At 36.8% G+C, this 72089-nt stretch overlaps 3 protein-coding genes across 3 annotated transcripts; all 3 read right to left on the bottom strand.

The window, feature by feature from the left end:
* Positions 1-3573: 3573 nt before the first annotated feature.
* LOC145952085 (uncharacterized) lies at positions 3574-4264 on the bottom strand. Its single transcript, XM_083064309.1, has 2 exons — positions 4111-4264; positions 3574-3731 (listed from the first exon to the last, which is right to left on the bottom strand). Exons 1-2 carry the CDS (start codon positions 4262-4264, stop codon positions 3574-3576), a joined length of 312 nt encoding a protein of 103 aa, XP_082920435.1.
* A 26134-nt stretch (positions 4265-30398) lies between these two features.
* Positions 30399-32031, bottom strand: LOC145951750 (uncharacterized; the record flags this gene model as incomplete). Its single annotated transcript, XM_083063712.1, has 3 exons — positions 30399-30827; positions 31495-31658; positions 31770-32031. Coding segments are annotated over 3 exons (678 nt in total), but the record flags the coding sequence as incomplete, so codon positions are not given.
* Positions 32032-47046: 15015 nt separating this feature from the next.
* GATA12 (GATA transcription factor 12) lies at positions 47047-49083 on the bottom strand. The gene is made up of 2 exons (XM_020352805.3): positions 48606-49083; positions 47047-48056 (listed from the first exon to the last, which is right to left on the bottom strand). The coding sequence occupies exons 1-2, from the start codon at positions 48894-48896 to the stop codon at positions 47304-47306; spliced, it is 1044 nt and encodes a 347-aa protein (XP_020208394.1). The 5' UTR covers positions 48897-49083; the 3' UTR covers positions 47047-47303.
* Positions 49084-72089: the final 23006 nt, after the last annotated feature.

Here is a 72089-nt window from a genome sequence, read left to right as displayed (position 1 = left end):
AGGCATTCCTACAAAAAGGAAAATCCAAAAAAGAAAATCAATAAACCATTCCCCAAGTGGAAATCGGCTTTCAGCCAAAAATCAAGCGTCAAGATGATCCGCCTAACAGAAGAGGCTAATCAAAAATCAACATCCAGAATCCCCAGCGGATAACAGCCTACACAGAGGCAGTAAAAATCAGAAAATCCAAAAGAGTCACCCGAATAAGGATAACCGGGATACTCCACAACGTCAAAGGACGTCAGCCAATCATAAGGCATCGCTCACATCAGAAAGAGCATCTTCGTGTCTACACCCCAAGGAAACAGAAATTCCCCATGGGTACCAACTATGCAAATGCAAGTTGGGGCACAAGAACCTATGAGTAACTGCACATCCCCTAGACGGATCACTGCGTTATCCAGCCCTCAGCGGCACCAAAATCAAAAACAAATTGTCAAAGCAGCATCGTGGACTGTGGAGACAAAACTATCACAAATCCCTGGAGAGGGCAAACTCACGCTACCCAGATGTCCAGAGCACCGAGGTATGCACAAAGCCTGGAGAGGCAATACTTAGCTACCCAGATGTCCAGAGCACCGAGGTATGCACAAACCTGGAGAGGCAATACTCAGCTACCCAGATGTCCAGAGCACCGAGGTATACACAAGCCTGGAGAGGCAATACTCAGCTACCCAGATGTCCAGAGCACCGAGGTATGCACAAGCCTGGAGAGGCAATACTCAGCTACCCAGATGTCCAGAGCACCGAGGTATGCACAAGCCTGGAGAGGCAATACTCAGCTACCCAGATGTCCAGAGCACCGAGGTATGCACAAGCCTGGAGAGGCAATACTCAGCTACCCAGATGTCCAGAGCACCGAGGTATGCACAAGCCTGGAGAGGCAATACTCAGCTACCCAGATGTCCAGAGCACCGAGGTATGCACAAGCCTGGAGAGGCAATACTCAGCTACCCAGATGTCCAGAGCACCGAGGTATGCACAAGCCTGGAGAGGCAATACTCAGCTACCCAGATGTCCAGAGCACCGAGGTATGCACAAGCCTGGAGAGGCAATACTCAGCTACCCAGATGTCCAGAGCACCGAGGTATGCACAAGCCTGGAGAGGCAATACTCAGCTACCCAGATGTCCAGAGCACCGAGGTATGCAATGAGCTTGGAGAGGTGACGACTAATACTCACCCTGGAGAGGGCAAACTCAACCTGGAGAGGCTACTCAACAATTTTCCCACCTGAAGACACTACAAGTCGGAAGGATGGCCTTATTCCCCGGACAATTGGGTCAACTCCTTTACTTATCAAACGGTACACCAAAAGGCCGTTTGACTAAGTAAAGGGGGGGCAGCTGTAGACCCCTAAAATTGTCCGGGTCGAAAATAAGACTCGAAGACTCTCGAAGATCAAAGGAAAGTCAGCCGGAAGGACTCCTGGAAGACCCTGGAAGACCCTAGGACGACAATCTGTAGGTTTAGAGGTCTTAGAGTAGCCAAAAATAAGAAAGTGGGAGGTTTGGAGCTCAATACGGCCTCCTTGGAGTTCAGTACGGCCGTACTGCACATTTTGAACTACAATACGGCCGCACTGAACTCAATACGGCCGTATTGAAGTTTCTGAACTTCAATACGGCTGCATTGAATTTAATACGGTTGCACTGAACTTCAATACGGCTGCATTGAATTCAATACGGCTGCACTGAACTTCAATACGGCTGCACTGAACTTCAATACGGCCGTATTGAGGTTTTTGAACTTCAATACGGCCGTATTGAATTCAATACGGCCGTATTGTAGTTCAAAACTTCAATACGGACCGTATTGACCCCCAGAGACCGTATTGAGCCTCATCCCTATAAATATGACGTCAATGGGACGTCATTCTACACTTTTGGACTGAGTTTTAACCCTCTTCTTGAGTATTCTGGGTTTTTTTGAGCAGTGCTCTGCCTAGAAATCACTCGGAGAGTTGATCTGACGAAGTTCTTGAGTCACGAGCCATTTGCTTGAGTCTCGAACCTAGTCGAAGGGAAATCCTCCATATTTCCATAGTTAAAATTTTATAGGAGGGAGCGAGCGGTCTTGTAGAGGGAGGGAACGCCAAAACGCTTCCTAATTTCTGTCAAGATATATAAGAAAGCACGCTTCAAAGGTTTATCTCTTTAAAGTCCCTTCTTTTACCGCTTTCTGTGTGTACATATTTAAACTGTCATCATGTAGATAGTTAATTTATAATTGTTTAGAATAAATAGGGGTAATTTAGTAATTTCGCACTATTATTTTTAGAAATAATCTGTCATAGGGAACCCGAAAGGGGCGCTGTGGGGTGCTAACACCTTCCCCACGCGTAACCGACTCCCTTACCCGACTCTGGTTGTCATGGCCGAAGTCGATTTTTGAATCGATTGCCTTAAACTTCTTTTTCCAATGTTTTGAGTAAAACATTGGTGGCGACTCCATGAACCCTTCCTTTTTATGAAAACCGCTAATCCATGGAGGGTCCCGCTTGGGATTAACATGGATTGGTGAGCCTTTTAATAAAATTGCTCGTTTGACAAGGTCTCAGTTTGAGAATAAGTCATTCTAGCAATCCATATTTTTAAACAAATAAAAGAGTCCAACCATCCTTCGCGAATGCCGAAAGCCCGTTTCGGGCCGGTGGCGACAAGGGGCTACACCAAAAGCTGGCTGGAAAAATACAAGAGAAAAAAAAATTCAAAAATGTTATAAAAGGAAGAAAAATAGAGAGAACAAATAAGACAATATGAGATGGAGAAAAGAATCTGACTGGTCTATCATCTTTGGGAGAGGACTAACCTATTTATAAGTACTAACCTATTTATAAGTACATGTGGTAACTGAACAATTACACTATAAAGGGAATAATACATAACGGAAATATAAATGGTAATGATTGATAATGAATATTGACATCCACTAATTAAGCCACTAATTATTATTCATAACACTCCCCCTTGGATGTCCAATATTTAGAATGTGCCTCGTTAAAACCTTACTAGGAAAAACCTTGTGGGATAAAAATCTAGTGAAGGAAAAAGAGTACATCATTCATAAATATTTATTTCTCCCCCTCATGCATACAATCTTTAAGACGATGGAGTCCAATCTTGTGTATCAACTGTTCAAAAAAATTTATTATTGGAAGTGACTTTGTAAAGAGATCTGCTAGGTTGTCACTTGAGCGGACTTGTTGAACATTTATATCACTATTCCTTTGAAGATCATGAGTAAAACAAAAATTTCTAGAAGATAAACCACAAGTTTCCCATATGTGTTGAATCACAGATCTTAACCAAACACATTCACGACTTGCCTCATGTAATGCTAAAATTTCAGCATGATTAGATGAAGTGACTGATATGGTTTGTTTTACATATCGCCATGAAATGGATGTACCACCATTTGTAAACAAATATCCTGTTTGTGATTTACCATTATGAGGATCTGACAAATAACCTGCATTTGCATAACCATTTAGTTCTGGTTTGGGAACATTTGAATATAATAACCCCATATCCATTGTACCTCTAAGATAACGAAGGGTTTGTTTAACTCCATTTTAATGTCTTCGTGTAGGTGAAGAACTATATCTTGCTAACAAATTAACAGCAAATGCTATATCAAGTCGTGTATAATTAGCAAGGTACATTAGTGCTCCTATAACACTAAGATATGGTACTTCGGGACCAAGTATTTCTTCATTCTTTTTCTTGGGGTCTAAATGGATCTTTGTTAACATCTAAAGATCTTACAACCATGGGATTGCACAATGGATGTGATTTGTCCATATAAAACCTTTTAAGCACCTTTGTTATATAAACTTCTTGATGCATAAGAATTCCATTTTCTAAGTATTCAACTTGCAATCCTAGACAAAACTTTGTCCTTCCTAGATCCTTCATTTCAAATTCTTTCTTTAAGCAATCTATTACTTTTGAAAGCTCTTCAGGAGTTCCAATAATGTTTATGTCATCTACATAAACTACAATTATGGAAAATCCATTTTCAGATCTTTTTATAAATATACACGGACAAATTGGATCATTTTTATATCCTTCTTGTAACAAGTATTCACTTAGTCGATTATACCACATACGATCTAATTGCTTTAGCCCATATAGGGACTTATTCAATTTGATCGAATAATCTTCTCTAGAAATTGCATCTTCAGGCAAATTAAATCCTTCTGGGAGTTTCATATAAATGTCAGCATCAAGAGAGCCATATAAATATGTTGTAACTACATCCATTAGATATAAATTAAGTTTTTCATGTACAACCAAACTAATTAAATATCGAAAAGTGTTTTCATCCACTACAGGTGAATCTCTCTTCAAAATCAATATTGGGTCTTTGTAAAAAACCTTGAGCAACTAGTCTTGCTTTGTATCTCACAATTTCACCATTGTCATTTCGTTTTTGCACAGAAACTCATTTGTATCCAATTGGTTTTACACCTTTTGTTGTACGTAGTATTGGTCCAAAAACTTTTCGTTTAGCAAGCCAGTCTAATTCTGCCTTAATTGCATCTTTCCATTTTGGCCAATCATTTCTTTGTCGACTGTAGACCCCTAAAATTGTCCGGGTCGGAAATAAAGCTCAAAGACTCTCAAAGACCGAAGGAAAGTCAGCCGGAAGGACTCCTGGAAGACCCTAGGATGATTCTTTGTAGGTCTAGAAGTCTTAGAATAGCTTAAAATAAGGGTATGCAAGGATTGGAGCTCAATACACCCTCCTAGAGGTTCAGTACGACCGTACTGAGCCATTTGAACTGCAATACGGCCGTACTGAACTCAATACGGCCGTACTGAAGATTTTGAACTTCAGTACGGCCGTACCAAATTCAATACGGCCGTACTGTAGTTCAAAAACCCAGTACGGGCCGTATTGACCCCCCGGGCCGTATTGCGCCTCAATCCTATAAATAGGACGTCATTGGCACGTCCTTCCACACTTTTTACACATTCCTCAACCCTCCTGCTGAGTATTCTTGGGTTTTTGAGCTATTCTCTGCCCTAGATATCTCTCCGGGAGCCGATCCGACGAAGTTCTTGAGTCATGAGCCATTAGCTTGAGATTCGAACAAGTCGAAGGGAAATCTCTTTGATTTCCATAGTAAAAATTATCTTTAGGGGAAAGGAGCGAGCGGACGTGTAACTTCGTTTTGAATATATAAAAGCCCGCTTCGAAGGTTTCTTTCTAAATCCTTTCTTTTACTGCTCTTATTTATTGCTTTTTGATTGTTGCATTACACGTTTAAAGCTTTCATCATGTAAATATTATACTTATAATCGTTTCTAATAAATAGGGGTAATTTAGTAACTTTACACTGTTATTTATGAAATAATCCGTCATAGGGAACCCGAAAGGGGCGTTGTGGGGTGCTAACACCTTCCTCGCACGTAACCGACTCCCTTACCCGACTCTGGTTGTAATGGCCAAAGTTGATTTGTGAAAATCAATTGCCTTATATCTTTTTCCAATGTTTTGAGTAAAACATTGGTGGCGACTCCAAGAACCCCTTCTTTTTACGAAAACCACTAATCCATGGAGGGTCCCGCTTGGGATTAACATGGATTGGTGAGAGTCATTTAAACAAAATTGTTAGCTCGATGAGGTCTCAGTTTGAGAATAAGTCGTTCTAACAATCCATCATTTTTCCAAAATCTAATAAGAGTCCAACCATCGTCGCGAATGCCAACGTCCGTTTCGGCGGGTGGCGACAGATGGCGACTCTGCTGGGGAAGCCTCGAGAGTCAGTCCCATTTAGTGATGGATTATTTCTAAAATAATAGTTTAAAATTACTTCATTACCCCTCGCTTGTATGATAAAATGTTTTATCTAATTGGCTTTAATAATTGTTGAATGTTTAAATTTTCGCAATTATTTGAAATATAAACTGCACACAAACCTTTGCACACAACAGTTCCCTCTATACCCGGGGGCATGAGTGGAAAGCCATAGGGAGTGGATGTTAGTACGGCCGGTTGTCGAATGGGTCTATAGGTGCCCGTAGACCGTTGTCGGAAAACATCACTCAAGGTGAAAACCATGAACTCGAGTCCGACAGTGCGTTGGAGCTTTCCATCGACTTACAACGAGAGGGATTGGGTCCCTATAATGGGGGCACCTTGGGGGCCTTGGACCGGTGAGAACAGTTAGAACCTCCTTGAATATGCACTTTTCTGCAGGATACCCCTACCTCGTGATTCGCTCGTGACTGTTCGTGGATGAGTGAATTGTTTGTGCATTGTTTATGTGACATTGTTTGAGCATACATTGCATTCTTTAAACATACAACATTCCCTTTTAAAATAAGAATAAATAGGAATAAGAATCTTCCATTACATGATGTTAACATCTACCTTCATCACATTCATATAGGTAGTTTCCCTTTTCACCCAAAAAATACAAAAAACAAAATACCCAAAAAAAAAAAAAAAAAAAAAAGGTTATTTATCCAAACCAAGCAATATCATGCATCATCTTAGGAGCATCCCGAAAACATGATAATGCTTAGTTGAATAAACACAATGCATGCATATTCAACGCCATCATCTCATATCATGCATTCTTATCGTAGATCATGGAGGGATCTAGGGGAGTGCATTGCATACATCTCTCCTAGTAATTCATTAATAAACATTAATAAAAGGAAAGGATTAATCAATGCGTATGTTCAGAATGGATCGCACGCCGTTTTTTATTAAATGCAAACCAACAACCGCGCCAAGCGAACGCACATCAACTCCGTTGTTGGTAATCAAGACAAATAAAGGGGAAGGTCCGACACCGTTAAGGATCACTGCTCCAAGACCTTTTCCCTACGAATCGAATAAGGCTGTGCCATGGATATACGACATCCATTCTTCTGCCAACGGCGATATCTCTAACATCGCTGGACTTGGGGGCATGACTAGGAGTGGCAGGATCTACACTCCCGAAGATCTTCATGATAAAGCTCCCAAGAAAAAAAGAAAAGAAAAAGAAAAAGAAAAAAACGAGGAAATTAAAAAATCCGAGGAGGAGACTGACGAGCTGTTAAAATATATCCGACAGAGCGAGTACTCCATCGTGGATCAACTTCATAAGACGCCAGCAAAGATTACTCTGTTGTCGTTGATCCTATGCTCCGAACCGCATCGGCAAGCTCTGTTGAAAGTCTTGAACGAGGCATACGTGTCGCACACTATCTCCCAAGACAAGGTTGAGGTGATTGTTAGTCACATCACGGCTAATGATCACCTCACTTTCACCGATGAAGAACTCCCCGCTGAGGGACCGAACCACAACAAGCCCTTGCACATCTCTGTAAAGTGCAAGGAATATCATATCGCTAAAGTCTTGGTGGATAATGGATCTTCCTTGAATGTGATGCCAAAAAGAACGTTCGATCAAATGGCAATCAAGGGAATCCAAATGCGCCCGAGCAACATGATCGTCCGAGCTTTCGACGGTTCTAAAAGAGAAGTGGTGGGAGAAATCAATCTTCCAATCCAAATTGGACCCACCATCTTTAATGTCGAATTTCAAGTGATGGACATTACTCCCGCGTACAGTTGTCTCCTCGGCCGACCTTGGATTCATGATGCGAAAGCTGTTCCCTCTACACTCCACCAGAAAGTCAAATTCATAGTGGGTGACAAGCTGGTGACCGTACAAGCCGAAGATGACATACTCATCAGCAAGCCATCTGCCATACCTTACGTGGATGCAGCAGAGGAAGCTCTAGAGACCGCCTTCCAAGCATTGGAGATTGCCAATGTCGAAATGTTTCCCCGAGAAATGAAGAAGGTAGCCTACATGCTCACCAAGAACGGATACTTGCCTGGACAAGGACTTGGCAAGGATTCCCAAGGAATTCCCGAGCTACCCATTATTAAGGATAATCCGGGGAAACAAGGGTTAGGATACAACCCTAATAAAGATCAAAGGACGAAGAGGAACCAAGATCCTTCTCGACGTTCTTTAAGCCAGATCTTTAGGAAGGCCGGTTCACAAGCGTCAAGGCCGGCCGTTGTCATCAAGTGCTCTTCTCCTTCCGATAGGGATGTATAGACTTGATGACTGTTAGAGATTACTCCTCGGGGACAGCCCGACCCCCGAGCCTCGATAGGGCACATGTTTCCGCTAGAATTATAATAAAATCGTTCTTTATTATTTCTTATTGCTTCTTTTCTTGCTTGCAATAAATTTCTAGACCACATTATTTTAACCCTGTTTGAATAAGCATGAATGAGGTTAAAATCGTCTTAATAACAATAAACCCGCATCATTTTTATGTGGAAGTGTGTATGACAACTTGGAGCACCATTCCTTGGCCTCGACAAGTGCCATCATGGATAAAAAAGAAATCCTTTAAAAACAAAAAAGCTCGGCAGGAAACCCAAAAAGGGGGCTGCGCAAAAATAAGAGCAAAGAACCCGCTAGGAATCCCACGAAAGGGTGACCTAGGCAAAAATTAGGGTTGCAAAAATGAACAAAAACAAAGGTCCGCTGAGACGCCACAAAGGGGTGTTTTAGACAAAAATAAGGACTATCAAAAAACAAAAGAAATCCATGATGGTACCATGAGCTGAATTCAAAAAGAAAGGTTCAAGGGAAACTATCTAAGTTGTCGAATCACAACGTCAATAACAAGACTTTCTTAACTTCATAAGTGTTTAATCAAACAAGCCTAAACACATGAGCCTACCTTGGCCAGCCATTCTTACAAAAACCGTTTTCAGAACAATAATAATCCCCTCTAAAACACAAACTTTTGAACAAAAATATCTTTCCCCTCTTTTCTCTTGTCCCAAACGATTTTAGAATAATCTAGTGGAAATATGGAGATATAGTGGTCAATAGGAGGGTTGATACATCTTCTAAAGGAAGGGAACGATCACTGGGTTGATGACACCAATCTCGATATAACACGCATCATTCCTCGGTTACAGAAATCGGCAGCGCACAGCCCGTCTAAGAGGAATGGCAAAATCCAAACGAAGACACGCATCGATTAATTCTTTTGAAAAATAAATCAAATAGAAATAGGTGCATCATACCGCATACATGCATACAGATGATAGGTGTACTGGAAGATCACTTATTCTCTGTTTATTCCAAAAAAAAAATAATAAATAAAAATCAAAAATAAAAAAAAATAATAATAATAATAATAAAAATAAAAAATAAAAATAAACTTCAGAAAAAACAATGCGCCCGTACCATGTTCAGTACGCCCGTACTAAAATTAGGGTTATGAACAAATTTTCAACTCAATACTACTGAAATGAATACGGCAGCATTGGCCATAACGTCCACACCAATACGGGCGTATTGAATTCAATACGGACCGTATTGACCCATTCTTTTGTACATCAACAACATCTTCATTCCTCTGCATACTTTGTCTGTGAGTGTGTTTGAGATCCCTCCGTACAGAAAAAGCCAAAACTCGACAAAAAAGGAAAAAAATTCAGAAAATCCAACAAGTTGTACAGAATAACTGAGCCTGGAGAGGCTTGCCGAAATAATACTCCCCAGAGACATCTCAGCTTGCACTCTTGGGCCGAATTCCCAGTGAAAGCTATCAGAGCAAGATCAGCAAGATTCCTCAACGGAAGCATGATCATCCAAACAGAGCATCCGAGTCAAAAGACCCAGACTTCCTCAGTGGAAGATGGCTTTCCAACTCAAGCGACGAATGAAGCTAAGCCTGCAGAGGCTTTCTAAATAATACTCTGGGATACACAAGATCCTCAATCCCCATTCGCCTACTCAGAGGCACCCCTTCAAAAAAAAAAAAAAAAAAAAAAAAGGAAAACCAGAAAAGATCAAAATAACAGAATCCCCCAGCGGACAACAGCCTACGCAGAGGCAGCAAAACCAGCAAAATCAAAAAAGAGTCACCCGAATAAGGATAACCGGGATACTCCACAAACGTCGAAAGGACGTCAGCCAATCATAAGGCATCGCTCACATTAGAAAGAGCATCTTTGTGTCTGCATCCCCAAGGAATCAGAATTTCCCCAGTGGGCACCAACTACGCAATGGAAAGTTGGGACACAAGAACCTATGAGTAACTGCACATCCCCTAGACGGATCCCTGCGTTATCCAGCCCTCAGCGGCACCCAAATCGAAAACAACCGTCGAAACAGCATCATGGACTGTGGAGACAAAATCATCTCAAATCCCTGGAGAGGGCAAACTCACGCTACCAAAGTGACCAGAAGCACGGAGGTATGCAACCCTGGGGAGGGCAAACCGCAGACCCTGGAGAGGGCAAACTCAAGCTGCCAAAGTGATCAGAAACACTGAGGTATGCAACGAGCCTGGAGAGGCGACGACTAATACTCAGCTACCCCGTCGTCAGAAACACGAAGGTATGCAGCTGCCGAGGTTGTCAGTGTAGACCCCTAAAATTGTCCGGGTCGGAAATAAAGCTTGAAGACTCTCGAAGACTGAAGGATAATCAGCCAGAAGGACTCCTCGAAGGCCCTAGGAGGGTTCTCTGTAGGTCTAGAGGTCTTAGAATAGCTCAAAATAAGGAAGTGGAGGGAAAAAGCCCAATACGGCCGTACTGAACTTAATACGGCCGTATTGAAGCTTCAATACGGCCGCATCGAAACTCAATACGGCGTATTGAAGTTTCTGAAACTTCAATACGGTCGTACTGAAGTCAATACGACCGTATTGACACTTCAATACAACCGCAGCGAACTCAATACGGGCGTATTGAAATTTCTGAATTTCAATACGACCGTATTGAACTTCAATACGACCGTATTGAAGTTCAAAAATTTCAATACGGCCGTATTGCCCCTGTAGGCCGTATTGCGCCTATTCCCTATAAATATGACGTCAATTGGACGTCATTCCACACTTTTTCACTCAGTTTTGACTCCCTCCTTGAGTATTCTGGGGTTTTTGAGCAGTGTTCTGCCCTAGAAATCTCTCTGGGAGTCGATCCGACGAAGTTCTGGAATTCCGAGCACTTAGCTTGGAGATTCGAACCTAGTCGAAGGGAAATCCTCCGGATTTCCGTAGTCAAAATTTTATAGGAGGGAGCGAGCGGGCTTGTAGAGCGAGGGAACGCAAAAAAGCTTCCTAGTTTTACGAAATATATAAAAGCACGCTTCAAAGGTTTTCTTCTTAAAATCCTTCCTTTTACTGCTTTCTGTGTGCATATTTAAACTGTCATCATGTAGATAGTTAATTTATAAGCGTTTATAATAAATAGGGGTAATTTAGTAATTTTACGCTATTATTTTAGAAATAATCTGTCATAGGGAACCCGAAAGGGGCGCTGTGGGGTGCTAACACCTTCCCCACGCGTAACCGACTCCCTTACCCAACTCTGGTTGTAATGGCCAAAGTTGATTTATAAAATCAATTGCCTTATCCCTTTTTCCAATGTTTTGAGTAAAACATTGGTGGCGACTCCACGAACCCTCCTTTTGCGAAAACCACTAATCCATGGAGGGTCCCGCTTGGGATTAATATGGATTGGTGAATCATTTAATAAAATTGCTCGTTTGACAAGGTCTCAGTTTGAGAATACGTCATTCTAGCAATCCATATTTTTAAACAATTAAACGAGTCCAACCATCCTTCGCGAGTGCCGAAAGCCCGTTTCGGGCCGGTGGCGACAGATGGCGACTCCACTGGGGAAGCTTCGAGAGTCAGTCCCATTTAGTGACAGACTATTTTTAACAAATAATAGTTAAAATTACTTTATTACCCCTTGCTTGTATGATAACATGATTTATTATATGGCTTTAATAACTGTTGTTTGTTTAAATTTCCGCAATTGTTTGAAATACAAACTGTACACAAACCTTTGCACACAACAGTTCCCTCTATACCCGGGGGCATGAGTGGTAATCCATAGGGAGTGGATGTTAGTACGGCCGGTTGATGGGTTTATAGGAGCCTATGAGACCGTTGTCGGAAAGCATCACTCAAGGTGATAACCATGAACTCGAGTCCGACAGTGCGTTGGAGCTTTCCATCGGCTTACGACAAGAGGAATTGGGTCCCTATAATGGGGGCACCTTGGGGGCCTCAGACCGGTGAGAACAGTTAGAACCACCTTGAATATGCACTTTTCTGCAGGATACCCCTACCTCGTGATTCGCTCGTGACTGTTCGTGGATGAGTGAATTGTTTGTGCATTCGTTATGTGACATTGTATGAGCATACATTTGCATTCTTTAAACAAACAACATTCCTATTCTATTAAAATAAGAATAAATAGAAATAAGGATCTTCTAGTACATGGTGTAAACATCTACCTTCATTGCATTCATATAGGTAGTTTCCCTTTTCACCCAAAAAATACAAAAAAAGATACAAAATATTCAAAAGAAAAATATGTATTTACCCAAACCAAGCAATATCATGCATCATCTTAGGAAAATCCTAAAAACATGATAATGCTTAGTTCAATAAACACAATGCATGCATGTTCAACATCATCATCTCATGCATATAGATCATGGAGGGATCTAAGAATCATTCATTTCATACATCCCTCCTAGTAATTCAGTAATAAACATAAATAAAAAGAAAGGATTAAATCGATGCGTATGTTCAAAAATGGATCGCACGCCGTTCGTCATCAAGTGTAAGCCAACAACCGCGCCAAGCGAGCGCACATCAACTCCGTTGTTGGTAATCAAGACGAATAAAGGGGAAGGTCCGACACCATTAAGGATCACAGTTCCAAGGCCTTTCCCTTACAAATCAAATAAGGCTGTGCCGTGGATATACGACATCCACTCTTCTGCCGACAGCGATATCTCCAACATCGCTGGACTTGGGGGCATGACTAGGGGTGGCAGGATCTACACTCCCAAAAGATCTTCATGATAAAGCCCCCAAGAATAAAGAAAAAGAAGAAAAGAAAACCGAGGAAAAAGAATCCGAGGAGGAGACAGACAAGCTGTTAAAATATATCCGACAGAGCGAGTATTCCATCATGGATCAACTTCATAAGACGCCAGCAAAGATTACTCTGTTGTCGTTGATCCTATGCTCCGAACCGCATCGGCAAGCTCTGTTGAAAGTCTTGAACGAGGCATATATGTCGCACACTATCTCCCAAGACGAGTTTGAGGGGATTGTTAGTCACATCAAGGCTAATGATCACCTCACCTTCATCGATGAAGAAATCCCCGCCGAGGGATCAAACCACAACAAGCCCTTGCACATCTCTATAAAGTGCAAGGAGTATCACATCACTAAAGTCTTGGTAGATAATGGATCTTCCTTGAACGTAATGCCAAAAAGAGCGCTCGAGCAAGTGGCAATCAAGGGAATCCAAATGTGCCCGAGCAACATGATCGTTCGAGCCTTCGATGGATCTAAAAGAGAAGTGGTGGGAGAGATCAATCTTCCAATCCAAATTGGACCCACTATCTTCAACGTCAAATTTCAAGTGATGGATATCACTCCCGCATACAGCTGTCTCCTCGGCCGACCTTGGATTCATGATGCGAAAGCTATTCCTTCTACGCTCCACCAGAAAGTCAAGTTCATAGTGGGTGACAAACTGGTGACCGTACAAGCTAAAGATGACATACTCATCAGCAAGCCATCCAACATACTTTATGTGGATGCAGCAGAGGAAGCTTTAGAAACCGCCTTCCAAGCATTGGAAATCGCCAATGTCGAAACGTTTCCCCGAGAAATGAAGAAGGTAGCCTCCATGCTCACCAAGAACGGATACTTGCCAGGACAAGGATTAGGCAAGGACTCCCAAAGAATCCCGGAGCTACCCATTATCAAGGATAAATCCGGGGAAACAAGGGTTAGGATACAACCCTAACAAAGATCAAAGAACGAAGAGGAATCAAGATCCTTCTCGACGTTCTTTAAGCCAGATCTTTAGGAAGGCCGGTTCACAAGCGTCAAGGCCGGTCGTCGTCGTCAAAATGTTTTTCTCCTTCCGATAGGGATGTATAGACTCAGTGACTATTAGAGATCACTCCTCGGGGACAGCCCGACCCCCGAGCCTCGATAGGGCACATGTTTCCATTATGATTATAATAAAATCATTCTTCATTAATTCTTTATTGCTTCTTTTCTCGCTTGCAATAAAATTCTAGACCACATTATTTTAACCCTGTTTGAATAAACATGAATGAGGTTAAAATCATCTTAATAATAATAAACCCACATCATTTTTATGTGGAAGTGTGTGTGTCAACTTGGAGCACCTTTTCTTGGCCTCAATAAGTGCCATCATGGATAAAGAAATCCTAAAGAGCAAAAGACCCGCTAGGAATCCCACAAAAGGGTGACCTAGGCAAAAGTTAGGGTTACAAAATAAGACCAAAAGACCCGCTAGGAATCCCACAAAAGGGTGACCTAGGCAAAAATTAGGGTTACAAAATGAACAAAGACAAAAGCCCGCTAAGACATCACGAATGGGTGTTTTAGGCAAAAGTTAGGGCCGTCAAAAAAACAGAAAAACAAAATAAATCCATGATGGTACCATCAATTGAATTCAACAAGGAGCTCAAGAAAAGCTATCCAAGTTGTCAAAGCACAATCATTAATAACAAAGATGTGCTTAACCTCATAAGTGTTTAATCGAACAAGCCTAAACACATAAGCCTACCATGGCCAGCCATTCTTACAAAAACCATTTTTCAAAAATAAAACAATCCCCTCTAAAACACAAACTTTTGAAAAATATACCTTTTCCTTCTTTTCTCTCTTGTCCCCAACGATTTTTGAATAATCTAGTGGAAACATGGAGATATAGTGGTCAATAGGAGGGTTGACACATCTTCTAAAGGAAGGGAGAATCATTTGGTTGATAACACCAAAAATCAAATACGCATCGTTCCTTGGTTACAGAAATCGGCAAAGCACAGTCTGTCTGGAGGAATGGCAAGATCCAAACAAAGAACGCACCGATTAATTCTTTTGAAAAACTGAATCAAATAGAATTAGGTGCATCTCATTTGCATACATGCATACAGATGATAGGTGTACTAGAAGATCACTTATTCTCTGTTTATCTAAAAAAAAAAAAACAAAAAAAAAAAAAAAAACAAAAAATATAAACTTCAGAAAAAAACAATACGCCCGTATCATGTTCAGTACGCCCGTACCAAAATTGGGGTTATGAACAAATTTTCAACTCAACATGGGCGAACTGAAATGGATACGGCCGTATTGGCCATAAAGAAATTTTCAAAGACCTCGTCATGAGGCAATTGCATAAAATAGAAAATAGGAAAAATTGATTGTGTATGACAGCAGTCAACAAAAAGCCGAAAACGGAAAAGAGGCATGGGTACAAAAAATCCAACAAGAAAATTGTACAGAATAACTGAGCCTGGAGAGGCTCGCCGAAAGAATACTCTTTCAGAATAATTGAGCCTGGAGAGGCTTGTCGAAACAATATTCATACAGAATAACTGAGCCTGGAGAGGCTTGCCGAAAGAATACTCTCAGAATAACTGAGCCTGGAGAGGCTTGCCGAAATAATACTCTCAGAATAACTGAGCCTGGAGAGGCTTGCCGAAATAATACTCTCAGAATAACTGAGCCTGGAGAGGCTTGCCGAAAGAATACTCTCAGAATAACTGAGCCTGGAGAGGCTCGCCGAAATAATACTCTCTCAGAATAACTGAGACATTTCTGTACAACAAAAAGCCGAAAAACAACAGAAAAGGCAAAAATACAGAAAAAGCCAAAAAATGACAAAAAAGGCAAAAATACAGAAAAAGCCAAAAAATGACAAAAAAGGCAAACATACAGAAAAAGTCAAAAGTCGACAAAAAAGACAAAGATTTCACATCTTTCAGAATAACTGAGCCTGGAGAGGCTCGCCGAAATAATACTCTTTCAGAATAATTGAGCCTGGAGAGGCTTGGAGAAATAATACTTCATCAGAATAAATGAGCCTGGAGAGGCTCGCAGAAATAATACTCCCCAGAGAAAACCTCAACTCAAGCTCATGGAACGAATCCCCAGCAAGAGCTATCAAAGCAAAATCGACGCAATCCCCAATGGAAGTGCGATCATCCAAACAGTATATACAAGTCAAAGGACTTAACACTTCCTCAGTGGAAGATAGCTCTCCGACTCAAAGCGCTGAGTGAGGCTAAGCCTGCAGAGGCTTCCTAAATAATACTCTGGGATACATAAGATCCCTCATTCCCCAATCGCCTACTCAGAGGCATCCCTGCAAAAGGAGAAAAAATCAAAAAATATCAATAAATATTTCCTAAGCGGAATTCGGCATTCAGCCAATCATCAAACATCAAGATAATTCGCCTACTCAGAGGCATCCCTGCAAAAGGAGAAAAATCAAAAAAAAAAAAAACATCAATAACTATTCCCCAAGCGGAATTTGGCACTCAGCCGAACACTGAACTCCAATTCCTCAGTCGCCTACATAAGAGGCACTCCTTCAAAAGGAAAAATCATAAAAAGATCAATAATCATTCCCCAAGCGGAATCCGGCTCTCAGCCTATCATTGAATATCAAGATGATCTGCCTAACAGAAGAGGCCAATCACAACCAATGACAAAATCCCCTGGCGGATAACAGCCTACACAGAGGCAACAAAATCCAAAAATTAAAAAGAGTTACCCGAATAAGGATAACCGGGATACTCCACCAACGTCAAAAGGACGTCAGCCAAACATAAGGCATCGCTCAACTCAGAGAGAAAGAGCATCTGTGTCTATACCCCAAGGAGTCAGAAATTCCCCAAGGGTACCAACAATGCAATGCAAGTTGGGGCACAGGAACCTGTGAATGACTGCACATCCCCTAGACGGATCCCTGCGTTATCCAACCCTCAGTGGCACAAAAATCAAAAACAATCGTCGAAGCAGCATCGTGGACTGTGGAGACAAAATCAACATCCAGAATCCCCAGCGGATAACAGCCTACACAGAGGCAGCAAAAAATCAGAAAATCAAAAAGAGTTACCCGAACAAGGATAACCGGGATACTCCACCAACGTCGAAAGGACGTCAGCCAATCATAAGGCACCGCTCACATCAGAAAGAGCATCTTTGTGTCTGCATCCCTAAGGAATCAGAAATTCCCCAGTGGGCACCAACTACGCAATGGAAAGTTGGGACACAAAAAAAAACCTATGAGTAACTGCACATCCCCTAGACGGATCCCTGCGTTATCCAGCCCTTAGTGGCACAAAATCAAAAAACAACCGTCGAAGCAGCACCGTGGACTGTGGAGACAAAATCATCACAAATCCCTGGAAAGGAGATATTCACGCTACCCCGTCGTCACAAACACGGAGGTATGCAGCTTCCGGCTCGGGCAATGAGCGAAGCTATCTCTGGAAAAGGGGTACTCACCGCTTACCGTTGTCACAAAGGTACTTAGCTTCCGGCTCAAACAAAGAGTGAAGCTAAGCCTGGAGAGACGGTACTTACAGCTTCCAGCTTGGGCAACAAGCAAAGCAAGGCCTGGAGAGGCAAAACTCACACTGCTCACCGTCGTCACAAAGGTACTTAGCTTCCGGCTCAAACAAAGAGTGAAGCTAAGCCTGGAGAGGCGGTACTCAACCATCAGCGTCATCAGAGGCGCGTTGATGTCCAACTTCCGGCTCGGGCGTCGAGTGAAGTTGACCTTGGAGAAGGTAAACTCAGCTACCGAGGATGTCAGAAGCGCCGAGGTATGCACCCACCTGGAGAGGCTACTCAACATTTTTCCACCGGAAGACGCTACAAGTCAGAAGGTCGGCGCAATACCCGGACAATTGGGTCAACTCCTTTACTTGTCAGCCGATACACCAAAAGGCCGTCCGACTAAGTAAAGGGGGGGCAGCTGTAGACCCCTAAAATTGTCCGGGTCGGAAATAAAGCTTGAAGACTCTCGAAGACTGAAGGATAATCAGCCAGAAGGACTCCTCGAAGGCCCTAGGAGGGTTCTCTGTAGGTCTAGAGGTCTTAGAATAGCTCAAAATAAGGAAGTGGAGGGAAAAAGCCCAATACGGCCGTACTGAACTTAATACGGCCGTATTGAAGCTTCAATACAGCCGCAGCGAAACTCAATACGGCGTATTGAAGTTTCTGAAACTTCAATACGGTCGTACTGAAGTCAATATGACCGTATTGACACTTCAATACAACCGCAGCGAACTCAATACGGGCGTATTGAAATTTCTGAATTTCAATACGACCGTATTGAACTTCAATACGACCGTATTGAAGTTCAAAAATTTCAATACGGCCGTATTGCCCCTGTAGGCCGTATTGCGCCTATTCCCTATAAATATGACGTCAATTGGACGTCATTCCACACTTTTTCACTCAGTTTTGACTCCCTCCTTGAGTATTCTGGGGTTTTTGAGCAGTGTTCTGCCCTAGAAATCTCTCTGGGAGTCGATCCGACGAAGTTCTGGAATTCCGAGCACTTAGCTTGGAGATTCGAACCTAGTCGAAGGGAAATCCTCCGGATTTCCGTAGTCAAAATTTTATAGGAGGGAGCGAGCGGGCTTGTAGAGCGAGGGAACGCAAAAAAGCTTCCTAGTTTTACGAAATATATAAAAGCACGCTTCAAAGGTTTTCTTCTTAAAATCCTTCCTTTTACTGCTTTCTGTGTGCATATTTAAACTGTCATCATGTAGATAGTTAATTTATAAGCGTTTATAATAAATAGGGGTAATTTAGTAATTTTACGCTATTATTTTAGAAATAATCTGTCATAGGGAACCCGAAAGGGGCGCTGTGGGGTGCTAACACCTTCCCCACGCGTAACCGACTCCCTTACCCAACTCTGGTTGTAATGGCCAAAGTTGATTTATAAAATCAATTGCCTTATCCCTTTTTCCAATGTTTTGAGTAAAACATTGGTGGCGACTCCACGAACCCTCCTTTTGCGAAAACCACTAATCCATGGAGGGTCCCGCTTGGGATTAATATGGATTGGTGAATCATTTAATAAAATTGCTCGTTTGACAAGGTCTCAGTTTGAGAATACGTCATTCTAGCAATCCATATTTTTAAACAATTAAACGAGTCCAACCATCCTTCGCGAGTGCCGAAAGCCCGTTTCGGGCCGGTGGCGACAGTCAGAAACACCAAGGTATGCACGAGCCTGGAGAGGCGACGACTAATACTCAGCTGCCCCGTCGTCAGAAACACGGAGGTATGCAGCTACCGAGGTTGTCAGAAACACCAAGGTATGCACGAGCCTAGAGAGGCGACGACTAATACTCAGCTACCGACGTCGTCAGAAACACGGAGGTATGCAGCTACCAAGGTTGTCAGAAACACCAAGGTATGCAACGAGCCTGGAGAGGCGACGACTAATACTCAGCTACCGACGTCGTCAGAAACACGGAGGTATGCAGCTGCTGAGGTTGTCAGAAACACCGAAGTATGCAACGAGCCTGGAGAGGTGACGACTAATACTCAGCTACCGACGTCGCCAGAAACACGAAGGTATGCAGCTACCGAGGTTGTCAGAAACACCAAGGTATGCAACGAGCCTGGAGAGGCGACGACTAATACTCAGCTACCCCGTCGTCAGAAACACGGAGGTATGCAGCTGCCAACGTCGTCAAAAACACGGAGGCATACAGACCCTGGAGAGGGCAAACTCACGCTACCGAGGTTGTCAGAAACACCGAAGTACGCACGAGCCTGGAGAGGTGACGACTAATACTCAACCTGGAGAGGCTACTCGACAGTTTTCCCACCTGAAGACACTACAAGTTGGAAGGGTGGCTTACTCCCCGGACAATTGGGTCAACTCCTTTACTTGTCAACCGGTACACCAAAAAGCCGTTCGACTAAGTAAAGGGGGGGCAGCTGTAGACCCCTAAAATTGTCCGGGTCGGAAATAAAGCTCAAAGACTCTCAAAGACCGAAGGAAAGTCAGCCGGAAGGACTCCTGGAAGACCCTAGGATGATTCTTTGTAGGTCTAGAAGTCTTAGAATAGCTTAAAATAAGGGTATGCAAGGATTGGAGCTCAATACACCCTCCCAGAGGTTCAGTACGGCCGTAATGAGCCATTTGAAATGCAATACGGCCGTACTGAACTCAATACGGCCGTACTGAAGATTTTGAACTTCAGTACGGCTGTACCAAATTCAATACGGTCGTACTGTAGTTCAAAAACCCAGTACGGGCCGTATTGACCCCCCAGGCCGTATTGCGCCTCAATCCTATAAATAAGATGTCATTGGCACGTCCTTCCACACTTTTTACACATTCCTCAACCCTCCTGCTGAGTATTCTTGGGTTTTTGAGCTATTCTCTGCCCTAGATATCTCTCCGGGAGCCGATCCGACGAAGTTCTTGAGTCATGAGCCATTAGCTTGAGATTCGAACAAGTCGAAGGGAAATCTCTTTGATTTCCATAGTAAAAATTATCTTTAGGGGAAAGGAGCGAGCGGACGTGTAGTGGGAAGGAGCGGCAAAAAGCCTCCTAAACTTCGTTTTGAATATATAAAAGCCCGCTTCGAAGGTTTCTTTCTAAATCCTTTCTTTTACTGCTCTTATTTATTGATTTTTGATTGTTGCATTACACATTTAAAGCTTTCATCATGTAAATATTATACTTATAATCGTTTCTAATAAATAGGGGTAATTTAGTAACTTTACACTGTTATTTATGAAATAATCCGTCATAGGGAACCCGAAAGGGGCGTTGTGGGGTGCTAACACCTTCCTCGCACGTAACTGACTCCCTTACCCGACTCTGGTTGTAATGGCCAAAGTTGATTTGTGAAAATCAATTGCCTTATATCTTTTTCCAATGTTTTGAGTAAAACATTGGTGGCGACTCCAAGAACCCCTTCTTTTTACGAAAACCACTAATCCATGGAGGGTCCCGCTTGGGATTAACATGGATTGGTGAGAGTCGTTTAAACAAAATTGTTAGCTCGATGAGGTCTCAGTTTGAGAATAAGTCGTTCTAACAATCCATCATTTTTCCAAAATCTAATAAGAGTCCAACCATCGTCGCGAATGCCAACGTCCGTTTCGGCGGGTGGCGACATCGACAATCATTGATGGACTTTGGTTCTTGATCCTCAATATCATTTATTTCTTTTAGCACTATATTATATGCGAACACGTCATCAATATTGACATTGTTTCGATTCCATCGTATTCCATTCAAGACATAATTTATTGAGATCTCTTCATTTTCAATAATTTCAGGTACTTGAGTTTCTTCTGGAACTGGAATATTAGTTATGTCAGAGGAATCTTTTTGAGCTTTTACATCCTCAATTTGGTCATTTTGTTCTTTAGCTCACTTTTTTATTCGAGGATTCTTATCCTTGGAACCAATTGGTCAACCACGCTTCAGGCGTATTTGTGACTCGTTTGTAGTATTAAGTTGTAAAATAGGGACTTTGACTCTTATTGGAGCATTAGCCGCTGGTACATATGACTTAGTCACCCTTTTTGGATCTGTGAATATATTTGGTAATTGGTTGGCTAGATTTTGCAAATGAATTATCATTTTGCAAATGACTTTCTTCCTTTGGGAACAAGCAGTACATGAGAAAATATTTAATTGAAGAATCTATTGGTTCTTCAATAAATGTCCACATAAATTTTCAATTATTTTTCGCATCATGATAGTCCTAGGGTGACCCAATCGATCATGCCAAACCTCAAATTTATTTTGATTTGTAAACTTCTGGTTTACAATAGTATTTGTTTCAACTGTATTAACATACGTGCAATACAGTCCATAAGAGAAAGTAGGTAATTTTTCCAATACTTCCTTTTTATTCAAGTGGAGTTTCGTGATATAAAGATATTCTACATTTCCTTCATTGTTTGTTTCAATATGAAACTCATTTAAACGAATATCCTTGAAACTCAATAAGTTTCTTTAAGACAGAAAAATATAATGCATTTTTAATATGCAACTTCGTTTCTTTCAATAATAATATATTAGCTCTTCTGGAGCCTTTAATTATATTTGTAGTATCATATAACATTAATTTCTCGCATTATTGAATATGAGAAGGCAAAAATTAATACATTAGAACATTCACTTCAGGGAATGAAATAATGCTAGTTAAAATGGTCTCTTGCATAAAAAAATCTCAATATTTTGTTTGTCTTCAAGAGACAATAAACCAACTAAGGATATTTCTTAATCCTTTTTTTTATTAATAAAAAATATTGCTACTTCTAGAGCAAAATAAATGTATGAAAAATATAATATACTTTTCAAATTGAGAAATCATTATAAAAATGACATTGACAAAATTATTCCACTTCCGGTGGACACCTCATTTATATCAAAGGATCAAATACAATATAATATATTTATATCAAAATTTTCACTTCTGGTGAAATTTATTTTATTTTTCACTTTTCATATTATTTTCTCACTTCTAGTGAGAAAATTTATTCTTTCATTTTCATTTTTTCATCATTTTCTCACTTCTGGTGAGAAAAAAAAATATTAAAATATCTTTATTTAACAATGTCTTCTAGACCATTATAAAAATATTTTTATAATTTTTTTTTATTTTTTCTTTAAAATCAATTGTATTTAAATAAATTTCACAATCATAAAAATACAAATATTCTATCAAATTCATAATATGAAAAACATGATTGCATAATAATGACAAAATATATTACGTCAATGAAATATTTATATTTCTCACTTCTGGTGAGAAAAAATAATAAATTAAAAGAGATTGAATATTCTCTTTTGATAGCATCTTCTAGACACATTTTAAGGAATTTTTTTTATTTCATAGTGTCTTCAGGACTACTATAATGTCTTCAAGACTACTTTGATTCATAATAATGTAAATAATATAAATATTTGATAAAGTTCTTATTATGAAAGATGAATAGCTAACCTTAAAATATTTGTCTTACAGTCGCAACACAAATAGCGGAAAGACTATCGTGCTGATAACGTGTTATAAAAGGAAGAAAAATAGAGAGAACAAATAAGACAATATGAGATGGAGAAAAGAATCTAACTGGTCTATCATCTTTGGGAGAGGACTAACCTATTTATAAGTACATGTGGTAACTGAACAATTACACAATAAAGGGAATAATACATAAGGGAAATATAAATGGTAATGATTGATAATGAATATTGGCATCCACTAATTAAGCCACTAATTATTATTCATAACAAAAAAGAAATTGTTGCTAGACTTGTGGACAATTACCATTATACCCTTGCACACTTGGATTTGGACTTGGACCATTTTTGGACCCATATTTGGACCCATTTTATGACCAAAACCGTGGCTGGACATTAAGGAAGAGACCTTACACTAATTTATTTCATTTAAGGACAAGGAACATTAAACACTTAATTCTATTCTAAAACCCTTCTAGGATTTTCCTTTGAGTGCTTGCCTTCTTAAATGTGTCTTAATTTTTTTGCTTATCTTTCTTGGAATTCCTTGTGTTTTGTCTCATCAATATTCCCCTTAAGTTTAGCCTTTCTAATTGAGAATTTTTAGTTTTTATTTCTTGGCCTCCTTTCTTGCTCTTGGTTAGTTTGTTTCACTTGGTGTAGATGAAGCCTACTTCCACACTTCCATGCGATTTTGGGGAAGATTGAGTTGGAGGAGTTGGCCATGAGATCCAAAGAGCTTTGGGAGGGAACCATCATAAACTTAGAGTGCCAAACACATTGGGAGGAAACTAACCAAGTTTGCTCATTGTGAAGGGAACACCAAATTGGAGCTTGAAGAATTTTCTTGTTTTGTTTCTTTACTCTTTCTTTTGTGCCAATTTTGTGTTATTTTGATTGGGCCACTTGTGTCTTGGTCCTTATTCATTCAATTGGGTTGTAAATTGGCCTCTTAAATTAATTAGTTTTTTAGGAGTAGTTTCGTTTAGTACTTGTGGAAGTGTCTTTAAAACCCCCAAGGTCACTTCAAGCTTCCACCCTAGGACTTCCGACTAGTATATGCTTTATTGCTTTCCTTTAATTCTCTTAGTTGTTAGCATAATTCCTTAGATTGTTGTATGTTCATTTAGAGGCTTCTAAAGTTGCCTACTAAGGGTCCGAACACACACTCACTCTTGTGCTAAAATTGTTTTTGTGAGAAAAGTGAAATGGGGCTTAGTGATTTCTACTTGAAAAGACTTGGTTTTTAAGAGACTCTTTGTAGTCCACCTCCCTTGATAGTTCACTTTGTGCACTTAGGCCTCCTATCACTACTCTTGCACTCAAAAGCTTTTGTGAAAATCTTTTATCACTCACTCTTTGTGAAAATATTTTCAAGAACCTCTTTGTGAAAACCTTTCTTGATCAAAGATGAGTGATCATTCAAGTGTATGTGGTCAAAATACCCATAGTAGTAGACATAGTCTTAGGGATGAACTTAGAGAACTTAGGGAATACATAAAAATAAAAGAAGAAGAGAATGAAAAAAGAGAGGAAGAATATAAGAGAAAAGAGAGAGAAAATGAGAAAAACAATAAAGAAATAAAAGAAATACTTGCAAAACTAGTCATGGGGGGAGTTGGGGGATCCAACCCAAGGCCCCAAGGAGGCAATTGGGGGAGACCCCCTAGAAGTGAAAGTGAGGGTAGTCAACACCCTAAAAACCCCCAAGTGATCATAGCCATTATAGTAGTCATCACAATGATGATTACTATCAAAGGCCACCAAGAACACAAAGACCAAGGGAGTCTTCGAATAAGGAACGCAATATTACTTTTCCCTCATTTCATGGCAAAGACAATGTTGAAACATATTTAGATTGGGAAATGAAAGTTGAACAACTTTTTTCTTGCCATGGAATAAGTGAAGAGAAAAAGGTTTCTTTTGGCAACCCTTAGCTTCCAAGGGCATGCTATGTATTGGTGGACCTTGGAAAAAGAAAGAAGACTGCATCGTGAACCCCCAATACAATATTAGAATGAACTCCGTAGTGCCTTAAGAAGGAGGCATATTCCCCCATACTATGACCGTGAGCTTATGGATAAGCTTCAAAGGTTGAAACAAGGTCCTCAAGTGTGGAGGAATATAGGCAACAAACGGAGTTACTTATGATGAGGGCTGGAATAAGGGAAGAAGAGAGGACCACCATTTCTAGATTTCAAAGTGGTCTTAATCTTGAAATAAGAGACAAAGTTGAACTTTTGCCTTATAGAGATTTAAATGAACTTGTTCAAATTTGTTCAAGAGTGGAGCATCAACTTAAAAGAAAAACTTTTCGAAAAGACTCCACTTCCTCTTATTCCAAGAGTTTTAAGAAGGAGGGCCACTCTTCCAACCCTTATTGTAAGGAAGAAAAAGAAAAAGAAAAAGAAAAATCGTCTCTCAAAGCACCTTCCAAAGAATCTAAGTCAAGTGAAATTAAGTGCTTCAAGTGTCTTGGAAGACGACATATTGCTTCTCAATGTCCTACAAAGAAAACCATGATTTTAAAAGCCCAAGATCATTATAGTAGCCTTGATGAAGCTACTTCATCTTCCTCTAGTAGTGAAGATGAAGCCATAGATTCCGAGGAAGAAATCTTACCTTGTGAAGGAGACTTATTATTGGTTAGAAGGCTCCTTAGCAATCAATCTAGTGAAATTGACCAATCTCAAAGAGAACTTATTTCACACAAGATGCAAGGTTCAAGAAAACACTTGTTCTCTCATTGTAGATAATGGGTCTACTTCCAATTGTTGTAGTACTAGATTGGTTGATAAGCTAGCCTTAACTACAAAACCTCATCCTAAACCTTATAAAATGCAATGGATCAATGAGGAAAGAGGTATTGTAGTTAGCCAACAAGCAAGCATACCAATCTCCATTGGCAAATATAAAGAAGAAGTTTTGTGTGACATAGTGCCATTGGAGGCTAGTCATGTCTTGCTTGGGAGGCCATGACAATTTGACAAGAAAACAATCCACGATGGCCTCACAAATAAAATAAGTTTCCAACACTTGGGTAAGAAATTTGTGTGGTTTCCTCTATCACCATCTCAAGTGAATGAGGACCAACTTAAATTGAAAGCTAAGAAAGTTGAAGAGGAGAAAAACAAAAACAAAAACAAAAACAAAACAAAAGAAAGGAGTTTTTCCTTTGGAAAGAAGGAAGGGCTAGGTTCAAGAGAACCTTAACCCTTGTGCCATCCTCATTCTTTTGGTGCCAAAGAAAGATGGCAATGGAGGATGTGTACCGATTTTAGAAAGCCATCAATAAATAAAATATAGGCACCTAATTCCTAAGCTAGATGATTTGATGGATGTCTTGCATGGGGCCATTCAATTTTTCAAAATTTGCATATATGCATGGTTGGTGATGCCTTTTTGGGCCTCCCCAATACCCCTAGCACTCTCATTCATCTAATAAATCATGTACTTAAGGATTGAGTAGGAAAATTTTAGTAGTTTATTTCCCTAATTATGGTCTCACATCTTTGAAGGGACCAATGGCATGAATGAGCTTAAAGATTTGAGGTCAAATCCTTCTCAAGAAGGAGAGGATGATGGAGGACCATCCTTGAAGCATCATATAGGACCTATCACAAGATCCATGGCTAGGAGAGTAGAGGAAGATGAAGAACACACCACACCAAAGGTCATGATCATCATGTGTGTGGAATTTGAGCCCTCTCCTTAATTTGTTGCTTTCTTTTCCCATTTTGCCCTTATATTTTGGGGTACATTAGATATAAGGATTTTATTTTGTATTTTTATTTAGCCTTTGTATTATGGACCTTATTTTTAAGGTCAAAAGTCCATTTCTTTCTTTTTTTAGACTTAAGGGTACTTTAGTCTTTTAGGAGGGATGAGAGCCATTTCATTTGGGATGCATTTAGGGTTCATTTAGGGCGCATTTGGACTCCAAAATTTCGGCCAAATGCTCCCAAGAAACCCTAGATGCCTTTCTCTCCCTATAAGTACTCTAGGTAACCCACCTTGTAGCCACTTTAGAAATTAATGCTATTGAGTGAGCCTAGTGCCTCTTCATTCTTTCCTTAGTCCCCTAGGAACTCCATGGCTCCATATCCTCTCCTCTCTTCCTTGAGTGAGCTTGGGTCTTCATTGGTTGGCCTTCATCATCCTAAGTGAAGTGAGCTAGCCTAAAAGAGCTACACCACCAAACACCACCCCTTCTTCTCCTTCTATTTTTTTTTGGGCGTCACCTTACCCTCTCCTAAACACCTTGTGTGTCACTTTCTACCCTTAAAGAGATCATCATTTGCATCATCTCATCCTTGGAGAAGAGAAGGAATCAACCACTAGTGATAGACCATGGGCCAAGGGCCCAATCGCTAGAGCTATGGCTAAGAGCATTCAAGAAGAGTTGGACCTCTTGAAGACTAATGGGCTTCTCAAGCCCAAGGTACTCTTCACTTGGACTACTCTATCATAAAGAGAAGGACTAGTTCTACTTGTATATTTTGTACATAGTTCTCTTGTATAGGTTATTTTTGTCTTTCTATTTGTGAGGCACTTTACTTGCTTTTAGTAGTCATTGTATATTGATTTTAGGGTGGGTTATTTGGAGAGTTTAACTCCATTTAACCTCCTTTGATGATACATTCATTTTCTATTTTTTTAGTAGGGAAAAAGGGGTGGCATTTAGCAATGCTTGAGGGCATGACTAGTAATTGAGCCAGAATTGACCCTAGGCAAAATTTTACATATTGGACTCATTTTGCTTCTAATTTTTCATAGATTTGATCTAGCTAGGTTTCATCTCCATTGGATGAACCTAACTAGACCAAATCAACATTTTTCAAAAACGGATTGAAGCAAAATAAGTACATTTGGCCGCCTAGCCTCCTTGTTCATTTTGGCCGAATTCCTTCTCACTCTTTCAAGCTTGAGAAGCTTGTAACACAAGATTCTCCTTAGCTTGCTTCCCAAGCAAGCTAAGTGAGAAGCTTGCTCTACAAGTTTCTAAACTAGCCTAGACGGTTTAGCCAACCTAACCATGGTTTCTAGTGAACCATGGTTAAGGTTAGCTTCCTCTATAAGCTACCTCTCCCTATATATTTTTAATTTGTACATTGTACTTCATTTTTTGAGAAATGAAATCAGAATTTGACTCAAATTCTCTCCTCTTAAAGTCCTAATTTCCGTGGAGAAACCTTCACTCTAGGTTTCTCTCAAAGGTTGTCAACCTTTTTGGCTTGGTTCAACAAGCTTCTTCACTCTCTCTTGGAGTGGCCGAACTCTCCTTGGTTATTCTCCTCCATTGAAGCTTCTTCAACGGAGATTCTCCTCCATTAATGTGATTAGCCTCAAGAGATTAAAGGTCTTGGATGGTTCAAGTTGAAGAACATCAATCTCCTTCAACCTTGTTCCATCAACTAGCCTTCATGGAGAAGTTGGTTCCATCAAATTACAACTATGAAAAATAGACTGCATTACATCATTATGTGGATAGCCTAATCTAGAGTGCAAAGTGGAAAAAGAAATAGAATTTCTTATGGTTGTATTAACAACAGGTTTATTATGTAGCTCTTCTCTTGGAGTAGACAGAGGCAAAGAAGTGAATTTGTAAGATTCATCAAGACCTAAAAATCCTTTCAATGGTACTTATTTAGTATCATGTGATTTCACTAAGAAAAAGAAGGGTGGAATTCATAAAACACAATATTATCTTTGCAAAATTGAATAACATTTATGAGATTCTTAGTAATAGAAGGAACATAGAGTAGATTTTTTAGAGTAAAGTTAACATTGGGATTTAATGGTGACGAAAAACTAGTTACACCTATAAGTTGACGTGGAGACCTTAACCATTTCCAATAGTAATATATTTGGTCCTTCAAATGGTGTTAATTATTGAACATTCTGTGAGACATTTGTATCATGATTGGATGCTCTAGAGTTGGGATACGATACATTGGAGCCAAGAGAGAAAGATGTGATAATAGCTTGAGGTTGAGACTAAGCAAAGCACTATTAGGAACCATATATACTTGCACCTGATTAGTATTGGGTCATGCACCTAGGACACCATTCTAATTGGAGGGAGGACAAAAGACTTGTGTTAGAGGGTGTAGTTTGAGCATTGTACTACGTATTTTGTGGAAAGTTTAAATCGTGAGACCATACTAACCTTGATCAAAAGATATAGGGGGAACAAAATTTTCATCAAATATGTAATAATAAGCTAAGGCTAAGTGACAGTGACCATAGTGATGACAAACTTGACATTGGTACTGAACATATCACTCACGGCCATGACCACCATAATTGTTGAAACAACCTCCTTTGTTTCCATTTCTACCACAACAATAATGTGAGAAATTTGAATCGTGTTGAAAAATGTTGGCTTGCAATTGTGAAACAGGAGAAGAGGTTTCAACAATATTGATAAAGGCATATTCTTCTTGAACTTATCAAGACGAAACTCACGTGTAAGAAACAAAGTTTGAATTTTGTTAATTGATAGATCATCAAAATGATTACTAATCAAGACATAGTGGACTCATATTTTTGTGGTAACCTTTCAAGGGTGATATTAACATGTTCTTTCACTACAAGAAAATTACATATTAGCGAGGGACTATTCCCTCGCTATTTCGTCTCTAATCTCTCGCTAATCAGATTTGCGACGGAATAGTGATGAAATTGCGAGAGACCATTCCCTCGCTAAATACAGGTAGCTAATTAGCGAGGGATTTAATCTGTCGCCAATCCCTCGCAAAATCCGTCGCTAATCCCTCGCTAAGTTCCTCGCTAATTATATTAAGGATGCTTACCATTTGCTCGCTAATTTGCAGTCAAGCTTCCCCGCTATTCCCTCGCTAAGGGGTCGCAAAATATCCCTCTCTAATTGGTAGCTAATCCCTCGCTAATGTTCCCTCACAAACCCCTCTCTATTCCCTTGCTACATTTCTTAGCTAAGGCCTCGCAATTCCCTCGCTGAATATCCCTTGCAAATCCTTCTCTATTCCCTCGCAATATTTCCCTAGCAATTATCTCTCTATTCCCACACAATATTTTCCTAGTAATTATCTCGCTATTCCCTTACAATACTTCCCTAGCAATTATCTCGCTATTCCCTCGCAATGCTTCCCTAGCAATTATCTCGCTATTCCCTCGCAATATTTCCCTAGTAATTGTCTCGCTATTCCTTCGCTATATTTCCCTAGCTATTTGCTCTTTTTTCCCTCGCTATTTTGTCTTTCACATGATATGCCTCGCTATTTCCTGACAGATCCCTTACTATTATATTTTTGGTTATCATCGTTAATCCCTAGCTATTTTGTCGCAATTTTATTTTTAATATTCATATATTCATCTTTACCTGCATTTTTCATACTGACTATTATAATTGTTTAGTTGTGATATCAAGATTGTAGTACCTGTATTTGCATATCAAATATATTGTGTCATCAACTTGCATCAAATAAAATAAAAATACTAAAGGCTAACTAAAACAATTCTAAATTACCAACATAATAAAAATATTCAGAACCAACTAACATAATAAAAATACTCAATACCAACTAATATAATAAAACTCTTCAAGTGAGTTAACAATGTTAATGTAAATAAATAAATAAAAACTAGAATTCAACATTTTCATTCTTGATTCTTCCCAAGTTTTTTGACTGATGATGGTGATGGTATCTTTAAGGCACGTAATATCTCTTTCCTCAAAAATTGCATTTGTGCCTACATTTGTTCCTACATTTGTTATTACAAAAGTGCTTGTATTTTTGCTTGTGCCTGCATTTGTGCCTCAGTTCACGCAGCCACCTTTGGACATTATCAAAGGTTTGCCTCTTTATTATGTCATATACAAGTAAAGCACCAACAACACCTCTATAATAAGCACTTGTAATGGCACGGTACCGCTCCTGACCCGCTGTGTCCCAGATCTGTGCTTTCACAGTTTTTCCCTCTACCTGTACACAAATAAACAACCCTTAGTAGTGCTGTAATACAAACAAAGCTTTCTAATTAAGGTTTCCAAAAATCGATCCATGGCCACAGCGTCAATGATTTTGTTCAATTGATTTGTCCGCAATTTCCAGCATTATCAAGTATTTCCACAATACCGTAATTGTAATTTATACCTTGTTCGTAATTAAAAATAAATAAATAAATCTGTGTATCATCCAATTCAAAAAACCCCCAAACATAACCAAAAAAATTTACTCAACATCCACTGCATGGTATTAGTCCTAAGTTAATAGATGATAATTATTTGGTTACTGATAATCCGAATTTTAAACTGAGAAGCAATCCATCAGAAAGTACAAAAGTCAGGCCAAGACTTCAATCAATTTTTTAATTATACTATAAATTATAAATCCGAGTCCTCATCCACTTGATCATAGCACCAAAAACTAAAATCATTCCTCCAAGACAACTATTCATACTAGTTGCTCTCCTCGGAAGAGAATCCGAGGTACTATAAGCTAATGAATCAATGCTTTGAAACAGAGATTAAAAAAGATAAAATAACATATTCAAATATCTATCTATGCAAAATTAAAGCAGAAGGAAAACATAACAGGACAAAATCCAGACATGTAAAAATGAAATAATCAATCAGCAAAGTTGAAGTACCTGAAGAGTCCTGGTGGCGAACTCAACTCCGATAGTGGATTTGGACTCCAAACAGAACTCGTTCCGAGTGAACCTGGAGAGGATGTTGGATTTGCCAACACCAGAGTCTCCGATCAAAATGATCTTGAAGAGATAGTCATACTCTCCCCTCCGATCTCTGGAACCTGCGAGATCCAAGAGCGAATATTCATTCAGATCCAAAAGGGCAGCGTTAGGAGCGTGAAACGAAGCAACGGATCTACGAAGGAACTGAATCGTAAAGGAAGAGAACTCACCGTGAGACGGATTGATACGAGACAACGAGGGATTGGTGAAGGAACCGCAGAGGATTTTGGTGAACAAGAGAGTGGCTGAATTGGCCAGTGGGAGAAAACGGAAATGTCGATGAGTGAGAAAGCAATTCCAACGCCAAATAAATAAGTTTTTTGGCCGATCTCGAGGATGACGACGGTTGATTTGACGCCGGCCTTCCCCTTTTCCTTCTTCGCCTTTCCCCCTGCCATTCACACACTCGCTAACGACACCGTTTGGTTCAGTTCATTCCTTGTAACCATTAACGTTGAGAATTGAATCGGATTTGAAAGAATGTGAATTGAACGCATAGAAACGAAATGAATATGCTTACCAGAGAAGGGGAAAACCTGCGCAACTTCTAAGCTTCTAAACGAAATGAACGCATTGGATACTCTTTGTTAAAATATTGCCTTAAAAAATTAATTTATTAAAATATATTTTTATCTTTTAACTAATTTGTATAATTATTTGAAATTAATTATATATTCTTTTATTTTATTATTTTATTTTTTCATCATCGAGTGTCTCACTTTTATTAATATATATAAAAATGATTTCTATTTTCATATGTATAATTTTTAGAGAGTTTTATTTTTAAAATATTAAATAATATAGAATAATGTTAATTATTTATTATTATAAATTCAACACTCAAATTCAAGATATTAAAATTTAAAAATTAAACGTAATACTAATTAATTCAATATATATTAATAATTTTTAAGTATCTTTAAATTAATATAAGAACATGTTGAAGTGTCTTAATCTCATTATAATTAATATATATATATATATATATAATATTATTTATTAATTAGTATTCATATATATTTTAACACAATTATTATTTATTATAATGAATTTGATATATCACGTCACGTGTATAAAATTGTTGTACTTTTTCTGTTTTATATAAATGTTGTGTTACTTAATATCTTTTTCTCTTATCATTTGACCTTAAAATATATATTAAAAAACATAAAATATTCATGATATATTAATCAATGTGTATTTAATATTTTATCAATTATTTTAAAAGAATAATTAATTATAATGTATAAATATTGTAGACAACCTTTACATTTTTTTATTTATGTATGATAAAATTATTAATAATTATAATTATTATTTTAAAAGTGTTATTTAAGATAATTTTTTAATTAATTAACAACATAAACATTTGATCTTGTTTTCAATTCACCAAAATTTGTGTTTTCTTTTTTTTCAATCTCATGTGTTGATTTTGTTTTAAGAGAAATATTAGTAGTATACTCACAATATATTTCTTATTATAGTTGGATTTTTTATAATATTTTTTTTTTTAAGTTTAGTCAGTATAAATATTTACAATATATTTCTTAGTATAGTTGGACTAAATTATATTTAACATTTATGATAATATATATGTGGGTTTTAAAAAATATATATGAGTGAAAATCCAGTTACTTCAAAAGTAATTCTTAAACGAGTTATTTAATGAATATAATTATGTTATATATTGAATTTCTTATTCAATAAATTAAGTCTAAAAATTTGTATACTTTATCTTTTAATCAATAATTTTATCTAATAGATAATATTAGATAATATTTAATAATTTTTAAAATTAATATTAGATAATATTTAATAATTTTTAAAATTAATATTAGATAATATTTAATAATTCTAAAAATATTTTTAAATATTCAATAATTAAAAAATATTAGATAATATTAGTCAATTTGTAAGACATTTGTTCTCTAAATTTGCGAGACATTTTTGAGGGTATTGCAAGCAACGTAATCTCATATTTGCGAGGGATTAGCGACAATACTTTTCCCTCGCTAATTTGCGAAGGATTTGCGAGGGATTTGCAAGGGATATGCTTATAACTCATTAGCGAGGGATTTGCGACAAGAAAAACCCTCGCTAGATGAAAATTTTATTTTTTTATTTTGGGTCATAATTTGGAGAGGGATTTGCTAGGCATTTGCGAGGGCTTTAGTTCCTCGCTAAATAAACACTAACTTTAGCGAAGGATTTGCGAGGAGATAAAGGTTGGTCGCAAAATGTTCCTATTTAGCGAGGGAATTTAGCGAGGGATATAAATCCAAGCTAATTCCTCGCTAATCCGCAAAATTCTTGTAGTGTTTGCGAGGGATTAGCGAAAAAAAATTTCCCTCCCTAATTTGCGAAGGATTTGCGAGAAATTTGCGAGGGCTATACTTATAACTCATTAGCGAAGGATTTGCGACAAGAAAACTCCCTCGCTAGATGAAAAATTTATTTTTTTATTTTGGCTCATAATTTGGAGAGGGATTTGCATGGCATTTGCGAGGGACTAAGTTTCTAGCTAAAGAAGCACTAACTTTAGCGAAGGATTTGCGATGAGATAAAGGTTGGTCTCAAAATAGCGAGAGAATTTAGCGAGGGATATAAATCCAAACTATTTGCTCGCTAATTAGCGAGGGGTTAGAGAGGAATTGTGCTCCTCGCCAATCCCTCGCTAATTAGCGAGCAAATAGCTTGGATTTATATCCCTCGCTAAATTCTCTCGCTAATCCGCAAATTTCTTGTAGTGTTTGGAAGAAACTGAATCACCAATATTTATGAGTGCATCAACAAGAGGCAAAATGCGAAGAAGGTAGTTTGAGACACTATGAGTTTCAATATTTGTATTGTGAAGTTCATTTCGTAGTTGAGGCGCTTTAACATTTGTGTGAGCATGAAAACATGAGTGAATCTTATCCTAGAGTTGAAAGGAAGATTTGCAACTAATGACACGAGTAAACATGTCCTTGGACATGGAAGACTGAAGTCATGAAAGAAGCAATTGATCTTGTTGTTCCTAAAAGAGATATGATTCTAAGACACGTTTGACATCATGGTCACTGACAAAGAATTTTTTTTGAAGAATTTGTGGATTTACCAAAAGTGATAAAGATGGTGTCCTTTGATCATAAGTTTGATTTGCTAAAACCATAATAGATACTTCTTGCTATCTTGTTTTTAGAATGTCAAGTAAGAGAAAGTCAATGTCGAAGACATTGATAAGAGGAGGCAATGGTTTATAACTCTCCATGTGAGAAGGGACAAAAAAGAATAGAGTACAATTAAACCTAGGTCTACGTACCATGTAACACCCCAATTTCCTTAAAAGGATATTCTTATTAGTAATGGCATTTTCGTAATTATTGATGGCATTTTCGTAATTTTAATAAAGGAATAAGGGTATTTCTGGGTGTCGGAACGGGCCGTTCCAAATGCAGAACGGGCCGTTCCAAAAGAAGGAATATGCTTGTTTTTGAAGACCCAGAACGGGCCTGGAACGGGCCGTTCTGGTATGGAGAACGGGCCGTTCTGGAAGCAGTACGGGGCGTTCTGCTGAGATTGAGAACGGGCCGTTCTGGTTTCAGAACGGGCCGTTCTGCTTTTTGGGAACGGGCGTTTCGATTTTGGAACGGGCCGTTCCAGTTGAGAAATTTGCCCACGTTTGAAGGATCCGGAACGGGCCGTTCCGGGTGCGTCAGATTGCCTATAAATAGGGCCAAGGGGGGTGAAAAATTTATATTGAGCAAGAAGTGGTACTCTTAGAGAGAGAAAGAGGAGAGAGAGAGAGAGAGAGAGAGAGAGAAAGAAAGAAAGAAAGAAAGAGAGGGAAGAAAGAGAGGATCCAGAGGAGGAGACCCTGCCCAAGTTCCAACTCCGCCTATCCAGGTAAGGGGGGAGTGAGAACCTCGCTCAGGGGTGTGGGGATAATTGTTGGATAGTTGTTTGTCGGATTGGCCCCCAATCCTTTGTCGTTATTCTGTTTAATTTCTATTTACTCTACTTTGCTTTTTTGTTGGAGGTGCCGTTGTTCTGTCTAAATTTCTATTTACTCTACTTTGCTTTTTGTTGAAGGTGCCGTTGTTCTGTCCGATTTTCTATTTATTCTACTTTGTTTTTGTTGAAAGTGCCGTTGTTCTGTCTGATTTTCTATTTACTCTACCTTGTTCTTTGTTGAAAGTAATAAATGAATATGAAATTAATGTTAATAATAAATGAGTTTTAATATGAATAAGAATGCTCTCTGGATCTCTGTGAATACCTATGCGGACCTTAAGAGGAGTATTGATGACATGACCATGTGAAATATGGACAAATGACATGAGACCTAAGAATGGACTATTGAGACAAACTATGATTATGAGACTATGACAAATGAGGACATGATGTACTAAATGAAATTATGTAACAAGTTAAATATTGAGTCAATGAGATTATGATGGTATGACATGCATCATACGCATATATTATTCCAGGTGTGCCGCTGAGGCCGCATACCAGTGATGTAACTTGCTAACGAGGTGTACCTTCGGGTCACCAGCGATGTAACTTGCTAACCAGGTGTACCTTCGGGTCACCAGTGATGTAACCAGGTGTACCTTTGGGTCACCAGTGATGTAACCAGGTGTGCCTTAGGGTCACCAGTGATGATATGTGAAACTTCCTTATGGCGCCACATGCATGCATTTATAAGTCAAGATCATGACATCATTGCATGATAGATGAATATATATGTGATATTGTTGATGTATGTGTATTGTTTATAAGTGACTTATATTTGTTGTGTGTGTGGGTGCTATCTAGCCTTTATTTCTGCATCTGAAACTGAGTGAGATGTTTCTCACTCCCTTGTTGTTTTTGTATATGTTTTAAATTATGTTGCAGATGATCAGCATCATGGGGATGTTGGTGATGAGGCTTAAGGCTTCAGTGGGGCATGCTCTGATAGGATGTGACGTCGGGCATAGCTAGGTTTATTTTGGATGTTATTATATTAAAAAGCTTTAATTTTCTCTTCTTATGTAATTTTGAACGTTCCTGAGAAAAGACCAAAATGTACATCTTTATTATACTATTTTATTACATGATTTCAAAGTTATAAATTAATTCCTAACTAGGAGGCACTGGCACCTTTACTGGAGTTAATTTATATTTCCTTTATTATTATTTGTATATATATGATTTCTTGTTTTACACTAAATTGTATTGAAAATCTTAACTTCTTTTCTTTTATAATTTTTACACTGGAGTTATGATTTATGAGTTACAAATGTGAATCTTCTACCTTGTTATATTTGAAATATTTGTCAACTATGAAAGATTTTATTTACCCAAAAAGAAGAAAAGAAATATTTTATTGTTACATTTGTTGTATATTAATAATGGGGTAGAGGGTGTCACATTTAGTGGTATCAGAGCAGGTCGATCTAATCGGCCGTGACTTATCGAGATTCTGTTGTGTACTCTGACATTGTTTTGTTTGTTGTATACTTTGATGATGCTTTGCTTTGATGATGTTTTGCTTTGATAATGATAATGATGATGTTCTCCTTGTGTTGATATTGTAAAGTTTGATATTGTTAAGTTTTTTTTTTAATTAGAGGAATGATAGTCATGATAGTGTCAGCTAATACCATTATGACCTTTCTTCTTCATTCTTATGATTGCTTAAGTGTTTGATACTTACGTAAGAAGTGGTGGTTGAGTAATATCGCTTGTGTTGCAAGCATATGTGCGAGTAGTGGTAGACGAAATATGTTGTTAATATTGTGGGAACTATTGAGGCCTTAGATTTGGGTAAGACATTGATTTATTTTAAAGTGTATTAAGAATTTATGATTGGTGAAATTTTTGAAAGCTATAGTTGTAGCAATTGAATCCAAAGATGAGGTATGTTGAGAATTGGAGTTTTGGTATTCTTAAGGAGAGATTGAAGTGTTGATGATTTTTAGAGTTTGATGGTTGCATGAAAATTTTATTTTCTAAGCCTTTTGTACTGAATAGGTGAGTTATTTGGTTTAGATTTGTAGTGGGAAACTTTGATATGAATTTCAGGTGGAAAGGAGTAAGTTTGGAAGGATTGAGGTATTTTTGTGGTTTTAGATGTTGATACACTATTGTTGTCTGGTGTAGGAGATGTTTTGTTGTGACAGTACAAGTGCTATACTGACAAAATTAGAATTTTTGTTAGTCTTCAGGAAAGTGGTAGCCTTGGATGTTATCTTTCTAATGGAATTGGAATCAGGTAAAACAGAGGTCTAGAACTCCAGTATAGCTGCTTTGGTAATCAGAGGTATAGTTGTAAGCACTGAATATATTTGTTGTGATTTTTTTTTTGAAGTTTTCTTTAGCTAAGAAGATGATTTGTTTTTTTTAAAATCTCATGTCTCCCTAAGAGTTGTAGCCTATTCACTTAGTGATAGGTTGATATCACGTGGATGAGTAGAACTCTTTATGTGTTGTTTTCTTTGATAGTTGTTAAAAATAGAAGTTAGTCTGTATAATAATGTTTTCGGGTTAATAGGCAATGCAAGGATAAGAATTGACATGTTTTGAGGTGTTTTCGTGTAGATTGAGAGGTTGTTTAAGGTTATATGATGCTATGTGGTAAAGGTTGTTCATGTACATGCTTATGGATGATATATATGAAGGTTTAAAGTAGGCATTCTAATATGACTTGATGTGCATGTATGTCGATATGTGAATAGAAGACCTTAGGGATCAAATGGTGAATGTTGTATGGTTAGTGATATTGATCTTAGGATGTGATATGATCATATTGTAGTTGAAGGTGAAGACATATCCAAGACGGTTGTATGTTAAGTTTTCTAGTCCCTGTAAATTTCAGTTAAGGTGAACATGAATTTGTCTTAGGTAGAAGTTATGTTTAAGCAGAGAGATATCTAAGCAAGTTAGCGAGAATAAAAGTTTTATGAGGCTTACTATTGGAGATTTATTGAAAGAATTTCTAGGATAGCATTGCCCTTGACTACATTCACTATGAGGGGTATTGTCTTTATGTGAGATAGTAAGTATAAGAGTAGTTCTAACTCTTATGGCAAGATTGACTAGTGATAATATTACCTGACTCTAGTAAGTCTTATGTGGGATATAGTGATGACTTTGAAGACAGGTTTGGGTGAATTATTGATGCAAAGGTAGTAACTTATGTTTTTAAGCATATAGGAAATGGAAAATTCATGAGAGAAATTACCTTGAATTAGAAGTTGTAATAGTTACGCTTGAGATATTTAGTGATTATAAGGATCTTAAATATCTGTTTGATCCGAAGGAATTGAATATGAGATAGAAGAGATAGTTGGAAATTGTAAGGATTAAGATTTTAATCTTAGTTGTTATCTGGGTAAACCTATAGCAGTCGATGCTTTGAATAGGAAATATCTATATTTATCTTTCTTTATGGTCAAAGAGATATATCTTTTGGCTCAAGTTAGGAATTTAAGTTTGATTTGTGAAATTACTCCTAGTAGTAAGGGACTATGTATGACTCGATTAACGAATGGATTATTCAAAGGATATTGAATAAGCATATTAGTCGATTCATTTTGGTGGCCAGGTATGAGATTATAGGACAAGATAGTGAATAAGAGTTTTCTTGGAGTATAAATAAAGTGGTAAGACTTGAAGACCGAGTATGAGTACATGGTGAACTTACAATTAGGTGCCTAATCATTGGAGAAGATTATACAAGTTAAACTAATATGGTGACAAATGTCCTGAGTAGGATGAACATTTATCTATCATTTTGATGATATAAGGGTTGAGTTTGATTGAGTAGATTAGAAACTTAAGCATGATGTGTGAGCTCACCCTTAGGAACATTGAATTGAATATGTTGAAAGGATTAATAATGAGATTAGAAGACTCAGGAGTTAGATTCTTTCTTAGTGACCCAAGTGAAAAAGATTGGTAGGAATATAAATAGCCTTTTACAAGTGGAAGTTGATGGTGTTTCGGGATACAAGGATATAATCTATGTGCCTAGTAAACCCAAATTAAGGAAGATGATCTTAGAGAAAGGACATAAGAATATTTTTAGCATTTATTTCAGAGTCACTGAAATGTATCAGAGTGGCGCAGCGGAAACATGATGGTCTAAAGAGAAGTAGAGAAGTTGAATCAAGGTGTAGAAAGTAAGTTTAAATTTGGAGTGGATGGAGTGTTGAGATTTAAGGATGGGTTGTATATTCCAAATGTGCCAGAACTTAAGAGAGCAATCTTGGAAGAAGGTCATAAGAGCAGTCTTAGTATTCATCTAGGAGTTACTAAGATGTATCAATATGTTTTGGTGGCCTAAGATGACGGAGGAAGTGGAGGAATTTGTGTATGCTTGCTTAGTATGTTAGAAAGTTAAGGTAGAACACCAAAAAACTTTCAGATTTAATACAACCTTTAGACGTTCTAATTTGAAAATAAGATTCTGTATCTATAGATTTAGTTGTAGTTATGTATGATATTCTTAAGAAATTTGATCTTATTTGGATTAATGGATAGGCTTACCAGGTCTGCTCACCTTGAACTTATTAACATTAGACATTTCTTGGAGAGATTGATAGAGTTGTACATCAATAAGGAAATTTTGAAGAAAGTGCTACATGGGAGTTAGAAAGCAAGACGCGAGAAACTTATCTATTTTTGTTTTCAGGTAAATTTCGGGGACGAAATTTCTAAAAGGAGGGGAGAATTGTAACACCCCAATTTCCTTAAAAGGATATTCTTATTAGTAATGGCATTTTCGTAATTATTGATGGCATTTTCGTAATTTTAATAAAGGAATAAGGGTATTTCTGGGTGTCGGAACGGGCCGTTCCAAATGCAGAACGGGCCGTTCCAAAAGAAGGAATATGCTTGTTTTTGAAGACCCAGAACGGGCCTGGAACGGGCCGTTCTGGTATGGAGCACGGGCCGTTCTGGAAGCAGTACGGGGCGTTCTGCTGAGATTGAGAACGGGCCGTTCTGGTTTCAGAACGGGCCGTTCTGCTTTTTGGGAACGGGCGTTCCGATTTTGGAACGGGCCGTTCCAGTTGAGAAATTTGCCCACGTTTGAAGGATCCGGAACGGGCCGTTCCAAAATCAGTACGGGCCGTTCCGGGTGCGTCAGATTGCCTATAAATAGGGCCAAGGGGGGTGAAAAATTTATATTGAGCAAGAAGTGGTACTCTTAGAGAGAGAAAGAGGAGAGAGAGAGAGAGAGAGAGAGAGAGAGAGAGAGAGAAAGAAAGAAAGAAAGAGAGGGAAGAAAGAGAGGATCCAGAGGAGGAGACCCTGCCCAAGTTCCAACTCCGCCTATCCAGGTAAGGGGGGAGTGAGAACCTCGCTCAGGGGTGTGGGGATAATTGTTGGATAGTTGTTTGTCGGATTGGCCCCCAATCCTTTGTCGTTATTCTGTTTAATTTCTATTTACTCTACTTTGCTTTTTTGTTGGAGGTGCCGTTGTTCTGTCTAAATTTCTATTTACTCTACTTTGCTTTTTGTTGAAGGTGCCGTTGTTCTGTCCGATTTTCTATTTATTCTACTTTGTTTTTGTTGAAAGTGCCGTTGTTCTGTCTGATTTTCTATTTACTCTACCTTGTTCTTTGTTGAAAGTAATAAATGAATATGAAATTAATGTTAATAATAAATGAGTTTTAATATGAATAAGAATGCTCTCTGGATCTCTGTGAATACCTATGCGGACCTTAAGAGGAGTATTGATGACATGACCATGTGAAATATGGACAAATGACATGAGACCTAAGAATGGACTATTGAGACAAACTATGATTATGAGACTATGACAAATGAGGACATGATGTACTAAATGAAATTATGTAACAAGTTAAATATTGAGTCAATGAGATTATGATGGTATGACATGCATCATACGCATATATTATTCCAGGTGTGCCGTTGAGGCCGCATACCAGTGATGTAACTTGCTAACGAGGTGTACCTTCGGGTCACCAGCGATGTAACTTGCTAACCAGGTGTACCTTCGGGTCACCAGTGATGTAACCAGGTGTACCTTTGGGTCACCAGTGATGTAACCAGGTGTGCCTTAGGGTCACCAGTGATGATATGTGAAACTTCCTTATGGCGCCACATGCATGCATTTATAAGTCAAGATCATGACATCATTGCATGATAGATGAATATATATGTGATATTGTTGATGTATGTGTATTGTTTATAAGTGACTTATATTTGTTGTGTGTGTGGGTGCTATCTAGCCTTTATTTCTGCATCTGAAACTGAGTGAGATGTTTCTCACTCCCTTGTTGTTTTTGTATATGTTTTAAATTATGTTGCAGATGATCAGCATCATGGGGATGTTGGTGATGAGGCTTAAGGCTTCAGTGGGGCATGCTCTGATAGGATGTGACGTCGGGCATAGCTAGGTTTATTTTGGATGTTATTATATTAAAAAGCTTTAATTTTCTCTTCTTATGTAATTTTGAACGTTCCTGAGAAAAGACCAAAATGTACATCTTTATTATACTATTTTATTACATGATTTCAAAGTTATAAATTAATTCCTAACTAGGAGGCACTGGCACCTTTACTGGAGTTAATTTATATTTCCTTTATTATTATTTGTATATATATGATTTCTTGTTTTACACTAAATTGTATTGAAAATCTTAACTTCTTTTCTTTTATAATTTTTACACTGGAGTTATGATTTATGAGTTACAAATGTGAATCTTCTACCTTGTTATATTTGAAATATTTGTCAACTATGAAAGATTTTATTTACCCAAAAAGAAGAAAAGAAATATTTTATTGTTACATTTGTTGTATATTAATAATGGGGTAGAGGGTGTCACATACCATACCATATTGAAGCTTGAGAGAGACAACAAGAGATAAAATAAAAAGAGAAAATTGTTTTTGTATTATTATTCAACCCACATATTACAAAGTAGCGTTCTATTTATTAGACTAATAGTTTCTAATAGACGTGGTTAGATTAGCTTCTGACAAAAACTATAACAACCTAATATACTAAAGAAATTAGTTATACAACTTAAACAAATAGGTAAGTAATACTAGTGCAAATCTGAAAAGTAAACTAAGAATTACAATAAACTAAGAATTACAATTGAATATACCAAAAAAAATAATTGGAAGATAAGGAGTAAAGTTATACTCCAATATCACTTAAATGAGAAACCATAGAGATGTAACATTCTAGTTACTTAAGTGAGTAAAACTCAATATACACTCAAGGACATATAAAAGGTTCAAAAAGAAAAATGTGCTCATTATTCGCTAGAAAAAGAAAATTAAGCATTTTTGGGAGAAAGAACCACATAAAAGCCTTCATCGTGAACTCATTCAAATTCCTTATTCACACCTTCTAGTATTAGATTAGTCATGAGTGACTAATTCACTAGTGTTACAAATCAAAGATTTTTACTACATTAGTTAGGCAAATTAAATAATATTTTTACCACAGTAAAATATTTCTTTTAACTCAAGAATGTTAGATTCTCACATATCTAGATACCTTCATGAAACAATTTAGTGGGAAATATATATGTATAAATAACATTTTTAGCAAACTATGTTTGTTATAAGAATGCTATTTTTTAAATAATAAATCAAACTTAGACTAACATTCTCAATTTCAAATTCTCCAAAAAGTAAAAATATTTTAGTCACTAAATGTCCAATTAAAATATGTTATTTAGTTAATTGTTCTTTTCCCACTCTTAATGCTTATTTTAGATGGGACACCCATAAATATGAACCCATGAGATTAATTAATCATTGTTACGAAACACTTATGAAATCATATTTTGAAAAAATAACTCTAATAAAACTTATTAATTAGAAATGATGTAGATACTGCCCAATGACAAAATCTCACATCTTAATGTAAATAACTTAATTAACTTTGCTAAGAAATTGATATTTTAGTTAAAAGATTAATACTTTTACACTTAAGAAATTTGGACTAAAATACAATTAATTGTTGGATTAACAAGTTAATTTTTAATTGACAATTTGATGTTAAATATGAAAAATATTAATGAAATTAATACCCAACATTCTTTAAAATTGAATCAAAACTATTTTAAATCACTTTCTAAAATTAAAGTCACAAAAATACAATTTTTCTTTACCAAATCAACCAATATTTGCTTAATAATCAATCAACTTTAATTTATTTATTATTGCACAAGTTATTTTTGGATAAGATACATAAATTTTTATCCAATTTTACTATTTACGAATTTAGTACAATTTCCAAAAACTTCATAAATATTTTGCTCGATAAAACCGGCTTATAAATTACTTCAAAACTTATAATAACCAGAAAACATAAGTTATAAAAAAAAAATGAAAGCTTACAACCAAATTGATTGAATAAAAGTATATTGGAAAATAAACTGATTAATGAATTTATAAATTTAAAATGATATGTTTATTTGATAATAAGATTGAGAAAAATATATGATAAGCATAACTGTTTCTAAATTGAAAAGGAAGAGAAATTTATTTAAGAAATCAAGAAGAATAAAAAAATTAAGAGTTTATTAGTTATAAATAATTTTGATTAACTTATAAATAATTATAAGCTCCAAATGTAAACTTTTATATCATTTTTTTTAATTAAAATAAAATAGTTTAGAAAATTTCTCAAATATTATCCAGTACACTCTTAATTGTTTTATGATTAATAATATTAGGATTAATAAGCTTAAATTGATGTCTAAATTACGTAAGATTAAAAAATATTTAATCTCTTTAACCGTAACTTTTTTTTTTTAAATACCTTAACTTGGTATAGTGATCTATAAAATTTTTTTTAGAAAATATACAATAATAAAGAATTATAATTTACTCTAAAATAAATAGTAAAAGGAAAGAGAAAGAAACTTAATAATTTTTTTTTAATGTTTACTCATAATTAGAGAGACATTATTGTGGTCACCATGTACAAATAATATTATTACAATAAGTAAGTAATTTACATGTGGCAATTAAATGTGAAAATGTCATTAAAATAGCTAATTAAATTTTAAGATAATAATTTTTATTTAAAATAATACATATAAATTAAAGAAAACTAAATATTTGATAGAATCATCATTACCCCAAATTACATATAGCTCCACAATGAATATGGTCACTCTACAATCTTCCAATGCAAAATTAACACTTATCTAAAATCGACAAAGTATATATACTTACCACAATGGAAACAATTACATGTTTCATCTGTAATGAATTTGACAAGAATAAACATAGCTTACGTGATTATTTTAAGGTGTTATATAATCATTTGTACATCTTTTAACTTTCATGTGAAATTTGTGGTAAGACAAATTAAACAATATATTTGTTTTATGAGTTTTCGTGATTTTCTCAGTTATGATTAATGTATTTATCTTACTTGGAATGTGTTACTGTGCTACGTAATGAAGATATGTGTCATTTCAACAATTTATGATGAGTTTCATATGAGGAAGATCATTATATGTGAAAAGTTGGAGGTGGTGTGATTTGTAGTGTATAAGCTCTATGAGAAGCTAGGAATGCTAAGTTATTTAATAACACACAACTTCATTACTAAGTATTATATAGTTAGTAAAAATCAAAACACGAAGTTAGTTAAAAAGTGAGAAGAAAAAAATGTTTAGTTATTCAGTGGACTCCAGGGTTATTAATCCCCTTGACTGGTTTGGGTATGGTTGGTTTAAGGAAAGTGAGGAGGGTGAGATTTAATGAAGAAAACATGATGAGCGTGTTGGAAGGGGTCACATTTCTTGAAATGCATGAAATATACAATGCATGATGGAAGAAAGAATATTATTCATATTGTTGAGGCAAACTACTTTAAGAAATGTGTCATCTTTGTGTGACCAACATAAATATACCAAGATTGATGAAATTGATCGAGTTATTTTACACCAGTAGCTTTCGATGTTCATTCACCTTTTTTTAACATCTTTGTAGTTTTATTTTAAATGTATGTATGTAAAAATTTGCAAATACTTTTATCAATACACTTGGTATTACTTAACTTTATTATTAATAGTTTCTCATCGACTATTAAAGAAAAGAAAAAGCTTATTTTTGACTTTTATCCTTTGTTTATTACAGATGACAATTGAGGGCTAAAATTTCTTGATATGTTTTAGAGTATGTAAAGAATTTAAATTAGAAAGAAAACGGAAATGAAATTATTTTATTTTTAAATTAGGATATATATATATATATATATATATATATATATATATATATATGAAATAAGATATTAAGCCTATGTTAATATAGTGTTTTATTACTTTTCTTTTAATCATTTCTCTACAAAATAAATATGCTAAATTATTATATTTTTACAACTATTTTTTAACAAAAGTATTTAGGAATTTTTAAGAATATATTTTTAACCTCCTATCTCTTTTGATCTATTTTTTTTTATTTTTGTTTATAAATTAAGTTTCTTAATATGTAAAAATTATTAAAATAAAGTAACATAATATCACAATATAATTTATTTATCATAAATTTTAAATATAATTAAAAAATATATTTATATAAATTAAAATTACAAAATAATTTATATATTTAAAAGTATTTATTTTTATTACAAATATTCAATTATAAAAATGAAAATTTATCTCTTTAAGTTAAACACATTAAAATACATAATTTTGGTAAATTACATACAATCACTTTGTTATAGACTCACTTTAACGTGATGTTATTTTGGAATGAAGGGTGCAAATCTTTTGTACATGAACCTAATTCATCTAATATACAAAAGTTGATAAGTTAAGACTAATTTTCGATAACTAAATGTGTCTTTCAGTCAAATATCATTTTAAAATACAAGAATCAAATCTTAGGAGTACTAAGTTGACTATACATCACATGATAGATTTTATAATCACTTGACTACAAGACTTAATTGATGGATCTTCATAATACTATAGTCACAAAGAAATAGTATTTATTTAAAATAAATAAAAAAAAACTGATTTTGACTTTCTTTTTATGATGAATTTCAATAAATATTTCTCATAGATATGGGTCAAAGCAAAATTAATGAGTGCATTTAGTATTGTAACCGTGGCAAAACCTTGAAGTATCGATGTTTTATTTGAGTTAATCATCTATACATTGTTAATGTAAAGTTTTTTATATTGATAACCAATCATATTTTTTAATAATGACATATTAGTTACTTATTTAATAAAATAATAATAAAATAAATAACTTTAAAAGATATGATTAGTTGCCGGTTACACTAACAACATAAGGATGATTAACTTATTTTATTTTATTTTTCTCAAGTTGCACAAACTTTTTTACTGATCAAATCATTGTTTGCCCAATCACAGTTCAGATGAGAGACATGCACCTAATTAAAATGTAAAAGAGGAACTATCTAAAAATAATAAAAGCACTAAAGTTGAAATAATATATAACAAAATAGCAAAACATGAAAATGTTGAGTTTTGAGCATTTAACCTTTCTGGAGTACTCTACCAAAATATTAGAGTCATGAGCACGAGAGCAGTCTACATAAACTCAAAGAAAATGATGAGACAGGGAAAAACCATTCCCTAACAAAATTAGAATAATAATGAAAAAGAAACAATAACCAAGTACCCTCTCTAATGAACAAATAATAACTCCGCTACAAATTAAATTACCCAGGATCCACCGCAGCGGTCCTACTCTAGCACCTACTAGATCAGCTGCCGGAAATCGGGTCCCACGTGTTGGTGGATTAAGTATTCGTCACCGTTGGATACATCAAACATCATGTTCTGGTGATGGTGGTGAGGTAGGAACTGTTGCTGCTGGTGCTGGTGCTGGTGTTGCTGGGCCCGCACCATCTCCTTCTGCCTTCGCAGCTCCAGCACCTTTCGGTGCGAGTTCGAGTGCTTCGTCAGCACGAACGTCGGGCTCGCTGCGGGCCTGTACTCCGGCACCAGCCTCCCCGACTTGTACCTCACGCCGCAGGCGTTGCACAGTGTCTTCGGGCCCATGGGCCCGGTCCGCCACTGTGGGGTCTTGTCCGTGGCGCAGTGCAGGCACCTGCGCCCGTCTCCCCCGCTCCCGTCGCCGCTGTCCTTCTTCCTCGGGCTCGCCTTCGCGGGCTTTTTCGCGCTGACCGGGCCCGGCAGGCTCGAGGTGGGGCTGGGAGCCACCACCTCGGGCTCCGTGGACGACGTCGCGGGGGACAGCACCAGGAGGCGCGAGGCCCAGTTGCATGGGGGTCCGCGGGACCTCTTGCTCCGGGCCCTGGCTGGAACCGACACTTCAGAATTGAATATCGGGCTGTTCCTCGTGGGCTCCGAGTGGAACCCACGGGCCTCTGATGCGTCGTCGTTTGGCCCCTTCATGCCCGATATCAGCTGCAACTGCTGCAGGTCCTCGCTCGAAAACGATTCCTCCACGAAATTCGAAAGCCATTCTAGCTCCGCTATGTCATCATACTGCTTTCAATTTTCAATCATAAAACCATTAATAAAAATTAACCCATTTATTAATTACATAATATAGGCCTACTCTCATCCAAATCTTTTACTCATATGCATTAATTAATTTCTTGCATTGCCAATCGCCAATGCTTTCACGTGGCCTTAATTTAGCATTCATTTCGTTATTTACGCCGGCCAATAAATTTCAAAGCTTAGAGATATTGTAATAATTGAATGAATTATTATTGTAAGAAAAATGGTTACTGGACCGTGGAATGTGCATAGTTCTGTTAGCGGGATAAGAAGGACAAACTGAGTTTCATACGTTTTTACACGAGTCAGCTATATTAAGGGAAAGTGTAAAAGGTCAAAGTGGTGTTCACGTAATGGAAGGATGCACATTGCTCGTGTGAGGCTGTGAAATGTAATGATTTTGTGGAGGAGTAATAACTAATAACTAATTAATATTTTATTATAATAATAATAATAATAATAAAAAACAATAGTAGAAGTTGATCATATAATTAATAATAATAATAATATAATAAAATGTACGTAGTATACCGGAACGCAGAGGTCACCGGAGAAATTGGCGTTGGAGAGGTTGCGGGTGGCGGGGTTGGGATCGGAGAAGGAGGAGGAGTTGCAGCTTTCAACGGCGGTGACGGTGGAGGAGTCGGTGGAGTTAACGGGGACAGAGTCAAAGGTGGCGTCGGTGATGACAGCATCATCGTGGTTGGAGAAGTCGAAGAGGTCCTCGACGATGAATGGGTCGGAGGAGTTATTGGTCTTGTTGGTGTCGAAGGGGAATAAGTCTGGGTGAACGGTGCTGGGGGAGAACTTGGCTGAATCCATGGTAACAAAAAGAGTTATTTGTTCTTTTATTGTGTGTTTGAAGCTAAAATTTTAAGGTTCTAGGTTAGGAGGGATGAGCCAAGTGAAGAAAATTAGTGAGTGAGAAAGTATAGGAGTTTGAGGCAAAAAGTGAGAGAGCATGTGGTTTTGAGTGGAGACTGGGAGAGAGAGAAAAGGAGAAGGGGGTTTATTTGCGCTTGAAGGGGACAAGCGACACCTAAATTAAGGGACTTTTTTTTTCCTCGTTTTCCATTTCTCTTTTCTTTTTTTTAACCAAGGAGAAAAAAGTCTCCTGCCGCAAAAATAAAGTTAAAATATTAAAAAAATAAATAAACGCTTTAATTGAGTTAAAAGAATCGAAACAAATTTAAGATTCAAGTTACTTTCATGCCCTTTTTCTTTACGGGTTTTCTCCTCTTGTAATAAAAAAACAATTTTACAACTTTGTCCTAAGATTCAGACCATGTGCTAGAGTGGTCAAATATTTAAGTTTGATTAAGAAGAAAAGTATGTACGTTAATATATTGTACCAGAGAGATTTACAATTCAACTGAAATTATAATAATTTTAAATTCTTTTATCATATCTTTATATTAATTTTTTAAACTTATTTTGTTAGATAAATATTAAATACTTTTTTTAATATATTTTTATGATATTAAAAGCAATTTTTTTCATTTATTACATTTTTATAATGTAATAGAAAAAAATTTATGAGAAGATTATATAAATTTATTCTTGAAATCTAAAGGTTATTAGTTTAAATAGTTCATCAACAGTTGTATTTCTTAATGAATTGGTGGAAATTTGATCTCTATTTTAAATATAGAGTCATCATTGAACATACTAATTTATTTTATGAGAATCGATCCCGTAGAAAGAAATTACATTTTATCGGATAAAAAAACTTACGTTTTAAATAATATTAGTCTATTATTTTTACTTGAACAATAGAATCTCGCGGTTAGCAAATATTCAATTCTAAACTAATTGGAGTTTTAACATTTAGAGAATGTTTTGAAAAATTTATTTTTTACTTTTCAAAATAATATTAATTACTATCTTATCTTTACTTATAAGATTTTTCAACTAAATGACATTTTTAATAAAATTAGTTAATTTAATTAAGAGTATTAAAATTATCAATAAATTAAATTAAATTTTCAAAATTACTCATAACATCTCATAAATTAATTTTTTTTTCTCTTTCTATTTATCTATTTATGACCAAATTAATTAATATTTAGAAAGAAAATAATGACAAACTAGACAAGAGAGAAATTATGTGTTTATTTATTTTTTTCAATCTTAATAATAGAGACATTTTATCCATAATTTTCAAGTATTTATTTTTATTTGTATCTAAAATAACTGCTAATTAAATAAGGATAGCTTAGAGAAAATATAGAGTGACATAAAAAAGATAGTTTTAATTTTTTTCTTTATAAATTATATATTCAATTATCACAAATAAAATTGTATTTATTGAAAAAGTAAAATTATTTTAGTAAAAATAAAATTGTATCGAAAAGTAATAATAGATAAATGATAACAACACTCTCTTCCACACACTTTTTTTGAACATTCTTTTTAATTTGTATCGAATCTTATTTAATGACTTTCTTATTTTATACTATTCATTAAATTCTAACAAATAAAAAATGAATGTGTTAAGAAAAATGCATTAGAAAATATATTTTTAACACTCTTATATTATTGTTACTTTTGATTTACATTAAAAAAATTTAAACTACTTAAGAAATGATTTGTGCTTCCTATAATACAAACATTAATGTTAAGATTCCAAACTTGGGCATTTCCAAACTCATAGTACTGAGCAAGAACATGAGTTTGGTGTCACTGAAAACTAAAAATATTAGTGTGAATGGTTACATGCACTTCAATTATTTTGGCCATTTGCTTAAGATATTTGCACCTACTATAACTTAAGGTAGAAGCAACTTAGAACATCAATCTCTGATGCACGTGGTATGAGGAGAGTTGCCCAAATTAAACTAGAAAATGAAACAATGAGATGTACGCACGCAATGTAATCATTTTCTTGTTAATTGCTCAACACCTCAATGCAAGGTAGCACATCCAAGTATCAAAGCTTGGATTAGAATATCAAATTGGTCACGAAATTAAAAGGTGCAAGGGTAAAAATGATAAACACATTTCCATATTTCAAATTCAATATATAATATATTATAAGCATATTTTTTTTAATCCAGTGTTGGCATGAATTAAACATAGATAAAAGAATTTAAACCTGAGGAAGCGATGTATTTATCATCTTTTTCCCTTTGGTTTGATCTTTTTATGCAATTATCATCATCAATGTTTTAATTTTGTTTCACAAAAAAAAATGCTTAATTTAGATGAGTCTTAATTTCTATAACACTATTTCTATATTTTAGTAAGTTATTCCTAGAGCTCTTATTACTCAAGAGGATTTTTGAAAGGGATCGATGGATAGTTTACATATTTAATAATATTTTAATTAATTAATATTTTGGATGATATGGAGAGTAAAAGAAGAAAAGTGTGAATGTGATGTTATATAATTTCAATGTGCCTTCGAAATCGGTTATCACTTTTCACCTTACAAATTTATGAGCGAGTCAGCGGTTAAAATAATTTGATTTATAGTTCACCTTTTTAGGACTCATGTGAAACATAGGCAGTTACCACAAGTTAGACAAAACATATTGACCAAAATCACTTTAAAAAGAAAAGGACAACGTTTGAATTTAAAAATTGAAAAGAAATAAAATAACTTCACTTGTACACATATGATTTATGATCATGTTTTAATTTTTATGCTTGGAATTGATATATATATATATATATATATATATATATATATATATATATATATATATATATATATATATATATATATATATATACACTGTTGTTTATTAGTTTAATTAACAAGATTTTTTAATTTTATTATTTAAGAAAGATCCTGAATTCAAAGTCTAAAAAATAAAAACACTATTCTTTTAAATAAAAAATACATTATAAAAAATAGAAAAGAAATCTTACAAGAAATTTAACCTTTGGATTCATATGCTTACGTGTCTTGATTTGAATTAATTAGAGTTCAATGTGACTTTGAAAAATTAATCAATTTTATTAAATTAATAGATTAATCATTTTTATTAAATTAATAGATCTATTTGAAGTGATAGATAAATATATTAATAATAATAATAATAATAATAATAATAATAATAATAATAATAATAATCTCACACTCTATATAAAAGAATATTGTATATTCAAGCTCAAACTTTATCTACCTATGTTAGTATAACATTTATCTAATGAAAATTAAATTACTAGTTTAGATAATTGCATACTAGTTGTATAATACACACTAAACAATTTATTAATATAGAAAATTTAAACATTAAATATCATTAGCATAATGCATTATATTATTAGTTCATACTTTCAATCTTTCCATTGGCAATTTAATTTTCGTTTAGTGAATTTTCTTTATTTTTTATTTATAAGTTATATTAATAAAGTTAATCTTAACGAAGTATTTTATTTATTAACATAAAAAAATACTTTTATGAAAAATATACTTGAGAGAATATATATATATATATATATATATATATATATATATTAATTAGAATGACATATAAATAAATTACTAGAATTAGTTTAATAATAATGAAGTTCAGGTATTATTTTTTTATATATATAAATTGAAGTTTATGTAGTATAAGTCCTAACCTTATAACTGCTATTGTACATATAAAAGAAAATGGCATGTAAATTTAGTGATGCCAACTAATCCATTCATGTAGTTTATGATCTATTTGTCTATGTATTAAAAAAAAAATTCTTAAAAAATCGCTATTGTGTTTTTCATCAATATTTTACAGTCAAAATATAGAAGTTTATTCAAAAAAAATAAAAAAGTAGAATGTATAAAGTGTGTACAATAAATGCAAGCTGTGCAAAGGAGAAAATTATGTTTCATAATTAAAGTGCATATAGTAGCTTATCTTTTTTGCATTAGAAAATAAATTATAATTCCATTAGAACTCATTTAATATCATCCAAGCATTTTTATTATTTCTATTTTTTACACATATTAAGATTCATTATAATTTCATTTCATGATTTTGTTGAATAAAATATTACATGTACGTGAAGCTTTGTGTCTTACACTATAGATATATCGAGACCCTTTAAATTATACTTTTAAACAAAAAATGAAAAGCAACACGAGGCAACAAAATGTCAATAATCCTTTTTATTTTTAAAGAACAAAACATTTTTTTATTAAACTATACTCGATATAGTACAATATATATCCACATAAAGCATAAAAGATACAAAGATTATATGCTAATACAAACTACATGTTCTAAAAACACATTGTTAAATAAAAATCTTATCTTTGACATAACAGACGATCCTTTAAGTTTTACTGTTGATAAACAAAAGGATTTTCTTTAAGCAAAAGTTAGCAATCTATGAAAATATAGCAGATAAAAAAAATGTGAACATAATATATATCATTGGTAAGATGAAAGAAATCAATGAAGCATATAGTCCGTCTGACTTACATTAAATAAATAAGACTAACATTGCATTTGTTTTAATGTGTTATTCCATGATAGACCAAACAAAAAGGAACTTCGAAAGTCTCAAAGAGAATTAATGAGGAAAAATACAAAATCTTCGTGAGAAGCCAAAAACACAATCCTGAATATCACGAAAAAGAGACTAAAAAAGACTGCTTTACACTAGCCTTGTAGACACCTAATTTCATCCGGACTAGTAAATTGAGAAATAGACTTCTATTTTGTGAAGAAAAAGAGCTCCTAAGCATGGAAACAACATGACATGACATCAGAAGGCCTAAAGCCCAACAAAAGTTGACTTAGTAGCCCAAAACGGGCTATGTTCCCAATCCAGAACGGCCCGTTCCCAAACTAGAACGGGCTGTGAAGTTCGCAGAAATACACATAGAAGGGGGTTGAATATGTGTGTGTGAAAAAAGACATTTTAAAAATGTTTTTGCAAGGGACTTCTTCTTCATCTAAAAAAATAATATTATTGAATGCTAAACTGGAACTACGTAGGATTGGTTCAACAAAATACTTTTGTGTCTGCGAGTTTATCTTCTGCTTAGGGAAAATGCTTCTTAAATAAAAACTGTTCTTTAAGGTAATAAATTGAACAAGTGTGGTTTTCGTCTGAAGATATTTTTAATAGACGATAAGCATTAGACGAAGTTTTTAGTATATTAAATTAGCCAAATAAAAGTGTGTCTGAAACATTGAAAAATACTGCAAGTATTTTTATACTGGTTCGCTCAGACTGAGCTACGTTCAGTCTCCTTCAATTGAAGGTTTCCACTAGATATTCAATGAAGTACAAGTATTATTTGTTCGTCCTTTTTAGGCTTGTAGTGAGTATTATATACCACCCAGGTCACGACCACTCCTGGTTGGACAACTTCACTCATTGGCTCTAGTATTCTTTAAACTCTTCAGGTTAGTAGTGAGTATTATATGTTGGATCGAACGCTTACCACTAGGCCAAAAGCTATAGCTGATAGTCAGGGCGCAACTCTTTTTACGTAAGAGCGCAGCAGCCCAAGCGCCATGATTCGACAGTGACTTGGCCTACCTAGCCTCCGCCACGGGACAATTGATGCAACCCGCAACAATCTCCCCCTCAGCAATTGTCCCGCTGGGTATCGAACTCATGACCTTGGCTCTGATACCACTTGTTAGTCCCTTAGCCTCAATTAACTTAAGAGGGGGGGGGGGGGTGAATTAAGTTTTCTAAATTTCCTCTTATAAAAACTTTTCCAATTACTTTCTTATCAAATTTAATTCCTTAGATAAATTTAGATGTATAGAATGAATGATGATGCAAACTACACAATTACAATTAATAACAAGAAATTAAAAGTGTAGGGAAAGAAGAATTGCAAACTTGATTTTATACTGGTTCGGCCAATCCTGCCTACATCCAGTCCTCAAGTCTCCCACTTGAGATTTCCACTACTCTTGTAAACCTTACAAGAAATGAATCCTCCAACACCTCGGAACTCCCTTTCCTTGTGTTGAGATTCAAACACCAACAAGGAGAAAAATCCTTTCTCCTTTACAGATCCAAAGATCTTTTGAGTTTTACAGAATGACTCTCTTGAAGAGTGGATATTACACTTTTATGATCTTAAAGAACTCTTTAGAGATTTTGCAAATGACTTTGGCCAAGTAGATTTTTTAAATGATTTTCACAATAGAGTTCGTCACCTTTCTCTGAAAAATTATATGTATTTATAGACAATTGTTTCTTAGGTTATGTCTTTTCATGAAGAGTTGTAACTTTCTATAATTTTTCAGAAAATAGGCTCTGGTAATCGATTACAAGACTTGGTAATCGATTACAACGGTTAAAGTTCAAAATGATTGAAACGTTGTGTAATTTAAATTCAAATTTTGAAGTTTTATCTTCTAGTAATCGATTACAAGGGTCTGGTAATCGATTACCAGAACACATTTTGTATTCAGAATTTGAACTTTGAAATTTCCTGTTCTGGTAATGGATTACAAGGTCTGGTAATGGATTACTAGAACATATTTTTATTGTTTCAAAAACTTTTATGTAGAAAACTTCATCTCAATAATTTCTTTCACAAATCTCTTTCAAGAAATGATTTGAACTATTCTTTAAAGCTTTTGTTAAGTCTTTTGAAAACATTTTTACTTACTTTCAAAAGATTTAAAACTTGTTTAAATTTAAAGAGATTAATTTGAGATTTTTGAAAACTTATTCTCAAGGCCAAGCATACTTGCAATTTCAAAAGATTCTTTTACATACTTAGCTAAGTTGACAAGACTTATCTATGTACCAATTGAGATCTTGTTCTTGCATCAAATTGCTTTAGCTCAACCTTGATTCTTCTTCAATGCTTTATAATCACTTTGGCATCATCAAAACATTTGTGCATATTTTCTTCCACATTCTCCCCCTTTTTGATGATGACAATTCACTGAAAAGGGAAAGAAAATAAAACAATATATTTCGATCACTCCCCCTTAGTAAAGCATTGATTGAAGTTCCTTTTATTTTATAAAAGGAGTTGTACTTATGTTTTGAAAAAGATTGTAGAGATCAATGTTTATATTTTAAAACATAAGTGTCAAGTTGGGCATCAAGAATATTTTTGTCAAAATATATTAGTCAAACTTAGCCCAAAGTAATGTTAGAAAAAGAAAATAAACATTTTCTTTTCCTTTGCGGTCTTATCTCTCCCCCTTTGGCAACATCAAAAAACCAAGTAGAGTATTAAGAAAAATGTTTATCTTTGTCCTTTTGTGATCCTTATCTTTTCTCTCCCCCTTTGGCAATCATCAAAAAGAATATAACAAAATAATCCAAAGGTAAAGAGCAAGCCAAAAAATTTTCCATTCCAAATTTTGTGTAAATTCATACTATTTTTGCTTTGATAAATTCATGTTGTATCAACCTTTCCTCTTGTAAATTATTTTTCCAAAAGAAATTTACCAAGTCTTTCATACCATGCCCTAGGAGCTTGTTTTAATCCATATACAACCTTTTTCAACTTAATGACATGGTTTGGAAATTATGAGTTTTCAAATCTAGATGGTTGTTCAACATATACTTCTTCTTGAATAAAATCATTTAGAAATGTACTTTTGACATCCATTTAATATAGTTTGAAATTCATTATAGATGTAAAGGCTATTAACATTTTAATGGTTTCTAGTCTTGCTATAAGTGCATATGTTTCTTCATAATCTATGTCTTCTTCTTGATTATATCCTTTAGCAACTAGTCTAGCTTTGTTTCTTATAATTATACCATGTTCATTTAATTTATTTCTAAATACCCATTTGGTTCCAATAATTGGATGATTATATGGTCTAGGGACTAGTTTCCATACTAGATTTTTCTCAAATTGATTTAACTCTTCTTGCATAGCATTTATCCAATGTTCATCATTTAAGGCTTCATCAATGATTTTTAACTTCTATTTTAGAAACAAAAACCAAGTTATTGCATGCTTCTTTGAGAGAGTATCTAGTAGTTACCTCTTTCGATATGTCTCCAATGATATTTTCAAGAGGATGATTTCTTGAGATTCTTAACTCTCTTTGAGTAATCATGTTTGTTTGATTCTCATGAATTATAGAATCCTCCGTTCCTTCTTCTTCTTTGTCCTTTTGAGTTTGCTCATGAATATGAGTGTCTTCAAAGCTTTCTACAATATCATCAATAATATCTATTTTTCAATGTCAAGTATTTTTCTTTGTTGTTGTCTCCATAGGTTACATGTCCACTTTTCTTAGGAGTAATGTCAATGATTTTTGAAGTATCTCCTATCATGTGCTTGGAACATCCACTATCAATGTACCAAGTTTGGAATTTGGAATCCTTCAAGACAAAGAATGGATTGATTTTGGTACCCAAGTTTTCTTTGGGTCCTTAATGTTAGTTTTAACTAAAGAATCTTTTGGAATCCAAATCATATTCTTAAGATTGCTAATGTTCTTTCTGACATAGCATGTTGATATACTATGGCCTTTCTTACCACAATAAAAACATGTTATAAAAGGAGAGGTAGAAACTTGAGAACTTGTAAAGAAATTCTTGTAATTATTTTGTTGTTTTTGTGGGTTGTATCCTAATCCTACTTTGTCAAAACCACATCTTTGTTTTCCTAACAGTATATCTAAATTATTTCTACTAATGGTAAATTTTGAAAGAGTACTCTTTAAGTTGTTAATTTCTTCTTTAAATTCATGACATGATGTACATGGATGTGTAATGTTTGTAATTTCCAAGTTACTTGTAGAGCAATGATTTTCATTCTTGGAATTTAGAATTTTAACCTCTAATTTAAGACTATCTAATTCTTCATTTAATTTAGTAATTTCCTTTTCCATATTTGAAATTGTTTTCTTATAGGATGATACTAGTTTTGCAAGTTTTAAAGATTCCTTATGAAGATCATTGAATGCATCTTGTAGTTCATCAAAAGAAATTGAGATATCAATGTTAGAAGATGTTACCTCTTCTTCGCTTTCATAATATTTGGCCATAAGTCCCAAATTCACAACTTCATTTTCAGAGTCACTTGTAGAATCCATGTCATTTTCTTCCCAAGTGATATAAGATTTCTTCCCTTTCATTTCTTTGAATCTTTTCTTGTTGGATTTTTCCATTTTTCTTTTAAGGATTGGACATTCTAATATCAAATGTCCCGGTTGATTGCATTCATAGCATCTCGGGGTTGAAGAAGATTCTTCTCCTTTCTTCTTTATGTTGAAATTGAACTTTCTTCTATTTCCTCTATTCTTTAGGAATTTGTGGAATCTTTTTACAAAGAGATTGAAATCTTCATCGTCATCATCATCATCTTCCTCAATGTTGTCATCTTTTTCATTTTCTTCATGAGAGGATGAAGATGCTTTAAGTGCTATACTTTTCTTCTTTGTGTCACTATTTTCATTTTGACTTAGTCTCATCAATTCCATTTCATGCTCTTGAAGTTTTCCAAATAGAGATGCAAGAGACATGGTTGTTAGATCTTTTGATTCAGCAATTGCAGTCACTTTCGGTTGCCATTCCCTACTCAAACATCTCAAAACTTTGTTAATAAGATCTTCGTTAGGAAACAGTTTTCCTAGAGATGCAAGATGATTAATTATATGTGCAAATCTCTTTTGCATGTCTTGTATGCTTTCATTTTGATTCATTCTAAATAATTCATATTCATGAGTGAGAGTGTTTATCCTAGATCTTTTCACATCATTAGTGCCTTCATGTGTTACTTCAAGTGTATCCCACATTTTTTAGCATTTTTACAATTTGAAATTCTAAAATATTCATCAATTCCTAAAGCAGAAGTGATTATATTTTTGTCTTTTAAATTGTATTGAACTTTTCTTCTATCATCATCACTCAATTGATCTTTGGGAAATTTTTTAATTTCATTGCCTACTACAATAGAGGGAATGAAAGGACCATTTTCAATAGCATCCCATATGTTTAAATCTATGGCTTCTATAAAAATTTGCATCCTAGATTTCCAATAATGATAACCTTCACCATTGAATATAGGGGGTCTATAAATAGAGTTTCCCTCGGGAAATAAAAAATTTGATGAGGCCATTTCAATTCTTGAAGCTTTTAAGCCTTACCACTAGGCCAAAAGCTATAGCTGATAGTCAGGGTGCAACTCTTTTTACTTAAGAGCGCAACAGCCCAAGCGCCATGATTCGACAGTGACTTGGCCCACCTAGCCTCTGCCACGGGACAATTGATGCAACCCGCAACATTATAGACCACCCAGGTCACGACCACTCCTGGTCCCAAGTATTCTCAACCACTCCTAGTTCGTCAACTTCACTCGCTGACGCTAGTATTCTTTGATTAGCCACTTCTAGCTCTTAGTGAGTATTATCGACCAACTCCTGGCCCGCTAACTTCACCATTAGCGCTAGTATTCTTTGTTCAGCCACTTCTAGCTCTTAGTGAGTATTGTTGACCAGTTCCTGGCCTGCTAACTTCACCATTAGCGCTAGTATTCTTTGTTCAGCCACTTATGGCTCTCAGTGAGTATTGTCGACCAACTCTTGACCCACTAACTTCACCATTAGCGCTAGTATTCTTTGTTCAGCCACTTCTGGCTCTTAGTGAGTATTCTTTGACAAGCCTCTCCAGGCTTTACAAGTATTCTTTCCCTAGCCTTGTCGCAACCCGAAAATTTCCGATCTTGCGACTAATGGTTTAAACATCCTTTTAAAGATCTCATCAATTAAGGAATGCCCGGACACCAGACTAATCCTTAATCAATGATTTTGAAAATAGGTTCTATGGAGTCGCCACCAATGTTTTACTCAAAACATTGGAAAAAGAAAATATTTTTAAAAGATCCAATAATGGCCTTGATAACCAGAATTGGGTTCGGGGGTCGGTTACGTGTAAGGAAGGTATTAAGCACCCTTACAACGCCCTAAATCGGTACCCTATGATGAAGTTAATGCGATAAGAAATAATAAATTAAATATTATATCCCCTTTTATTGATGATTATTTACATGATTTAAAATTTAAATTAACAATTGACTCTAAAATATCTACATGATTGCTCTTATTATAAACAATATTTATCAAATGTAAGAAATAAAATAGAGAGAAGAAAATTGATTTGAATACCTTTTGAACGAGCTCTATTAATCTTCAAAGATGGAGATTTGGGTGCTTTTTGGCAACCCTTCACACTACAATGTCTCACAAAAATCTCAAGAAATACAAAAAGAGAGGGGAATAGAGAAAAAGAGAGAAATTTCGAGCTATAGGAAGTCTGGACGAAATTTCCGAGTCCGGAGAAATGAGCCCCAGCCGTCTATTTATAGACTTCAGAAGGGGGGTCCAGAACGGCCCGTTCCAAAATCGGAACGGCCGTTCTGGATATGGCTGTTGTGCCTTAATTTGGACCTTGGAACGACCCGTTCTGAAACCAGAACGGCCCGTTCTGGGGAACCAGAATGGCCTGTTCTGATTTCAGAACAGCCCGTTCTGGGGTCCAAATTTAGCACACATGATTGGTCTGGAACGACCTTGGAACGTCCCGTTCCAGATTTAGGAACGACCCATTTCGGACCCGTTCCAAATAAGCTTTTACCCCTTTTGGAGGAGTTTGGAACGGCTTGTTCCAATCTTGGAACGGCCCGTTCCAAAACGGCCCGTTCCAATCTCGGAACAGCCCGTTCCAAATTAGGGTTCTTGGCTTTTTGGGAGCCTCGGAACGGCCCGTTCCGGACCTTGGAACGGCCCGTTCCGGACCTTGGAACGGCCCGTTCCGGGCCCATAAAAATATTTAATCTGTGCTTTTGGGCCCTCTGAAGTCCTGTCTTCTCGTTGGCATGCTTCGGGAGCTCCTTCCGTTCGTAACAGAGATCCATGTCCTTGTTTGTGTGCCCCCGGACGAAATTGGGTCTCTACAGCTGCCCCTCTTTACTTGTCCTTTGGAATAGTAATGTGTTGCTTTTCCAAAGGCAAGGAAAGACGTAGACATTTCGTCCGGGTCTTCTCTTCGTCTCTTTGTTGATGCTTCTACATTGCTTCCCTTGGATAGGTGTATTCGCTTGTATCATTACCTTTTAGAGTAGCTGAGTGTTGAGTTGCATACTCATGGGGTAACAAGGGTGACAAACTATACACTTGATCTTCAGTCTTCGAGTAGAAGCTCCATTGTTTCTCTTGTGATAGTGAGGTGGAAATTCAGATCTTCACTCTTGTTTTGACAATAGATACATTCACGTTGTTTCCTTCAGGTAGACGGTGTTCCCTATATCCTTGCCCCTTGGAGCAACTGAGTGTTGGATTGTATGCTCTATTAGGTGTCAAGGATGGTGAACCGAAACATCTAGGCTTCAAGATCCATGTGAATGCCCCATGTCGCTTCCTGTGTCCTGAATCTTCTCCTGTAATTCAGCAGTGTAGATGCCCCCACACCATTTCTTTCGGGTAGATGGTGTTTGCCCGTATCCTTGTCAATAAGAGCAACTAAGGGTTGGTTTATATGCTCCGTCGGGTGATAAGGATGGTAAACCAAAACATCTAGGCTTCTGGTCTTGATGTAGATGCTTCCTACTGCTTCTGCTTGTCTCATGGTAGTGTGTTTCTTTATTTGTGGCTTGTTAAAGAGGGAGTATATTATGAGCTCAGCCTCTCCAGGCTGGACTGATATTTAGGGCTTCAGCCGGCCCACTACTAGTTTTGGGGTCTAGCAACCCTTACCGATCTTGTACTAGTTTTAGGGATCTAGCAACCCTTACTGATCTTGTACTAGTTTTGGGGATCTAGCAACCCTTACTGATCTTGTATTAGTTTTGAGGATCTAGCAACCTTTTCCTATCTTGTACTAGTTTTGGGGATCTAGCAACCCTTATTGATCTTGTACTAGTTTTAGGGATCTGGCAACCCTTACCGATCTTGTACTAGTTTTGGGGATCTAGCAACCCTTACTGATCTTGTACTAGTTTTGAGGATCTAGCAACCTTTTCCGATCTTGTACTAGTTTTAGGGATCTAGCAACCCTTACTGATCTTGTACTAGTTTTAGGGATCTAACAACCCTTACCGATCTTGTACTAGTTTTGGGGATCTAGCAACCCTTACTGATCCTGTACTAGTTTTAGGGATCTAGCAACCCTTACTGATCTTGTACTAGTTTTGAGGATCTAGCAACCTTTTCCGATCTTGTACTAGTTTTGGGGATCTAGCAACCCTTTCTGATCTTGTACTAGTTTTGGGGATCTAGCAACCCTTACCGATCTTGTACTAGTTTTAGGGATCTAGCAACCCTTTTTGTGTTTGTACTTGATGTCTTCTTGTTGGTGTTGTGAGATGAAAGTCTGCCCCTAGGTGGATGGGCAGGAAATGTTTGATGTGCCCCTATGTTGGTGGGTAAAGATAGATGGATGACAAGGATTCTAGTGTTGCCCCTGCCATGTGAGTATTATGATGCCTCTCAAGGCGTCTTCATTGTGGGATGGTTGGTAGGAGTTTGGTTTTGTTCTTGTCAAGGTGAGTATTGTAATGCCTCTCCAGGCATCTTCTTGTTGTAGGTTTTTTTCTTTTCATTTCTTTGTTTAGCTTCGGCTTTTTCACATTTGAAGCTTGCCTTTTTCTGCTATTTTTAGATGCTTCGGCTTTTTCTACATGTACGAAGCTTGCCTTTTTTTCTGTTTTATTTTGTGTTGTCATCATTGGTGGAGGGATCCCATCCCATGATGATGTTATTTGCTGAATCTTTATTAATGAGTATTATTTCGGAAGCCACTCCTGGCTTTGGTGAGGAAACCATTCCTAGTCTGGCATTCTCTTGGATCATCTTTCATTTGCTGAAGAAGTAAGGCGTGGTGGCCTCTTCATGCTTATAGTTGCTTGCTTGGTCGATTCCATTCTATTCTACTATTGATGTGTCTTTGCTTAGTGGGCACGTAGAATCACTTGGGGTTTTTGTTTGTCACCGTTTCGACTCATGTTTGGCTTTTGAGCTTTTACGAGTGTTTTGTCCTGATGACTCTTCTTGACCCATAGCAAGTAGAATGCATGGATGCATGGATGCAAAGAAAATGCAAGACAAGAATGATTCTTTTATTTTTTTTTGTGTAACACCCTTCCATATGCCCCTAACTCATATGCATGCGATATAGTTTATGCTTGTGTTTGTTCCTAAAGATGCAATTCATTTTTTTTTATATCGGGAAATTAACCTGTACGTGTTAAGGTTAATGATGACGATTCCTTTTCATTCATGTCGTTTATGATCATTGTTGGGATATGTTCTTTTGAACACGAGGTTCCAGTGGCTCCTCAATTATCAATGTGTAGTCAAGCGTCTCCCAACTCCGTTCGGGGACGTCTCGATCTTTCCTCTGTGAGTATTCACTGTGCATTCTCCGTGTATATTTTTGGTACCATTTTAATGCCATAAGGGTCAAGCGAAAAGAAAGAAGGGATGTTTGTATTTTTTCAAAAGATTGTTAGAAGAGATTTTTTTTTTCAAAAGGGGTTTTTAGAAGAATGGCTGGCCAAGGTGGGCTTTAGTGTTTATGGCTATTAAACAAGGCATATTTGTTGCAAAGAAGCTATCATTGTGTTTTAGCCTTTTTGGAAAGTGGAGTGATGACTCGGGGTTGCATTTTGTTTAGATGATCCCCTTGAGCTGCCTTTCAGGTTTCAACTCAGGTTGCTGCTTTAACGTCCTAACTTTTGCCTAGGTCACTTGAGATGTGTTTCCTAGCGGACATTTTTCTTTTGATCTTTTCTTTTGCTTAGGTTACCCAATTTTTCTTGTGGGTTTCCTAGCAGATCTTGCCCTAACTTTTGCGCAGCCCCCTTAGTGGGTTTCCTGCCGGGCCTTCTTTTTCGCAGCGTTTGTGTGGGACGACTTTATTTTTATTGAACCCTAGTCATGTTCGGTTTTCTGATTGTTCTTTTGTTATCCTTTCCATGCTATTATCGAGTAACATCTTTGTCGCAAATATATTTTGTTTATTAAGGGTTGATGGATGAGGCCTAGAGTGAATATTTTAAAGGGAGAAGAGAAATGAAAGAATGTTATGGCATTTAAAACAGTACTTCCAATTTACACGTGCCCCTTTAGCAAAGCTCGGAGGCCCGGGCATGCCCCGAGTTCGTGATTCATACACAGAGAGATTAACCGAGGTTGCCCCCTAGAGAGGCATGGTTGACGATTGGTTGAACTACATTATGAATGCATTCCCACTTGCTTGAATGTGGGTGTTTCGACTTCGAAGTGAAACCTTTATGAATTCTTTCTTTCTAAAGGGAATACTCAAGCCGCCTTTCGGTTTTCAACTCAAGTAGGCATTACTTTTTTTATTATTATTTTTTTATTTTTATGTATCCCTAACTTTTGCATAGGACGTATCCTATCGGGATTTTGATTCTTTTTCTTTACCCTAATTTTTGCCTAGGACACCCTTTACAGGTTTTCATCCTAGCGGGTTTTTGTCATGCAATGCCTTTATTCTTCAATTGAGTTTTGTTGTAATTCCCTAGAAGCAAGGATTCATTCATTCTTGATTGTTCCTCCTATCCCAACAGTTGTCATTTCCGCATGGGGAACTCTTGGTGTTTGAATCATCAATTTGGGCGTGTTATGCCCCCCAGTCTTCTTGCACAATTACTGGTTTTTAAGTGCTTTTAATTTGATGTATCGAGTTTGCACTTGACTACCAGTGATCTCATTATTTGATTAACACGCACAGGTTAGGTTTCCCTTTTTATTCTTATTTATTATTTACAAGGAAACGCACAGGTTAGGTTTCCCTTTTTATTCTTATTTATTATTTACAAGGAAGACATATTATCTATATGAAGAGCAAAATAGGATGCAAAGATGATTGAGAAATTCAACAAATATCATTCTCATTGATTTATTTGTTTAGAGAACATTCTTTGTACAAATCTTTTGGTGCACTTTGATGATGTTGTTGAGGCTATAGAAGCTCATGCTTGAATGATGTCCCTATGGACATGCTTGCTCGTTCGTTGATTTGCAATTAGTTCTTGTTTCTTCTCAGATTCTCTTCTTGCTATTCCCATTAGAAGTAACCATCAATAGGATCTTCAAGTTCACCACTATTTTGGTGATTGCCAAAATTTTCATCTTTATTGACGAGGTTGATGAGTCAGAAAAGAAAGATGCAATTTGGAGTGATTTGATAACGAATTGGAGGATTAAGGGAGCTTATCATCAAATTCTTTTCGCTTCAATTTCTTCTTTTTTTTTTTGCGTGCCTCCTTTTCGAAATTTCAAATAATCTCCTATTTGAGTTGAGGAATGACATCTTTTTAAATCGGAAGAAGTCTGAGAAGATGTAGACTTTGCCTTCTATTGAAAGGATGACGAGAGTCCAAAGCCTAGTAGGCTTCTTTAGTGTGTGCACACGATTCTTGTACTTTAGAATGTTCTCCTTTCTCAAAAATCTTTACATACTATGTGTCTTCCATTTTCTAATGAATGTATATGCTAAACTAAAAGATGCATGATATTTGTTTTCTGCCTAAACTTTATCATTCATTTTTTTTACTAAAAGGAAATGATGCATGATTTTTGCTATATATTTATCTTTTTTTTTTGAAATAAACTATCCTATATGATGCTTTGAAGTTTGGGTATATAGAAGGGAGTTAAAATTTTATCATATTTTTTTATTAATATTTATTTGTTTGTAATTCTTATCTATTTGAAATAAATAAACACAAACAAATGCAACACACATATGCTCAAACAAATGTACACCCGCGAACAATCACGTTTAAATTCTTGGTTTGTGGTCCCTGCAAGAAAAGTGCATTGTATAGGATAGTTCTAATCTCGCTGGTCTTAAGGCCCCCAAGGTGCCCCCATTATAGGGACCCAGTATCTCTGTCGTCGTCACCTGGCAAACTCTAAGGTTTGTCGCAGTATTTCGGGCTAGAGTAACTGGTTATCACCTTGAGTGTGATTTCCGACAAGGCTCGCAGGCTCCAAGGCCAAACTTGGGCCGGTCGTACGTCAACCACTCCCTATGTTTATTACCCTCATGCCCCCGGGTGTAGGGGGAACTGTTATGTGCAAAGGATTGTGTACAATTTTTATTTCAAACAAATGCTGAATTTAAACAGGCAAACAAATATTAAAGCCAAACAAATAAAGCAAACAAAGTAAATGGGAAAATATTTAAATTATTATTTTTATTTTATTAACTTCATCAATTAAATGGGCCTCACCCTCTTTAAACGTCCCTAGTGGAGTCGCCATCTGTCGCAACCCGAAAATTTTCGATCTCGTGACGTATGGTTTAGACATCCCTTTAAAAGTCTCATTAATTAAGGAATGCCCGGACACTAGACTAATCCTTAATCAATGGTTTTGAAAATAGGTTCTATGGAGTTGCCACCAATGTTTTACTCAAAACATTGGAAAAAGAAAAGATTTTTAAAAGATCCAATAATGGCCTTGATAACCAGAATTGGGTTCGGGGGTCGGTTACGTGTAAGGAAGGTATTAAGCACCCTTACAACGCCCTAAATCGGTACCCTATGATGAAGTTAATGCGATAAGAAATAATAAATTAAATATTATATCCCCTTTTATTGATGATTATTTACATGATTTAAAATTTAAATTAACAATTGACTCTAAAATATCTACATGATTGCTCTTATTATAAACAATATTTATCAAATGTAAGAAATAAAATAGAGAGAAGAAAATTGATTTGAATACCTCTTGAACGAGCTCTATTAATCTTCAAAGATGGAGATTTGGGTGCTTTTTGGCAACCCTTCACACTACAATGTCTCACAAAAATCTCAAGAAATACAAAAAGAGAGGGGAAGAGAGAAAAAGAGAGAAATTTCGAGCTATAGGAAGTCTGGACGAAATTTCCAAGTCCGGAGAAATGAGCCCCAACCGTCTATTTATAGACTTCAGAAGGGGGGTCCAGAACGGCCCGTTCCAAAATCGGAACAGCCGTTCTGGATATGGCCGTTGTGCCTTAATTTGGACCCTGGAACAGCCCGTTCTGAAACCGGAACGGCCCGTTCCGGGGAACCAGAACGGCCCATTCTGATTTCAGAACAGCCCGTTCTGGGGTCCAAATTCAGCACACATGATTGGTGATGGAAGGTGGCTTCGTTCCATGCACGCCCTTGATCTTGGTTCAACAAGGAGACTCCAAAGAAGATGGAAAGATGGTGGTGATGTTGGCGGAAGCACAAAGTGAGGATGGTTTGCTCAAGGTTGTTTCATCCAAGTGTAGGATGAAACCTATTTAGGGTTTTGCTCTCTTAGGGTGGAGATGGGAGGAGGTTAGCCAAAGGCAACCTAGAAACTAAGGGAGAGTTGGTGTTTAGGGTGGTGGTGGTCACGCTCAAAGGGGAGGAAGGTGTTTGGTGGGGTGTTGCTCCTTTTGGCTAGCTCACTTCACTAAGGTAGGTGAAGGCCAACCAAGGAAGGCCAAGCTCAACTCACTCATGGTGGTTTAGGGAGGAGGAGAAGGGAGGGGCCGTGGAGTACCTAGAGACTATGGAAGAGAAGTTGAGGCAAAAAAAATGCACACTCAAATTCAATATATCCCAAGTATGTACAAGGTGATAGGCTAGGGTATAAATAGGAGTGCTAGCATCTAGGGTTTCATTTGGTGTTGCATTGGCCGAAATTCATCAAGCCAAATGCATACTAAATGAGATGCAAATTAACCCTAGATGCTACTTGGTGGCCAAGTTTGGCATCTAAGGGTTTAGGTTGGCTACAACAAGGTGCATGATAAGTCTATGCACCTTGGCCCTCCAATTGGGCCTAAGCCTACCTAACACCAAAAATGTCCAAACAATTCCACTAAGTGTGCGTCACCCTCCTAATGGACACGCCTAGCCCATTTTGAAATTAACCTAAGCATCTTAAACACCCCAAAATACAAGGGCAAAATGGGAAATACAAAGAAATAAACCCTAGGACTAAAATACCCCAAAATACAAGGGTAAAATTGGAATAAACTAAATAAATCCTACACTACTCAAAATTAGTCATAGCATTGGACCATGTGATGGGTTTCACATGAAGTACCATGGATGGTCCTCCATCAATTGGTCTGGAACGGCCTTGGAACGTCCCGTTCCAGATTTAGGAACGGCCCGTTTCAGACCCGTTCCAAATAAGCTTTTACCCCTTTTTGGAGGAGTTTGGAACGACCTGTTCCAATCTTGGAACGACCCGTTCCAATCTCGGAACAGCCCGTTCCAAATTAGGGTTCTTGGCTTTTTGGGAGCCTCGGAACGGCTCGTTCCAGACCTTGGAACGGCCCGTTCCGGGCCCATAAAAATATTTAATTTGTGCTTTTGGGCCCTCTAAAGTCCTATCTTCTCGTTGGCATGCTTCGGGAGCTCTTTCCCTTCGTAACAGAGATCCATGTCCTTGTTTGTGTGCCCCCAGACGAAATTGAGTGTCTACAAGCCTCTTCAGGCTTTACAAATGTATGATATATGATTTGGTTTAAGTGTTTAGTTTACTCTCACAGAGAGGATACAAAGATTTCTACACTCACTAAGGTTCATGTTCCTAAGTTACACTTAAAACTCCTTAGTCTACAGAGATAAATACACTAAGGTACATTTGACTCTACACGCTCTATCTCTAGTTTCTTTTCTTCATGGGCTTGATATCACTCTTTCCTCATTGCCAAAAGCCAAAGCCAAGCCTTTCAAGGTTTGAAGTCGTGATATATATATAATCTTGTAAAATTTTCCCGTTGCAAGTGTCCGTTGAAGCAGATATAGTCGTTCATGACTAATTCGATCTTCTCATTTAATGCTTAAGATCTTACATTAAATGTTGCTTCTTGTTCATAGACAATGTGTGAAGTTTTCCTTGTCATGTTAGCAGCTGTGTCTGAGTATAGAAAAGACCGAGGAACCTTTTTGTCTTTTTCTGGTCGCGTAGCTGTAGAGCATTGTCCTTATATGAAAAAGTAATGTACTTTTTCTGACACATGCATGCTTTTACTCTTGCGTGCTTTTCTTCTTCTTTTTCTCTTCCTTTAATCACGCGATCATGTTGAGAGCTTTCGTATGATCATAGACGATGCCTTTGCAGTCCTTTGAGACTTGATTCTTTAAGTGCTTGTCGCCACCGGCCCGAGACGGGCTTTCGGCATTCGCGAGGGATGGTTGGACTCTTTTATTTGTTTAAAAATATGGATTGCTAGAATGACTTATTCTCAAACTGAGACCTCGTCAAACGAGCAATTTTATTAAAAGGCTCACCAATCCATGTTAATCCCAAGCGGGACCCTCCATGGATTAGCGGTTTTCATAAAAAGGAAGGGTTCATGGAGTCGCCACCAATGTTTTACTCAAAACATTGGAAAAAGAAGCTTAAGGCAATCGATTCAAAAATCGACTTCGGCCATTACAACCAGAGTCGGGTAAGGGAGTCGGTTACGTGTGGGGAAGGTGTTAGCACCCCACAACGCCCCTTTCGGGTTCCCTATGACAGATTATTTCTAAAAATAATAGTGCAAAATTACTAAATTACCCCTATTTATTATAAGCAATTATAAATTAACTATCTACATGATGACAGTTTAATATGCACACAGAAAGCAGTAAAAGAAGGGATTTTTAGAAAAGAAACCTCTTGAAGCGTGCTTTTTATATATCAAGTAAAACTGGGAAGCTTTTTGGCATTCCCTCGCTCTACAAGCCCGCTCACTCCTTCCTAAAAATTTTAACTATGGAAATCCGGAGGATTTCCCTTCGACTAGGTTCGAGACTCAAGCAAATGGCTCGTGACTCAAGAACTTCGTCGGATCAACTCTCCGAGTGATTTCTAGGCAGAGCACTGCTCAAAAAAACCCAGAATACTCAAGAAGAGGGTTAAAACTCAGTGGAAAAGTGTGAAATGACGTCCCATTGACGTCATATTTATAGGGAAGAGGCTCAATACGGTTTATGAGGGTCAATACGGTCAACATTGAAATTTTGAACTAATACGGCCGTATTGAATTCAATACGGCCGTATTGAAGTTCAAAAAACCTCAATATGGCCGTATTGAAGTTTAGTGCGGCCGTATTGAAGTTCAGTGCAGCCGTATTGAATTCAATGCAGCCGTATTGAAGTTCAAAATGTTCAATACGTCCGTACTGAACCTCTGGGAGGCCGTATTGGGCTTCTTTCCTCCCACTTTTCTTATTTTAGCTATCCTAAGACCTCTAGACCTATAGAGAACCCTCCTTGGGCCTTCTGGAAGTCCTTCTGGCTGATCTTCCTTCAGTCTTCGAGAGTCTTCAAGCTTTATTTCCGACCCGGACAATTTTAGGGGTCTACAGCTGCCCCCCCTTTACTTAGTCGGACGGCCTTTTGGTGTACCGGCTGACAAGTAAAGGAGTTGACCCAATTGTCCGGGTGATGTGCCAACCTTCTGACTTGTAGTGTCTTCCGGTGGAAAATTGTTGAGTAGCCTCTCCAAGTTTTGTGCATACCTCGGTGCTCTGGACATCTGGGTAGCGTGAGTTTTGCCTCTCCAGGCTTGTGCATACCTCGGTGCTCTGGACATCTGGGTAGCTGAGTATTGCCTCTCCAGGCTTGTGCATACCTCGGTGCTCTGGACATCTGGGTAGCTGAGTATTGCCTCTCCAGGCTTGTGCATACCTCGGTGCTCTGGACATCTGGGTAGCTGAGTATTGCCTCTCCAGGCTTGTGCATACCTCGGTGCTCTGGACATCTGGGTAGCTGAGTATTGCCTCTCCAGGCTTGTGCATACCTCGGTGCTCTGGACATCTGGGTAGCTGAGTATTGCCTCTCCAGGCTTGTGCATACCTCGGTGCTCTGGACATCTGGGTAGCTGAGTATTGCCTCTCCAGGCTTGTGCATAGCTCGGTGCTCTGGACATCTGGGCAGCTGAGTATTGCCTCTCCAGGCTTGTGCATACCTCTGTGCTCTGGACATCTGGGTAGCTAAGTATTGCCTCTCCAGGCTTTGTGCATACCTCGGTGCTCTGGACATCTGGGTAGCGTGAGTTTGCCCTCTCCAGGGATTTGTGATAGTTTTGTCTCCACAGTCCACGATGCTGCTTCGACGGTTGTTTTTGATTTTGGTGCCGCTGAGGGCTGGATAACGCAGGGATCCGTCTAGGGGATGTGCAGTTACTCATAGGTTCTTGTGTCCCAATTTTGCATTGCGTAATTGGTGCCCATTGAGGAATTTCTGTTTCCTTGGGGTGTAGACACAAAGATGCTCTTTCTGAGATGAGCGGTGCCTTATGGTTGGCTGACGTCCTTTTGACGGTGGTGGAGTATCCCGGTTATCCTTATTCGGGCGACTCTTTTTGTTTTTCTGGTTTTGTTGCCTCTGTGTAGGCTATTATCCGCTGGGGATTTTGTCATTGATTTTGTCTCCACAGTCCACGATGCTGCTTCGACGGTTGTTTTTTATTTTGATGCCGCTGAGGGCTAGATAACGCAGGGATCCGTCTAGGGGATGTGCAGTTACTCATAGGTTCCTGTGTCCCAACTTTCCATTGCGTAGTTGGTACCCATTGGGGAATTTCTGATTCCTTAGGGTGCAGACACAAAGATGCTCTTTCTGATGTGAGTGATGCCTTATGATTGGCTGACGTCCTTTCGACGTTGGTGGAGTATCCCGGTTATCCTTATTCGGGTATCTCTTTTGATTTTCTGATTTTTGTAGCCTCTGTGTAGGCTGTTATCCGCTGGGGATTCTGGATGTTGATTTTGATTAGCCTCTTCTGTTAGGCATATCATCTTGATGTTCAATGATTGGCTGAAAAGCCAAATTCCGCTTGGGGAATTGTTATTGATCTTTTGGATTTTTTTTTTTTTTTTGAAAGAGTGCCTCTGAGTAGGCGAATTATCTTGATGTTTGGTGTTCAGCTGAGTGCCGGATTCCGCTTGGGGAATGATTATTTGTCTTTTGTGATTTTTCTTGAGGGGGTGCCTCTGAGTAGGCGAGTGGGGATTTAAAGTTTATTTATCCCAGAGTATTATTTAGAAAGCCTCTTCAGGCTTAGCTTCACTCATTGCTTGAGTTGGAAAGCTACCTTCCACTGAGGAAGTTTAAGTCCTTTCGACTTGGA

This window comes from Cajanus cajan, chromosome 9, assembly GCF_000230855.2.
Source record: "Cajanus cajan strain Asha chromosome 9, NIPB_CcT2T_4, whole genome shotgun sequence".
Classification (NCBI taxonomy): domain Eukaryota; kingdom Viridiplantae; phylum Streptophyta; class Magnoliopsida; order Fabales; family Fabaceae; genus Cajanus; species Cajanus cajan.
The sequence above is the reverse complement of the archived record's forward strand: the minus strand, read 5'-3'. Positions and strand labels throughout refer to the sequence as shown.

Bases quoted from the DNA above. Each gene is read 5' to 3' on its own strand.
- LOC145952085 (XM_083064309.1), bottom strand. From the start codon at position 4,264: ATGGATGTAGTTACAACATATTTATATGGCTCTCTTGATGCTGACATT. The intron at 3,732-4,110 runs GTATGTGGTATA...AGATCCATTTAG, and splicing joins TGGGCTAAAGCAATTAGATC to ACCCCAAGAAAAAGAATGAA.
- GATA12 (XM_020352805.3), bottom strand. From the start codon at position 48,896: ATGGATTCAGCCAAGTTCTCCCCCAGCACCGTTCACCCAGACTTATTC. The intron at 48,057-48,605 runs GTATACTACGTA...AATTGAAAGCAG, and splicing joins CCGGTGACCTCTGCGTTCCG to TATGATGACATAGCGGAGCT.